The following is a 60,948-nucleotide window of genomic DNA, read 5'->3' as shown; positions in this document are numbered from 1 at the left end:
GTCTCATTTGGTTTTGTTCTAATGTTCACATCTTATGCTTTTTATTAAAACAACTGCACATAACGTGACAAAATACGATTTGTCTGCCACCCTGCTGCTTTTCATATGTAGTATTTGACCGATATCGTGGCGCCACGAACTTCCTAAGAATAAAATTCCACCTAAGTTGTTGTTTATCGTAGACTTATCTCGTATCCTAGCAATGTGTTTTTCTGGACCGGTTGCCCAGTTACCTACTAATATCGTCAGCGTAAGGCCACGCCCCTCCAATAGCGAAAGCCTGCTCCGCGTTAGCAGTTCTTAAGGTTGTTTTGACTCTTAGATCTACTACGTCAACAATTTGTCAATTTATTGTATATTTTTATATTTGATTTCTACAAATTACCCTTTAACGATTATTCGATGCTGTAATTCGTAGCTGCGAAGTTAAAATAAAACAACAATCAAATGTTAAAAGCGAGGGCGTCGGTGACCACCTTAAATCGCATGCTGACATCGCAAGAAGCAAAGTGTCCGCCCATTCTATGAGCAGCTTTGTATAGAGGTGTTGTACATCAACTCCGGCTTATGAACGCTGTCATACGGTTTAGTTTCGAAAAGCAGGAGAGGCGAAGTGGACGTGGGATTTAAACCGGCAAAGGACCGCTGATCCATTGAACAGAGCATACGGGCTACATCAATATACCGCAAGCCCAAATAGTGACTTTGTGGAAATTTTGGACGTTCTTTGTGGAAAAAAAGAAACTATATTGAAAATTCTCTCTATACATGCCAAAGCTAGGAAACCTTGTGGAGGATTCGGAAACGTTGTCGCGAAACTTTGGGGTTTTTGCCACGATTATTGGTACGTATTAATGTCAGTGTTATGTTTGGATAAGGCTAAACTGCTAATGTAGCTGTTGGGACGCTTATTTATTCATTGTCACATTCACATCTGATTTGTTGCTTTACACGCGTTTTACAATGCCGTTACTTTAAGTTAATCATTTATTTAAAATTGAAACTTAAGTGATTTTTGTGTGTACGTAAATGCATTGCACCGATTTATCTCTTTTTTGGGGGGGTTTTGCCTGATCGGACTCCTCACATCAGTTGCAACTGTTTGAACTATGTAACCCGGGTAGAAAACCCCATCAAGCTTATATAGTATGCCCTTTCTTGCTATTTATTTCTTGCTAGACTTGCTAGTACACAAAGGTCATTGTTATGGGCATGCTACGTGTAAACTGTATTTCATACTTAAGATTTGGAAATCGGCGTGGCAAGTACCTACTTGTCGCCGCTGGTAGGCGCTCGAGTATCTTTATTGGTCGCCAAGTCAGTTTTACGTAGGAGGCATAGTGTCACCGCGTGAATTTCGCACAGCGAATCTGGAAAGCAATTGAGTTTGACATGTAATCCGCATTTCTTAGTGCCCCAGTCCTGTCATCATGGGGGTAAACTGTGTTATTTTGGAACTCGTGTACACTGCAGACGTTTGCAGGCAGCTTACAGCGCATTTGGCACGAGATCGTGATAGTGAGTGACGTAAGTCCCACTTTGTGTATTGCCCCGAGCGGTGCTTATTAAACAGAATGGCTTGGACGCCACATTTCCTTGAGAGCACTTTATCTTTCACGGGGGGCGATTTGAATAGAGATAATGATAACCGTAATAGATGCTTTCAAACGTAAACTACACCCGCGTACGGATCGGGGGCTGCTCGTAATTGCCTGCGTAACGTGTGTTGATATTTGCATACGTCAATGTGTATATCTGCTGTATATACTACGTGGTTATCCGTACACAAAAACGTTGACGTGCAGTGGTAAGACTTGACGTGATTTGGAAACGGGCCGAGTGTTGTCATTCAAGGGTTATATTTGGGCGATTTATGTTACTTTGACAGTTTACCTCATGAATGGTTCGGAATCGGTAAGAGTGGGCTGGAACTAGAGCGTTTCTAAGCCTCGCCCACTCAGACTGGATTCGTCCTAAATGAGGAAAGGGATGTGGGGGAGAGAAAGAGGGTGGCGTCTCCGCTCCACGTGGGTGACCGGGCAGTCCTACGATTGGCTACTCTCACAGACGTCATTACGTGCGCCTCTGTATGGGCGGGACCACGGAGCTATTGTGGGTGTAATCATAGCGCTGTGGAAGTGAGATACGGCGAAACAACGGTCATTATTATGCGCGTTTCGCCGGAGTTTCTCTGCGCGATGAGGACCGTGCTGTAAAAATCGCCCGCGTTTCCGCAGTACGGTCGTCCGATCGCTCGCCACCTCTGTCAAAGGACTACTGTTGACAGATTATGAGTTGTATTGAGCACAGCCTTTAAACACGTTTAAACAGGTCCGATCTGCTTGCGCGGTAGCCTAGAATTAAATACTAACAGAAGAGCCTGTGTGTTTTTCAATTGGAGGATCGTATCGGAGTTATCAACGCAACGACACCTGGGAATATTTTCCAAATAAAGACAGGACGCGCTAAGATTCGCCCGCATCACCGACCCTGTCTCCTCCATAACGCAGGCTATCGAATGGACCCGCATCCGAGCGCCCGGAGCTGCAGCAGTCGTGGAGCTGCGCCGTCCTGCGAGAGCGTCTCCGGCGAGCCCCCCATGAATTTATACATCCACTCCACCACCGGCACACGCTTTGAGCTCTCCCTTCCCGTAGAAGAGACCGTGGAAGGGTTAAAGCGAAGACTTTCTCAAAGACTCAAAGTACCCAAAGAAAGACTCGCTCTGCTGCACAAAGAAACGTGAGTATGGACATCCTGGCATGATAGATGCACGGGTTTACCATGGCTGGGGGGTAAGAACGGGTCAGAAGGTGGGTTTTGGCAGGACAGTTAATCGTAAGCTTCCTCATGGAGATTTTAAACCCTTCTTTAGATCGTAAGCACCTGCATCCTGGAGATCTGGTTTGTTTTAGTGCATTCGCGATATTGATACAGCCCTGCAGTCTAAAAGAGAAATGAAAGAGACCTGGTGTTGATAATGTGATCATTTATTATCCGCCATGTGCATGCAGCCTTTGCACTAGAAACGTGGCATTATATGATACATGCTGTAATGTGATGGCCTCGCAACCATCTCGATCTGATGTGTGGACCACATTGGTACATATCCTAATCTCCCGATTAAACTGGCTACATTGCTGGATTAGACTATGCAAGGCATTAGTTATTGTCTCTTTAAACCGCATGCGGGCAAATAAAGCAACCTGGTGAGACTCACGCTGGCGTGTTAGAATATTCTAACTGAATGTTAAAGAAAAAGGGGCAATGTTAGTTTCAGTGCATTTCGAACATTGCCTAACAATTACACTTGGGTGGTGGAGTCGGGAGGTGAGAGAGCGGCTCTTTGTCACTTGCAAATGACCCTAACAGTCGCATTGTTTGCTCTTTCAATTGGACCGATTGAAAAGCCTTCGCAAATAATCACCACCAAATTACATCATCCTTTTGAGAAACCAAGAGAGTGGCTTAATCTCTCTGTTTGGTTTTGCAGCCTCCAGGCCAGTTGCTCAGTCCCTTTGTTCGGCGAGAGGTGGTGACATTTCGCCCAAGCACATCTGTACACGTTTATGCCAGTTTGTTTTAGGGATTTGTGGGTTAAAAATACATTTGGGCTGTGTATGGTCAACATGAAGGAGCGTTTCTTGGGGAATACGATTATTGACGCTATATGATGTATGTCTCTTTAGATACCCTTTGTGATTTCTGCTCGGTTTATGGTGGCACATATTAATTTAGGAGTCTTGTGCATGGTTTCAGTAAATGTGTATGTAGATCTTATTTTCTTTTGTAGCCAACACACAACCTGCTGATCATGTATTTTATAGCTGAAGTGGAATATCTTTGTTTTTTCCTCCGTAGACGCCTGAGTTCAGGAAAACTTCAAGATTTGGGTATAACGGATGGGAGCAAACTAACATTGGTTCCAACAGTTGAAGCTGGCCTAATGGTAAAGGCCGGATAGCAATACTACATTTAACTTCCATATGAGATTGCATGAGGAGTTTACCCTGTACATCTCTCTCCGCAGTCTCAAGCGTCAAGACCCGAGCAGTCCGTAATGCAGGCCTTGGAGAGCCTGACTGAAACACAGGTAAGCTTTCAGTCTAATAGGGTCATTCTAGTAGACATTTGAATTACAGTAGTCTATTACATTGGACAGTTGTGCGTACACTTTACCTAATTGCCGGGGCAGTGAAGAACATCCAGCTGGCTATTAAGGGATCGTTCGTATGTTTTTTAACTATCTGCTTGGCGAGATGTTGCATTGACATGTAGGGTAATGTGATACAGATAATGCCCTTCTAAGCTTTTAACTTTAAGACCTCCAAACACTTAGTACGCATATTTTAAGCAACATCTTCCAGTTTCCTGGCAACATCTGTGAGTGGAGGCAAGCCCCACCTAGTACCCTTTTTCATTGAGACCTTTCTTTAAATCTTTAAAACTACTCTTTAATGTATTGGTTGGATTGCAAGCCATTGTTGCTTCTCAGCTTGTGGTTTCTTTGACGGCTAATGGATTTTGTCAGACCTCATGATTTCTGTATCAAAGGGCACTTAATGTGACTTTTAATCATTTGGATTGTTTATGACTGGACATTGACAATCATTGCACTGTTATCAGATCTGGCACCTCTGACAAAAGGGCCGCCACATGCTTCCGCTACGTTTTCTCTCACGATATTTTGAGAAGTCCGGTTGTTGTGTTGGGTGTACACTGGGAGGAAAGAAGGGTATACCACTCTTATCATTCAATAAGTCCTCTGTAGGCAGCTGCAGTGTGTTGTGTTTCTATAGAAAACCTATTTAGCCTTTTAAGAGCAACTTGGTTGTTGCTTACGGCCTTTCCCATCACTAAACCTTTTGCTGGGGCACGCAAATGCTAACTGTGCTTTTTCTCTGACCTAATGTACTATTTGTTGACTGCTAACTGTGTCATCTGGCCTGTTATAAAAGGGCTCCATTTCAGACATGGATTGTTTTTAGTCATCTTTTTTTGTAGCCTCTTGCTCGCAGACACTCTGAGTCAGTAATGCTGTCAAATATGAGACACGTTCCTTTTTCAGAACTGAAATTAGTCAACACATTGCACTCTGATATGGCTTTTAGACTGATGCTTGTGCGCGACTACTGTATTCAAACTGACTGTCGACAGTCATGTGGTTCGAACAAAGGGACGGGATAAGGTCGACAGTGAGAAGATGGACTTGTAGAATTAAAGCGGATGACAACATATATAGCAGCCGAGCTCCCTAATGCCTGCCAAGGAAAGATCTATCTCAGACTTCCTCGTGACCAGACGGAGTGTTTCATGGAAAGGAAAGGCTGGCAATTATTGAAATGGCATTTTTTCCCTTGTTCCTTCAGACTAACAGCTTTTTCTGGTCTATAATTTAAAGCCGTCGTGGTTTCCCATGTCTCTCAGTAAGTCTCCAGTTTTGCCCCTTTCTGGCGTAAAAGAGGATGGAGAATTAGATGACGACAAGGAGCGGTGCAGTACAGGCGCCTTCAAGCGAGTTTATTGAAAAAATATAGCCTGCTTGCACTTTTGTTGATAGATCAGCCGTCTCGTTGAACATTAAAATGCCACTTTTGTATTCGAGCAGTTCATTGTTGCCCATCAATTTGAAATAATGACTGGTGTGTGATTCTTCCTGCAATGGCATTTTGTTAATTAGCAGTTACTTTTTCCTCAAGACAGGTAGAGCTCTTTGTACCCGAGGGATAACAAAGCAGTTTGTTTCCACAAGCAAGTGCCTTTCCCCCGGTCCCAGAGATGCGCTCCTGTCATAACTCTCCACCCTCTAGACACCCACCTACCCACTTTAGAATAGGGGCCGGGCACTTGTCATTGTGTCGGAAAACGGACAGATGCGAATAATGGGATTCAACAATTTAGGGCGAGTCACCTCTGAGCTACCCTCTTTCGTCATTTACGCCCACCCTGCCCCCTCCCAGACGAATAAAGGGGTGGACGAAACCGAAGGTTGAGAGCTGGCCAAAGCGAGGTTCTGATTATGCGACTACCAGTAACAACACTGATGAGTCATTAAAAAATGTAGTGGTAAGAACATGTGTTGCTTAGATAAAAAAAAAGAAATCAATACTTTTTAAATTTTTTCGTAAATATGTGAAATGTAAAAGCGGGTGTTGGTGCTGTTTGAACAGCTGGCACATGGGAGGGGAGATTCGTTTGCATTCTCAGCGATCGGCGATAAAAGCCGTGCGTATGCGTGTTTACACAGAGTGCACTCGCGATTCGAGAGGTACGGAGTTAACACGAGCAATCAGAGATTCGTGACTGTTCCTGTTTCCCACCCGCCTTTGTGATTGAAGTGCCTGGTTTCGTGACTGAACTGAGAAGGGGTGGGGGGGGGCGGCTGTGGGGAAGTTCTCATTAGCCAATAACCGAGCCACTGGGTTTTATTAATTAGGGCTGAACTTTCATCTTCTGTGTTGATTCTGTTTTCAGCATTGCATATTTGTCCTTCACAGCTTTTCTGGCACGTCACATTATAACACTTTTGTTCTGTGATATTTAAAGCTTAAACTCATTATTTTACGCCCCGTGATTGTGGATATTCTGAATCGCGCTGGTTGCAAGTGTGACACGTCTTGAATCAGTCTCTCGCCTACCCAGACTTATCTGTTCATTCATCTCAGGAACAAAGTGTTGTGTTTTGAAATAGCAGATATTTCGCTGGTCTGGGAGAATGAGGCAGAGTGGACAAAGTCTGTTTCTTTGCAGGTCTCAAAGATTCAAACCTGTAGATGAAAAAAGCTTCTTCTAAATGATCCCCCTGACCTTCGATCTCAGATGTAGTATTCTTCTGACAGATCGAATTTGACCTTTAACCACCGACTCCTTCATGTCCATGTCTCACGTAGACCTTGAGAAGGTCAAACCCCCTCGAGTGGGATTTCTGAAGATAGCCTTCTCTTTAAGGTTTGGATAAAGATGCAAGCCATTGATTATTTTAAAAGGCCTTGTTATTGCATCCACACCCCGCATGGCCCTTTGTAGGACAGTATCGATGCCTTCCCCAGCGCGATCAAAACCCAGTGGTCGATGGCGAGGGTTAATAAGCTGGTTTTGAACTTTCCATGTTCGCTGAGGGCTTTGATAGGTGACCAGTCGTTTTACAGTCATGCGTGGCTGTTCTCTGATTCGACCCGTCCAAAAATGGTTTTCAGGATGTCAGCTCGGTGCCATTCATATCTCCTACAAATGAGTTCCTTGAACCGCAGGAACCTCAATAAATAAAACTGTCAACCATAGAGTCGGGAGAAGAAAGAGCCAAAGGCGTATTCTCGCTGAATATTTCATCAGCATCTACAGCCATCCTAACACCCCCCCTCCACACCCTCACTCTCACACCAAGGTTTCTCCCCCGGCCCTCCTCCCCGTCTCCCCTTATCATGTCTTCTTTCTCTCTACTTTACCCGTTCCTCACTGCATGGCAACCGCAGCACAGTGCAGAGCAACATGCCTCCCCAACCATTCAAAATGGACGAAGTGTAAAGGGAAGGTTGTCTTATCCATATGTGATACCTTGTTGAATTTCCTGTGCTGGTTTTGGCCACAAATGCGCTGAAATCTGCTGAATGTATTTATTCTAAGAACGGATTATAAAAAGTCTTACAAATCTTAAATTATTACGCTATGTTGTTTTTCATATCTGAAATCCTGATCATAAAAATAATCATAGACAGAAAAAAAGGAAGAAATTAGAAATTGTTCCCGCCTGTCAAAAGTGCTTTGTTATAGCGTGCCATTGAACTTGATGGAAACGCTAAAGCATGTGGCCTTTAGAACAAAGAAGCATGTGCAAGGGAACATTTGCGGTCGCATTTGAGGACCTGACCCATTTAAGGTGCTTTAGCCTACATGTTGACACTTCAGGCTTCTGTTGGACTGTTGTTACACCCACAGCAGATCTAGATGTAGTCTGGAATTGTTGGCACCAGTGCCTGCAAAATTTGTGTCAGGAAGATATCTGAGGTTGTTTTCTTAGTAACATTATACAATAGTTTTGCTACTTTTTTTATAACCACCATCAGATATTGTGCAAGAAAAGACTACATCAGGAAATTAGTTGTACTTTATGACTGTAGTATTAGTATCAGCATACTTTTACTTTTTAGTATAAGTATTTTATGTATATAATATTGGTTATATAATGTGAATATGTTTACTTGTAAATCATTACGTTTCTCGGAGCTGTCTAATGTTCTGGCTATCACGTGGTATTTCCATGTTTTTAATACATAATGTGGATCAAAAACTTTTAATAAGAGTTAGTAATGAAATCATGTTAATCATCGCTGTCCTTCTGAAACCTTGTAAGTCCTAATTCGCTGTTTTTCAGGAAATGGAAATAAAACTGTACTTTTTCATTGATTACACACAGTTGTCAAAGTTGACAAGCACTTTTAGATATTTCTATTGGTTAGATATCGGCAAAACCTAGTGACAAACTAAACACACTAAATATGGAGATACAAGGTTAGAAGGAGGTCAGCCAAATGTATTTTAGTTTAGTTTCCGGTTTAACATTCATGTTTTGTCTTTTGTTTGTAAGTCAAATCATTGGCCGGGAATGTCTTCGCACATTGTGTCCTTGTTTCTCTGAGACACTTTTTGTGGGGTTTCACACACACTCTCATTATGTGGGATGAATCTGGGCTTGGAGTGAGTCAGTTAGATGCTTTGGCTGGGTGATGACTGATCTGCAAGGCTAATGTGAGGTCTGGCACTCTATACTTGACAATTCACAGGCCCAAATATATGATGATAACAGATTACCGGTTAAAATTATTAGTGCTTGCAGGTTCATTGTCCTGCTTGCAGAGCCGCGTGGTTGTAAGCTAATGGAAACTGAGTATTAACAGAGACCTTTTCTGAGGGGGTGAGTTATCAGTCAGACGATCAGTGATGAGATCCATCATCTAATCATATTGTATTATGTCATATCATAATCATGTATAAAAATAAGGAGATGCTGGCTCTTTGGGTCTGTCAATGAAGTGCACAGAGCGGTCAAGGTCAATCTACTGTTAGAGTGGCCGCTCGATGGAAAAACAGATCCGCAAGAATTGAGCAGGAGAGAGAGGAAAACGATGGAGGGTAGACCCCAGTGATTTGAAAGGTTAACCACAGGTCAGCCAGCACAAGCACACTTGGAGGCAGAGCAGATCTGCCGGAGAAGTCTTCCCGGCCGCCATTCTCTCTCTTCTGGTACATTTGGTTCTTCACTGTGAAAACTGTTTAAGTGGTTTAGGAACTTTGCACGTCTGTGGTTTGTTTCATGGTTCTTGGCGCTTAAAGACAAGGCCGCCCTTTACAAAACCCCACAATATAGCAGATGCAACAAAGCAAGCCTGAGGGTTGAGATCGAACAAAAGGGAGGTTGTTTACAGTGTTTGGAGAGCCAAGTCAAGCTGAGCACTCTGCATTTCTTGCCTTGTTTTTGAGAGGTCAGAGATCCGCAGAATTTGGCTCAACTTCTCCTTTTCTGGATACTCCTAAAATGGGCAAGTCTTTCCGGTCTATCCTTTCGAACAATTGGTTATTATGCGACTGGGAAGAGAGTGGGTCTGCATCATGTTTCTGTGGCTGATTTTTCAGGCCTGTGGCCAGGCAGAAGTGCTTAGTGGGTGTGCTGAATGCTACAGTTGTAGACCGGTAGAGTGGTTTCGTGTTTATGTGTGTGTGTCTTTTGTATACTTCTGCTTATTCATAAATAGGCATTACAGCTATTCACTTATTCAGTAATGTTGTCAAATTCCTTTCCAGTTGAAAGCGTTGCGAGAGGATTACTAAAGCCACCCCCTCTTCATTTTCTGCCCACAGGTCAGTGATTTCCTGTCTGGCCGGTCTCCTTTAACCCTGGCACTGCGAGTGGGCGATCATATGATGTTTGTCCAACTGCAGTTGGCAGCACAGCACTCTGGCGGCCCGCAGTTACAGCATCGACATCTCATATCGCGCGGAAGTTCGGATGGCACGACGGGACACTCGCATGGAGCTTCTGCCTCAGGGACGGCCAGGGTTTCACACAACCCCCACCATCACCCGCATCCACACCCTCATCACCCCAACACAACACTCCCATCCAACCCAGTGGCCTTCCCACCATCCCCCTCTATCCCAACATTTCCTCCCATTTATCCCACCTCTGCTTTAGGGCACATCAGCCCTCCTCCTCACCCCTCTTCACTCCCCGGTGGTTTTCTCCACACCCAGCAGCCAGCTTCAGCCTGTCCCACCTCTCCGAGTAGTCCCACCCCAAGTGCTTCCTGTCCAGAGGTGACTATTGTTTTTACATGCAATATTACATAATACATATCAATCCTAGTAGACAAGGTAAATATTAGTAGACAGTACAAGCTGTCAAAAGGTTACATTACTACCACAGTATAATTTCCAGCGGTTTGTAACAGAGGTTGTATGTAAAGCATTTGTGCCACATATAAAATGACACACAATTCAATTTTAATTATTTATTTATTGATTTTAGGTGGTTCAGTTCAAATGTTTGTAGGGCATCAATAAAACGTAGTAGTATGGGTAGTATTATTCATATTTAATATTTTTTATGTCTGCCACAGGCTAACTGCACCACAAAGACATCTGGCCACTGTAACACTCCCTCCCGATCCCGCAAACCAGGCGCTATTATTGAAAGTTTCGTCAACCATGCGCCAGGAGTGTTTTCTGGCACATTTTCAGGTATGTTTGATTTCTCTGCTTTTTATTTTTGTGTTGAAGCACACCATAATTTAACTACAGTGATTTTATTTCCATACTAACATTTGCTTTGCTTCTCCCTCATTAAGGCACTTTGCATCCCAACTGCCAGGACAGCACCGGACGTCCCCGACGGGACATCGGCACCATCCTTCAAATCTTAAATGACCTCTTGAGTGCCACCCGGCACTACCAGGGCATGCCACCATCGCTCACACAGCTCCGCTACCAAACCCAGTGCAGCACCCCAAGCTCCCCGGCACCCTCACCGCCTCCCTCGCCCCCCCACACCCCTAGTCTATCTGGCCTGCCGAACACGATGCCAAGCCCTGAGACCCAGCAGACCGTCCACCCGCTTGTACAGTGCCAGAGCCCGTTCCGCATGTGCAAACCTTCTGGTGAGTTTTTGGTGACGTCTCAGAATCTGTTTATTAGTGAGTGGCTTTACCAAAATTTGGTAAAGGCACCAATTCAGTTCTTGAGATGCTTCATTTTTATTATCATGTTGTTACTATTGAAGTAGTTGTAGTGTGCATGCCTCACATGCATCCACACATGCTCATGGCCAATTTAGTATACTTTGAAAGCTAGAATTCTTGACCATGCAGCAGGCAGAAAAACAAAGCATAGCCCAGGCTTTACGGTCGCTGAAAGGTTTAAGAGTGAAGATGATTCAATAATTCAAAAGGTTCAGCCGTGGCATGAGGAATAGTAAAGATGTTGAAGGGCTAGAAAGGTTAAGGAACTTTGGATCCAGTACCTTCCCCCAGTAGGCTTGTTCTTTAGGCCTCAGCAGTCATGCTTCAGCTGCCACAGCATGTCTGGCTTTGTCTATATGCTGACGGTGTCCGCTTTCATGTGAAGCAAAGAATGGGGGTGGACTACTCTGTTACCAAGAGGAAGGAGGCAGAGGGCCAGAGCGAGAGAGATAGCAGAGGAAGATAGCACTCGCAGACGTGTGGCAGGTACCCCGCGCTGTCTGGTAAAAACTGATTATCTGGGGCAGCTCGCTTCAGCACTGAGGAGGAAATTAAACTGCTCTATCATGAAACACTGCTGTTGGAGAGTAGAGAGATAATGAAGAAATATTATCCTTGCACTGTTCAAAGCACAGGGCTTTTATCAATCCAGACTAAAGCATACCAGGGTAACACCGCAGAATATGAAACGTATAATCTGCTACTGGGGTGGAATAACTTCGTTCACTCCGTTGGAGCGATGGGACAGGGAATCATACACGTTTTAAAAAATGTATATACAGCCCATGTGCTCACCCGGCTCTTCTCCCCCTCCTCCACCTATGCAATCCGTCCCCTTTGCCCTTTGTTCCACTCCTACAATGGTGTCATACTGGTCCTACTCTTGCCGTCCAACGCTCTCTGCCTCATCTGCAGAAACAATCCCATCAGCTAGGGCTGGTCAATAGCCACTTGTTTTCTAAGTAGCCTTTAAATAGAAATTTAAACAAGAAATTTGAGCCTGACGAGAATGCCCATTGTGTTTAAAAGTCAGCAGCAGGAGGAGGTGGGGGGAAAAAATGCCAGGGGTCCATTCATAAAACTGTTGTTTGTATCCGGCCAGCGACTGCCTACTGATTTATTGGTGCTTCCTTGTGGGTGAGAGAGGAAATAGGGAAGGGCTCTGTGGCTATTTTCTGGACAATACTAGATTGCTAGTCACCATGTCCGTTAGAGCTGTATCGTAACAAGAGATTCATATGCGAGCATTGTCAAGTGAGTGTCATAGAACGCAGCAACTTAACATGCTTGACACACTGTCAAAAGCAAGTAATGGTAATATGTTGTCGTTCCTCCATTGTCCTTCCCAAGGAAAGCTATAGACTGTTTAATAAGAAGTAAACAATGCTGGTCCAGAAACACTTCCGGTTGTAGGTCTGAAAAATGTTCATATAACACTTTCAACATTCGATTCCAAATGTTCAGTTTTGTTTCACATATTTTTCACATATGTGTTGTGTTAAAAATAACTGAAACAGGAAGTGCTTCTGGACCAGGATTGTTTACATTTTGCCAAATGGCCGAAAACATAATCAAAACTTTTTTTAGCTTTTTTTCTAAGCAAAACCTAAAAAAGCCATGTCTAGTGTACAGTAGACTGTTAATTCCTGCAGAATTCTGTCATTTCAAGGGATCGTATCAGTATCCTCTAAAATCTTCTTTTGTGTTATGCAGAAGAAAGAAAACCATACAAGTTTGAAATGAGCAGTAGTAAACATTTTTGGTTGAACTATCACTTTAAGTGTAAAACATGGGATTAATACCTCTTTTTTCACTGAGTAAAGAACGCTTTGCAAAAATGTCAAATACTTGTAAAAGTGCATCATAATTTCTCACTATACTGATTAAACAAACTTGATGCTCCCACCGCAATTGTTTTGATATTCAACTCCGCTTGCTGTTCCTGGATTCTTCTGGCTTTGGAAGACTGTGATACTGTGGTCAGTGTTTGTTGGTTGGGGGGAGTATAAAGAAGGAACTCTTTCAGTGTTGGAGGGTCTCTGCCCCTAAAAGGGTTGGCTATTCATGACTCAAATTCCTGTGCTCACCGGGGTCTCCCAGCCCCTTTGCCCACTGCAGATAACCCCCTTTGTTCGACCTAGTGTGCACACATAGTCCAGTAATGCACCAGTCAGGCAGAGTAAAACATTTAAAAACGTAGGCTTGAAGCTTAGTGAGGACCTATAGACTTGGTCTTGTCTATGAGCTGAAGAAAATGGGGACAAAACAAGTCTTAAAAAGAGAGGGGGGCTGGGAAAGGAATGCTTTCTTCTGTCTGCACTCCGCACTGTCAGCTCAGGTTAGTTTAGTTTGGGCTGTTGAACAGAGCCTGGGTGGAGCAGTACTTTTAGCAAGAAGAGAACAAGGGTGCAGTAAAAAACTGCTCAAATTCCTCGCTCATTCAATCCAACCGAAAGCCAACGCCCCCGGCTTCTGCGTATAAACTGCAAGGATGTGAAATGTCAAGATCTCATCCCTTTTAGTCAAGTACTCTTTCTATACCAAAACCAAACACGAGGCAGCGTTGTCTACGCGTTCGGCTTAATCAGGTGCCCCAAGGCTCTTTCCATGTCACTATAGTGCGCAGACCTGGGGTTTAATAATTCATCCCCCCTCCCAGCTTTGTGGCCAACAAGCATGTAAGAACCCCCCTCCTCCCCTAGGCCGACTATCCATAGCTGCTCATCAGGCGTGGCCGTTGCAGGCCATATCCAATACCTTTTATTGCTCCTAGTATGCAAATACCGGTCATTGGAGACCTCGGCACCCTGCAGGGTCATTGATGCCACCGCATCTGAGAAGCAATGGAGATGTCAGCTTTGACCGCTACCCTGGTTTAGTAACAGCTAGGGGTGCAGATGGCTAAACACAAAGGCTGGCCTGTGATGCGCACCCACTCTGAGCTCCTCTATACCCAGAGGCAGCGTTGGCAAGCCTCCGAGCTCTCCAGGAGTCAACTACAGCTGGCTTATAGCACTATTCTCTGTACATCTGGACTTTAGCATTACTGAAGCTTGTACGAGGAACTCTTTTTTTTGTTTTTCTGTAGAGGGTAAAGTATGTAATTTGTTAAAATAGGTGGAGGAGTATCTCAGTTGGCCCGAAGCAAATGGATTTATCACCATGTTGGGTTTGGAGGAGTAGAGAGTGATAAACAGTTATAGATGTCTGAAACTCTGCAGTAGTTCCTCCTTCGCTGCAAAGACATCACTCCTTGATGCAGAACGATGGCAGCACCCAGACTCAAAAGGATCACAGGACTTATCAAGGCAAACAAACAAACAAGTCGCAAATTAAGCTTATCTTTAATGGATGGATGGCACAGGGAAGCTTGCAAACTCTCTCGGATTGCTGCAATGTGGGCCGATACATTGGGTTGGGCTTAATGTTTATACAAAACCTCAGTCAACGGGCCTAATACCTGCAGACAGGCCACCAGCCTCATCGATTGTGTAAAAATCCCTCTCAGTTTCGCTCTCTCTACTCATTCTAAACCCTCCTCCTCTCATCCCCCCTGTCCATTTCCCATCTCATGTGACCATCAAGCACTCCCTCCGTGCAGGGATCGATACATTCTTATAGACCAGCAGCTCCTTGCCTTCAAAAAGCATGAGCAAGACAGTCATGCTTTTTCAGAAATGCCTCACGAAAGAAAGCTTTTGTCCACCAGCGTGCTGCTACTTTTTAGATTCCAGAGGGATTTTCGGTGTAATCTCTTTCACCATCCATGCCTTGTTCTCATTTGCAGCCTTCTCTCTTTTTTTCACATCCCTCTGAGGTTTCCGTCACGGGGCTGTACGGAGGAGGAGAGGTGTGGGTGGATGCGGGCGTTCAGGGGAAGGGGGTGGGGGTCAGAAAGGAAGGCCAGGTGTATATCTTGTGTGGGGGCCGAACAGCTGCGTGGCAGGAGGCGGGGCTGGGGTTGTTTTGTATTCCCCCTTTTCCTTGGCTGCTCGTCACAAGCCCTTTTTGTATCTTAGAGCCCCCCCAATTTGTGCTGAGGGACAGAGAATGTTGAGTGCATGCTGAGGACACTGCAAAGCAAGCAGCGGCTTAGCTTGGTCGAAGAAGGAGGACAAATTAAGAGGACGGATACGGGGGGAGGGGCTTTTTTGCTGTCTCCACTTCCAAGCTCGCTCCTTGTTATGATGCACAGTTGACTTGCAATTACTAGCAGCGAAATCATTCCGTATTTCACCCACCCCCTGTTCGTGTCCAAAGCTCAGCTTAGGGAGGGGTATTAGGAGCATAAGGGGATGAGGAGGCAGAGCACCGCTTGTCCTGCCTTTGTTCCGAAGCGTATCCTAGCTTCACATCCCAGCCCCCAACCCCAGCCATTCTATCCGTCTTTCTCCGCACTCCATGCCCAGACAGGTCTGTCAAGAGGCTTGATGCCTTTTTTTACAGCCTAATAATAACCCCATGAACAGAGGCTTCAGTGTTTCCTTAAGCTTCCTTCATCAGAAGCTTGCAGGGGATGTTAGTAAGCAGATAACGTCCACATCCTTACTAGGGATGGACATTTTTAATAATTCCCAAAAAACGAATTTACGATTAAGTTAATAAAGATGTAATTTGTTATGTGTTTATGAAGTCACAATTTCACATCAAGCTTATAATTATCATTAAGTATTCAAAACGCACTAATTTTGTATCCTGAATATAGGATATATTTTATTTATTTTTAATGTTGAAAATATTAGCAAATACATAACTGCATTTAAACCTGTGCGAAGCAAACAAACAAAACGCAACATATATCGACAGTCTGAGATGTATGGTTATCTTGTATATTTATATCATGTTCTTGATAAAAAAAACAAGCATATAGTTCGATTTTACTCTGGCGAAAGTCTGTTCTACAAGCCGACGGTTAACAGTGAGCAGGGCATGACACGAGATCCGTCAAGTCGCCGTGTGTGACCTTAAAATATTTAAACTAGCTTGTGATCTGACTGAACAAAGATGTAGCAGCACATACAAATGTTATTTTATATTTTCTGTGTAAATCATTACAGATTAAGTGAAGACGTGTTAAATAAGACAAGACAATTCTAACCCTGTGTTGACGCCGTTTTTATTATGAAAAATATGAATATTCGAAAAGCATTTTTAATTTTCGAATAATGATTGCGGATCGAATATTCGAACATTCGTGCACATCCCTAATCCTTACCATGCCAAACCAACGGTCATATGTTTTTACAGAGTCCTTGGATCCAACCTGGGCGCAAGTGGCCAGTGGGGAAAAGAACATTGGCAGACGGCACAGATTCTCACAAAGAACAAAAAGCTCTGGTAAAGTCCCCCCAAAACTTGGCTTTGTTGTACGGGTTAACGTCTCTGAGGCTATTGTGAGCTACCTACAATACCCCAACAGTGGCAAGCCGTGCCCAGTGCTGCTAATGAGCTCTTTTTTACTGATTTTTGTAGCTTTGTCCCATGAGGCACAGCAGCTTCATAAAGTTAGTTTTTTTTTCAAAAAGCTCCAGTTGGTGCACTGAGAAAAGCTGACAAACTGCACGTTGATGTGTCTGCCCTACTTTCGAGGCCTCGAGTTGTAGTGAGATTATTTGAAAGGGCAGATGAAGGAGAAAAGCAGCTCTGTTCTCGTTTATCTCTTTATACCTCGTAGGACCTTGTGCATGGGATTTCAGTAGGAAGGTCTGAATTGTAACTATATGAGACCAGACGTTCTCTAACCATGAAGAGGCCACAAATCAGGTTAATCTAACCAGGTTCAGAGAGGAAAGGAAATATGATCAGATCCATGGGTTTGTTTAAACAAATGCATTTCTTTTTCTATGCTTATCCAAATGAATACGATTTACATATATAGCACAAATCCATCCGTAGGCAGCTTAACCCTCAAAAACCTATTGAGTAAAGGGAAAATTGAACCCACACAGAAATCTGATTTCATTTTGATATGGTGAGGTGGATAGAATTGATTAGAGAGTAAGAATATGTATCCGGCATCCTGTCTCGCTGCAACGCTCTAGGTGGAATTCCAGAGCATGTCTCTCTCCCAACAACATGTCTGTCTTTCTCTCCAGAGGCTATGGGGAGGGGTGCAGCGTGTCTGTGTGGGGGTTGAGGGTCTTGATAGTGGGGGAGTGGGGGGGGTGGTTACCGGTTCAATGAGCTCAGGCCAGGAAAAGAAAGAGGAAAAAAGGCCTGGCTCACTTCGCCTACAATTTCCATTCGCTTGCATTTTCTATTGAAAGCCAATAGCAGTGTCCTCGCCTGGAGATGGATTGCTGCGCTATAGCTAAGGTTTAATCAATAGGTCTTTTTAATTTGCCATCGATCCATGTTAAAAGCTACTGCTGCTGCATGTGTGTGTGTGGCAGAGCACACCCGATGAAAGATAGTCTATGCTCGGGATTATCGACATTCTAGCAGGCTATTTCATTATTTAATTCCGGGATAGATCCTAATGGAGCTGGCTAATAGATTGTGGTTTCTCTTTCTCTTCCATTCTCGTGAATATATTTATAAACGCAAGGTTTAGGGTTGAGCGGCAGAATAGTCTTACATAAGGAAAAGAAAACCCCACAATTTGCTTTGACGTTTGTGCCGTTTCTAAAATGAAATGGGATTAGAAGGTATGCGCTTCCTGTTAAAGAAACAACAAAGTTGAGATTGTATCGCTTGGGAATTGATGTGCGCATGCACACGTGGGCGTTGGTCTCCTTGCAGGCGTGTGGGTTTCTTTGTGAGAAAGCACTTCTCCTCTTGCGTATCTCAAGGGCACGCCTGCCAAGGCATTTCGAACAAAACGCTTCCGATAAGGGAGCCGAGAGGACTTGTTGCCACATACTGGGATGTTCTTTTTTTAAATGAGATAGTGCACACAGGGCTATAGGGTGGGAGTAATGACAGTATGTTTGTTGAGAAGTTTGTTGAGAACATTAACGTCACCGCTTGGACTTTATTTATTAAGGGCTTGGCTTTTGATAACAGCAAACTGAGTCATTCCATCCTACACCAAATATGTGTATTAAATTGAAGCTCTTGCTCTGCAGAAACAGCATAGATGGTCATCATCATATGAATTCGTTTATTTTAGGTTTATTTTTCTGTTTTGAAACAGGAAGTTATATATAAATGGGCTTAACTTTTTCTTCTTTAAAAAGGCTTAAGTTACATCACAGCTGCGAACAATGATTTGCTACCTGCTAGTCAGTTATAGGTTTTATCCGGGGAGGGGCATCCTCCTTTTAGACAGCATCTGAATGGACAACATCTCTGTAGTACAGGTCATCAGATTTCTTTTCCATGTACAGGACAGTTTGCTGTTTTCTGGAAGAAAATTATTTTAATGGATAAATGTGATCAATTTTGAGAACATATAGATGACCAAAATGGTTACATATGACTTTTCTTTTCTAAATGCAAAATAATCTGAAAGAGGTCAGACTTTAACCCTTTTTTTTCTTCGTTCCTCAGGTGAGCGACTGCGTCAGACGGAGAACCGTGCCACGCGCTGCAAGGTGGAACGGCTGCAGCTTCTCATGCAGCAGAAGCGCCTGCGCAGGAAGGCTCGCCGGGACTCGCGCGCCCCGTACCACTGGCTCCCCAACCGCAAGGCGGGACGGAGCAACAGCAACAGCAGCATGTCCAGCGAGGGCTCCCTGGACCTTGACTTTGAGGACTCTGTGTGGAAGCCCGACGTCAAGGCGGACATGAAATCAGAATTCATCATGGCCTGAAGCAGCGAAGATTTCAGCATCTATGTCGAGACCAGAGATACGACTGGGTTTACACTTTAAAGAGGAGAATTTTCAAAGACTGTGTTGGAGAAGCACGCTCAACCTTGTAAGCTTCTTTCCTCATCCTGTGACCATATAGACACAAAGGGGGTTTACCTTGCGTCCATGATAGACTACGATCTTGGAAAAGACTGATTTTCAAATTGTGATGGTCGCATATGGATTGGACTAAGGAACGGACAGCATTTGGACTCCAAGAAGTAAACAAATGAGCATAGCAGACTTCATTGGTGTTGGGATATATTTTTCTCTTTTCTTTTTTCTTTTTATTTCCCGGGGGGAACGATAGATGGAGATACGTACAGGCATGAGGAACGGACAAAAATCTGATAGTGGTCCTCCCTTTTTTCCGAATGGGCATTCATAGTTCAAGAATCATTTGAAGGGGGTTTTCTTTGTCGTTTTTTCTTACGTCCTGTTGTTCTTGAATCACGATGATTTCTGAAACGATGTAGCATTACCCACAAAGCATTCAGGTTCTTTATCATTTGCACACACCTGTGATTTGAAACAGATAATATCGAAACATAACCAGGACACGGCACAGTGCATGTTTAGTATATAAATATTAGAATTGACGCTTTCTCAAGCAACGGCTCATTGTAAAGTCAGAGGTATGATGTAGGAAACAAAAAGTAAGCTGATATGAATGAATAAGATCCATCCAAGGCTTGTAAAGTCTGTTTTAGTATAATGAACTGTACTCCAAATATAGATACAAATAAACCAAGCAAACATAAAAACAAAAGTTACACAGCAAGGCTCGAGGCAAGCTGTGAAATTAATCTGATGAGAGAAAACCTTACATAATCATCTAAATACACACTGTATCTCTCCCGTTACTCCAAATGTGTATAATCGGAAAGTGGTGGGGTGCCAGTGGAATAGTTTACAAATGTGCATTATAATGGCCCGCTCTGCCAAAGTGAAATATCTAATTTATGCATTCGACTAAAACAACATGGCCCATTAATATCAGCAAATACTGTTACCAATGAAGACTGAACACTTTCCCAAAATGTGTTTAAAGATTCTCATTGGCTAGTCTTTTGCAGGTTTTTGTGCATCGCTCAGATCGAACACGCCTGCGATCAGAACTTATCCCCAGCCCGCCTTCCTTTCATTCTTAATAGTGCCTCGTACGTAGACGCACTGACATCAGGTGTTCCACAGACAGACGGTTCTGCTGCTACATGGGACTTCTCTTTGCATGCAAACGTGTGAATTATTGTTCCTTTTTTTGTAGAAAATAATAATACTGAGAAACTGGTGCTGAAAAGATAAGCATGACATTGTGAAAAAAGAAAAAACAGACATTCGCCCAGCTGCTCGGGATTTCTAATTAGAAACGTGATGTTACATATCAGTTGCAAACCAAAACAGGACTGGATCATTCCTGGACTTTGGCAACTCGCTGAGGAACAACAAAACAAGAGCAAACACCCCCGCCTGCTGCCATCAACCTGTGGACTGACGTGGTCGTTGGCAACCAGCTTTTGCCCCCATGACTATTTGGACATGAACGTGAAAATGTTCTTAAACCCACACAAAGATTGCACTCGCTGAGTTTGCAATGAGATTACCTACCTGAAGGGGAACATTTGTCTTTTCCTTTTCTTATGTTCAAGTGGCCTTAACGTACATTATTGAAACGCTCGCAGTGGTGGACAACAAAGGGATTGTTAAGTTGTTTTCGTCGTATGTGTTTGTTAAAGGCATCACTTTTTTGGGGGGCAATCTTTTGTGTTTAGGAGGTGGAGCTCTATTATGTCAAGGCTTCGGTGCCTTAAATATTTGCCCTTTTAATGTGTACAAAACGTTTGAACAAATTATTTCCATTTATGCAGGTTTTTGTAATGAGCTCTCGTAGAATTTTGTCCGTGGCTTCAGGTTCCATCAGTATGTTTTTTCCGTTCAGTTATGTCCCTTGTACCCTGCTATCCTACAACGAAGCTGAAAAGCAACACATTTGCGTGTTAATTGAAAAAAAGTCGTTTCGACTGCAGTGCTACAGCAACAAAGTGCCCTAACTCTCAGTTTGAAATGTCCTTTAAGGACACATTGACAACATGCACTTCCATTCATCGATAAAGGTTTCAATGGACGATTTCTCCCTTCCCCCCAACAAATTTAATTTAATTTCTATATATGTATGAAATATACTCTGTGTGTGCCTCACCTGTATGTAAAATGGTTAAAAAAAAGGAAAACTGAAAAAAGCAGAGGAGATGACCTGAGTTTTAGGATGGGGGAATTGAAGGGGGAGGGAAGGGGGGCCTTTTCAATAGTTTGTTCTAATCACATCGTTTAAGTTGCCTGTTCTTTCTTGTAGCCAATGAAAACTGATTAAAGGAGTTGAAAAAAAACAATTTACAATGTTCTAGCTATAGACCGGTGTAGCACATGTGTGACTGTATTAATTTATGAAACCAAAATGGTAACTGTGAATTATGTATTTCTTTGTGCATTTTTTTAAAAGTGGGCGGAAGCGTAAGGGCATCGCCGTGCCCCATTTTGTTTTTGTGGAATATAATTGAAATAATCAAGTAAAAAAAAGGAAAATATCTAAATATATTTTTTTCTTAAGCAATACATTTCAGTGTGACTTGTGATAGGACATTTTCTTTTTTAGGTAATAAATTGAAAGAAAAAATTAGATTTTTTTGTGTATGTGTGAGTGTTTTCCGTGTCTTTCATACTTGAATCTGCATATGGGTCATTTTTAAATAATATAATAAAAGTCATTGATTTTACTTTTTAAGATTAAAAATAAAATGACTATATGAAAATACAAAGCAAAATAAGTATTTCGGGGCTGTGATTATTGAGTTTATTTAAACCAATTCAGCCTAACAAGTTATGTGACTTAATTATATAAGTACATATAATTCATGTAGTCTCAATACAAACTTCATATTCAATAAGTATTTGAAAAGTAGGAAAACCTTCTTTAGATTTTGTACAGGAAGTTTGCATAAACATGCACAGAAACCACATTGAGTGCTTTGGCCCGTTGCGGGCCAGTGTGTCAATGCCGCCGCCATATTGGAAAGGGCAAGACTGCCATGTAAACAGCCAGAAAAAAAAGTGCAGCTCTCTCATTTAATTAAAAGTGTTAATATTTCTAAACTACTTTTAATGCTTGACTTTTCATGATTCTGTACGGCAAAAAGTCATTTTCTGGCAATAAATGAATGAATAGAGAATGTTTTCATACTCTAGATCATAAACTGTTAAAATCATTTGTATATATAAAAAACACAGCTACAGGGGAGTTCATAGGGTAGGCTTGCTTTCCCCAATATCCCCTTAACAGTTTAGCAGCCAATGTGGTGTCTATACGTATATCTGTGATCAGGCTGCACGGTTGCATTGAGATGATGAAAGCTAGCTTTAAAGTGTACAGATTTATATGTATCTGGCATTCGCTCAACCGCAGGGGTGCCAGATCAGAGCCGGATCGAGCGGACTGACAGCGGCTGAGACTCCAACGCACCCACCCATCTGTCAACCAGTCCGTTCTCCTCCCGGGAGCTAAGATGAGCTGCGATGACAGATTCAGGGTGAGCACATGACTGCTGGTACAGTAGGCAAGTTCTGTACAGACACATACTGTTTCAAAGTGAACTTGCATCGCTTTCCCTCTCCGGAAGAACCCTGAATTAAACAAGAGGTTGCCATCTGCAGGAAAATAGAAAGCAAGGACAAGAACATCGGAGCGCATGCTAATTCCAGCTACTCTATTTTAAGTAACTGCCAGTAAGGGGGGGGGGGGTTGGTCATCGCTGAAATAGTACATTGGTGACTTCCTTCTGGGTTTCTTTTATCTGCAATGCCAAATGCAATGAAATTTCTTTTCCAGAACACAAAAGTCAAGTCAGCTTTATTTATATAGCGCTTTTAACAATTTTCATTGTTACAAAGCAGCTGTACAAGAAAACATATAAGGTTTTGCTTATTGTCTGAATAGAATATATTTTGAAGAATGTTGGTTACCAAACAACATTAAACCCCATTGCTTCCATTGTATGGACACAAAACCACCATTTCTCAAAATATCTTCTTTTGTGTATATAATAGAATATTTTTTTCCATTCATAGTACAAGAAGATTATTAAATCTATAAACCAAGTGCGTGTAAGTGAAAGAACAGCCTACATCCTGCTACTAAGAACTGCTGCCCAAGCAGAGTTCGAAGACTAACCTTTTCGGTTTCCAGTAATGCTAAAACTATTCATTCAGATGAGTTTCCCAGAAGCAAACAAGCAATTTCTGCATTGTCTTTATTTTGCATCTGCCTCCACACCCAGCTGGTGAGACGCAAGCTACAGTTAACGCAGCGCCGTGCACTTAAAACGAAACTGAGGCATGGAGAACTGAGACAGACCTGCGGCCACGGCCCTACACCACAAACGGCAGATCTTGAGGTTGACTTATGAAGACGGTTATCTGGTTCTTCTGGGCACAGCTGAGATGGATTATGTGACAAAAGTGACATTTATACATGTAGTGAGTCCATGGACTGGTTGAATGACAAGAAAATGGCACTTTGTGAAGGTTTAGGATCTGGTGTATTATGAATCATGCGTAGCTTTAAATGTATTGCTCATACATGGTAAGTGTGAGATGAACAGCGTCTACACCGACTTCTTTCATCATTTATTCACCCTCATATCATTTTAAACCTGTATGACCTTCTTTCTTCTGCAGAACAGAAAAGAAGATATTTTGAAGAACGTTGGTAACCAAACAACACTGACCCACATTGACTTTCATTGCATGGACACAAATCCACTGAGACATTTCTCAAAATCATCACGCAACTTCTTGAAAAGCATACGGTTGCCCTCCATCCACATCTGTTAGTTTCTCGTGTAGCTAAAAAAGAACAGCTCTGATTCGAACTTCATCTTATTTATGCAGCTGCCTGGTCTGAATAGCTCCTCAATACCATCATAGTTGTTCCTTATTGTCCTTCTCGACCGCTTGTGGACTTCGGCAAGGTTCTCATGCTTTTCCAGCTGTCCAGTCACAACATCAGAGTTAACCTCTCACCCCGCTCCACCACCGTGGTAAATTAACAGTAGGGTTTTTCTGTAATCTACCATTTTCTGGACTCTAAATAGAGATTTCAGATGGCAGCATCCGTGCAGGTGTGTTGTCCCCATTACCCCAGTTCCCATGACATTAACTGAACGCTATGTGCTTCATATAATTAGTGCTGGATTTCGTATTGTGTCACACCTATGTAGGACGTGCTGAGTGTGGTTTGTCCTCGTCTTTCTAGTACACTGCTTCAAGCCCCCTCAAGAGCATCGTACACCAGTGACCTTTAGCGTGATGACACATGCTTCTGCAGGCCAAAACCACCTCGCTGCAGCATGCTGAACGTTAGCCGAGAAATTAATAACGGCAGCCTCTCATTTACCGATCATGACCCGACTTGTTCCTCGTCGCATTGCTGACTACATGCAGAACCTCTCCGAATGATCTGTGGGCTAATTATGGGCTGTCGAAGCTAATTGTGTTATGCGTTGCCGCCCTGGGGTTCCAAAGGCCTGCCTTGCAAATGGCATGATTTATGGCGGCACGCTCCGGTAAAAGGCCAACGCATCCTTTCGGTCCCAAACAGGTGGTATGGCAACCGGAACATATCTCCTGTGGCTCAGAGAAATGGCCCCTGATTCTGGATAAACTTTCTCGGGTTATATGTCAGCTCCGAGAAAACAGCTAAAAGTTTTAAAGGCACGTCACTTAAAGGATATCTTTACTTTGCGAATACCAGCTGACATGCTTGATAAATAACACAGGTGCTGAGGCACTTGGCATTTAAAGTTTGGCGCAGAGCCGGAATACTTCACCTCTCGACACTGACATGTAGCAGAAGCCCTGCAAAAGACTAGCAAACTAAATCCAGGGGACTTTATGCAACTGTGTTAACTAACACATGCTGTGGTTGCTGTCTCGTGCCTCACAGTAAAGCTCCCTGAGGTTTGACTGAGTGGAAAATACAGCCAACCCACGCGTACCCGAAACAGAAGCGTCTACTCTGCAGCGAGAAGAAACACAGGCAGGGTATAACGGCGTAAACCCTTTATCTGTGCAGCTGGATCCCTGGGAAAACGACGCCACTAATGCGACGCATGCATGTGCTGATTAGAGAAACCCCTTGCAGAGGGCGTAAAGTGCATCGCACTTCGGGTTAACATGAGCCGGTTTCATTAACATAAAAAATATCAGGGGATGACCGGTACTGTGTTAAAGGTGCTGTCCCCTTCACTGTGTTCTATGGGTGTGAGTGTAAGAAATGTTTTAGATGTGTCAGGTTTAACAACGGAGGGCTGCGGCTTGCACATGATGATTATGAAGAGAAATGTCACATCGACGATGTTTGAGTTGTTGGAACAGATATATGACTTTCACCTGAAAAATTATAAACCCACAATGCAACTTAATACCAAAATATTGTAGACATGGCCGTGGGGTCTTTCAATTTGGGGAAATAACCCAAACCGACCTAGCAACCCCTCAGAACACCTTAGCAACTGGATAAGTTCAGTCGCATTTGGGTGGAGACTTGCAATAAAGCAAGTTACTTTTTTTGGAAAATATGAATATCAATTTGACATTTCCCTCCACGATAAACAAGATCATAAATACAAAAATAAAAAGTTCTCTTCATTCGCTATATTTACGTTTATTCATCTTCATCTTCAAATTTAAGTCTGGATTTAAGAACTTTACATATTTGAAAGCAAGACAAAAATACTAGGTAAGAAATGTATTTGTTGCATGTTATGGTTCAGCATCTCCTTAAGTCGGGATCCCTCAACTCAACGTGCACGAGATCCTTTTATGGTGCTGTAAACAGAACAGACTCGGAAAAAAAGCAAACGAGTCAGAGTGAAGAAATGAATGAACACAGGAAACCACACTCTGGCAGGAAGTGGGAACGGCTGCTATGGTAACGCAGTGAAAGAAGAAGCCCTGGCGGAGTTATCGCGAATCGCTGCCTTTTGACGTCATTTCGCGCACGGAGAGAGCGAGTGAGAACAGCTGCAGAAGACATAAAATAAACAAAGGACATGTGAACTCGGCTCTGCTCGCTCAGAAATGTTACGCGGTAGCCATCATGTTCGGATAAGGCACCGCCTCCTCGGATAATCTTTAGTTGGGACCAGTGCTCGAATTGAATCAAGTCTTATGGGGGGTCACATTAATCACATTTGTCAATATCATTATAATTTAATCCAAAAAAAATATCTGAGGGACCCCCCAAGTCTATTTTTTACTTGTTAGGGGGGCCCTAATGCCTAATGGGGGGTCCCGGAACCCCCCACACCCCTTCAATTCGAGCACTGTTTGGGACGGTCATTTAAATATTAGCGAGATTTCGTTTAAAAAGGAAAGGGTGCACTTTAAAGGCTGGCTTTGATTTATGGACTGACTTAGCAGTCATTGTAATAACATTTCAGTTTGTGTTGCTTGATTCGTGTGATAGAAATCAACTTGGCTGCATGTTTTAACAGTGTTTAAATTGTAATAACCGATCATAAATAAAAGCTCTGTATTTTGCATTGAATAAAGCATCTGCTAAATGAATAAATGTAAAGCCATCCAGCGTAATGTTTCCTAAATGTATGGATTTTTTTCTTTTTAAGCTGTCAATCACTACACAATTACTGGACAAAATGTGCTCATTGCATCTTCACGTGTAATTTCATTTATTTACTTGTTCGTTTTACAGCGTTGGTGCTATAGAGCCTGAAACCTAATTGCCTTCTAGCATTGTAAGTACTGCATGGGACATTCCTCCGATGACCTTCCACTAACCTTTGCCACCTTTTCTCCGTAACCATCTAGCTGAAGCCGAATGCACACTTCAACACAAAAGTTTCGTTTTGTGGAGAACGATCTAATTGACACCACTGGTGTTCAGTTGTGTAAAATGCAGTTGCATGATGAAAGAGAGCTTTACAATCGTATCTTTATTGCCAAAAACGTTAGAACTTCGAAACTTGCAGAGCGATGAGCCTTTCGACTTCTCTGGCAATTCTTGCTCTTGCAGACGAGACCGAAATGAGTGAATGAATTGAGTCGGTGGTTTCCTTTTAAGCTGCAGTGAAAGAAATGGAACGTGGGCAACTCTTCTGGGTATTCTGAGCAGCGATCTGTAATGTGTGTTCGCGTGCTCGACAGCGTGAAAGGCAAGCCAAGAGAGAGAATAAGAAATGTGATTTTATATTTCTCTGTGACCGAGCCGCACTGCAAGGCCTCTAACGAAAATGTGTATGTCTGGATTTCGGCTGATGTTTATGTGTGAGACTTGCAACCGCCCGTTCTTGTTCTCAACCCCCACCCGGTAACTCTCTTCTGCGTGATAATCGCACAGACAGCTTTGCTTCCCATGAGGCCCTGTCTTAACACCCACCCATTTTAGCATGACGAAACGCTCTGATGAGAGAGTAAGGACAGGTGCTGCAATGTGTGTGTTTGTGTAAAACTTCGAGGTTGGGCCCTGTCCACACGAACACTGGTATTTTCAAAACCGCATTTTATTTTTAGGGGATTTGTCCGTTCGTCCACACGCAAACGCAGTACTTGGTCACTGAAACCAAACTTTTTTTGAAAACTCATGCCAGGGTGAAGATTCTTAGAAACTCCGGTTTCAGTAGTCAGGTTTACATTAGCCTTCAAATTGCGCAAATTGAAATAGCGCATTGAAATTTGCTCAATGGAAACACTTCAATTTCGCAAAAAACTCCCATGTATCGCAAAAAGTTCTCACACTCTTGTGAGGTGTTTTTTCAGTCAATACAATAAAGGAAACACTTTTTAAGTGTGTGAACGGATCAAATACTTGGCATCCAATCTGACATTTGATGTAATTTTTTGGGACATTTTAAAGTTATTCTAAGCATCTATTGACATACTCTTTGCGTATTCAGTTGACTTTTGGCCGATCGACATATTTAATAGCATAGTTCAAACCGTATAAAACAAGGAATTTTTTTATGCGAACAAACTTCATATGCAGGATAAATGTGTTATTCATTTAACAGAGCGAATATACAAATGTAAATGTCTCCAGCTCCATCCCCAACAATGTAAATGCTAATGTCCCCAGCTCCATGTTTATCAGTGTTATGAAACCATAATGAAACAAATGAGGTGGTGAAAAGATTCTTGGCATAATCAGCTGTCAAAATACCTTTGCAAAATGTCAGCCACCCAAGAACAAGGGGTGTGTATGCCTGGCTGTAAAGGGCAACTTCAGAAGATCTTGTGCAATACAGGTATCTGTTCCCTTGGGGGTTTTGTAAATGAGTATGGAGTGCGCCCACCTTTTCTAGATTTTCGGGCGAACCCTAACATGGCATCCGCCACACAGGATACGGCTTTCTCAATGGGCGAGGCTACGGAAAAAATAAAACACTTTGTTTGTCCTGTGGTTATTGCACCTGATTTCTGAATAATGTTTGGCTTTTTCAAGGTTGTTTTTCAAGGCCACTGGCCTCACAAAACCACCCATCGCTCTTCAAAATAAACACTTCTCAGTTGGATTTAATTGTTCATGGAGGGATCATTCAGGAACCCCCGAAGTGCTGTCAACAGGGGTCTTTGGAAAGGGGGGAGGTTCAATCAATAAGGATTTTGTTAAGCGGCCTCCATGGCGCAGATTGTGAAGGGGTCTTTCAGACATGGCCCATCGGTGTGACCGATGGGGTGGCAGACACCGTGTTCCAAGACTCAAGGGAGTAGGTACGTTGCACGGCCAAGAGCCTCTGTTCAATCGATCGCAGGCCGCCAAACGGATAGACTCAAATGAATGTGCCTTTTACCTTCGCGAGCATATGCAAAAACAACCCACATGCAATACGAAGGTCTATTTATTCAGATACAGAGCGTACAGTTATCGCATCACAAAATGTACTAAATGACTTGATGCTGTTTCTTTGAAAACAAACAGTCGACCATGCTGTAGATCGCACTGATAAACACGTATGTGTTGATCACTTTTTTTGCAAATCATGTTCGGATGCATGATCGTAGGAAGGCTTCATGAAATCGTTTCTGGTAAACATTACACGGCTCGGCTTCAGAGAAACAGAGGCCCCGTCATATCACCCCGAGAGCTCATCAGATGCTTTGCTGGAACCCAGCCAGTTTCACATTTACACACACAAAGACGCACACTACCTTGGCAAGGCATTCATGTCCCCATATGTATAGATGGTGAGGGATTATTCAGGTGACCTTGTTCCAAGCGGCTTACCCTCATTCAGTTTCATAACGTTTCTTCTAAGTAGTGATTGGCAATGAAACCTGACATAAGAAGTGGATTTGCATCGAAATAAATGTAGAAAAACCCACAACACGGATAGGAATGTACACGATTTACATGTATAATTCTTTTCTCCCATTTTCTGTCTCCATTATCGTCTCATACAGGAACCGGTGTAAAACTGGCAATATTTATGGTTGTGCAAAAGGAAGTTAGAAACAGGAACTTTCCAACAGAGACGCACGGTTTATATTTAACCTCCTGAGCTCACCTACATAGCAAACGTTAAGTGTATTTGGGTTTAATACTATAGTTCACTCTCTTTCCAACTCTAAATCGGTTTTATTCATTATAAACGTGTTTTAAATAATGCATGCACATTAACAGGATGCAGTTTAACGTAATACTTAATCCAAAAATTAAAATTCTGTCATAAATCACTCACTCTCTAGTCATTTCAAACCTGAATTACTTTCTTCTGCAGGACATATTTAAAGAAGATATTTGGAAGAATGTTGATAGCGGAACAATGGCAGTACCCATTCACTTCTATTGTTCAGACACATAAACCAATGCAAGTGAATGGGTACCACCCTTTTTTAAATACCACCATTCTTCAAAACCTCCTTTGTGTTCTGCAGAAGAAAGAAAGTCATACAAGACAAGAGGGGGAGTAAATAATGACTCCGACTTTTTTCATTAAATTATATTTTCATTTAATGCAGGGGCCATCCGAGATCAAGCTAAGCTCTTGATGCATTTTATATGCCACCTAACCTATTACACATCCAAATAAGCGAGCATACACACACACACACACACACACACACACACAGTAGATCCATGCTGATCATCAGGATTTGCAGTGAAACCATCTACAAATCCCAGTGCAAGGTTCCCGCCTCTTTGGGTCGATCCAGGTCGAATTCAATTTGTAAGATATTATGTATTGATCCGTGCACATTGGCCTGAGAACGGAGAGGGACAGATGATGCTTTGACCCGCACTTGGCTATTCTCTTAATCATCACTGCCGTCCCCTCAATGTGAAGTCTGATTAAGTAACTATAGAATTGTTTTCCAATTCTATTCTAAAGTGTCCAAAAAGTCAGCTAGCTGTATTTCATGTGCAAAGGCAATCCCACAATGCACTGCACAGTGTTAATATACCTCCTGTATCATTCATTAAAAACTGAAAAGTGGCTTTTTCGGTTTAACTTGTCAACAAAAGAAAACAATAATTTGCTAATAAAGCTGGCGGGGAGACCAAGACGTTGTTTTGTTACAGCACATGCTCTATTTGCTGTGTTCGGAAATGATGTTTATCATAAGGCAAAATGTCCAAGCAGCCATTTAGCTGGCCACATTTAGCTAAATAAATAGAGCAGGTTTTCACACCCATAGCTTATTACATACTGATTGATTTATGCTTTTTATGACTGAGTCCTGGATGGCCAGACCTCCCACACTCCTACTAGCGCAGAGGAGAATTGCATTAAGCTGAGCAGCAGGTCCTAAATCAGACCAATCAATACCCTTCTGCTGGGCTCTCCATCACGTGCCCGAGTAAATAATTCAAATGAGATAGTTAGATGCCTTGAAATGTAAAAAGGGTAAAAGAAAATCTCACGCCACATTTTGTCGGCTCTGCGCCTCGCCGTCGTTTCTCCTCGCCTGCAGGTATTGCAAATGTTTCTATAAATCCCGAAAATAAATCGATGACTTCTTGACGGGGTAAATTGAGATTTGGGTCTGGTTTGTTACAGCGAGCCATAACGTAAATATTCAAAAGAGTTAAATCATTTCACAAAGGATTTAGATTTGGATCTTTGAGGCGTCGTGGCAGCACCAGCTGACTCTTTTGACTTGTTTCAAAAGGCCTTTAAATCATAATAGGCTGCAGTTCTGATAAGCTGCAAAGATTAATTTGCCACAGGGTAAAAATAGAGCTTTTAAAAAGCTTTGCGATTTAATTCAATGCTGAGTTTTATTAGACGTGTAATTTCGTACACCTGTGACTGAAGGGAATTGCAAAATTAAGTATTATTTTCAAAAAGGTTTCTTAAACCCTTGCTGTCTTCCATTGGTCGACAAACAGTTAGCCCAGTCCAAAACACACCATTCTGTTGAATCTGTTTGAATAGCATTACTCACAAATCCAGAGGAAAATGTTCAGATGTTGCTTTTTCATAGCTCATGAGTTCTGAGCTGTTCCCTCTCAAGTATCAATTTAATCTCAGTTTCTCCTAAAATTGCTCAGAAATAATGACAATAGAAAAAAGTGGTACGACAAATGTTAAAATACATGAAGTGTATGGAGGTGTAAAACGAATGTAGTTTGGGTACATTTGATGGGAAGTGTTTGAGTTCACGAGATCTTCAATAATATTGACTTTCGATTACCGTTAAGTTTGTGACATTTTTGAGATCTCTTCTGAAACTCGAATGGAGACATTTGTGAGACTTTCGGGTCTCTTTCCTCCGGAAAAATAGACAGGAGACAAACATTTGCTCTCCTTTTAACCCTGATTGACGTCTGTGCGAAATACTAAAAATCATTGTGATTTTCTGATGGGAATCTCTATGCATTTTAAATTGAAATATTTGAATTCTAAAACTACACACTTCTCTAATTCCTTTTATGATTGAAATGTATTTTTCTTGGATTTATGACTAAATTTCCACAGTGCATATTTTTAGGACCAACTGTGAAAACAAACACGAGAATTTCCTGTACGTCGTGACTCTCGTCCTCTCACGCATGCACCGGTTTTAAAAAGCAGAATCTCCTGGCAGGCAGACAGGCAAACCCAAACCATATTTGAACAGTCAGGCAGCGTCTGGGAGCTAACAGGATGCCGGAATCCCCTGACAGCAGCCATTGTAAAATTTCCATTCTTATCTCAATGACAACGGCTGCGCTGCCGAGTGCCGAGGTGGGAATCCCTCTATTTACACACTGCTTCCTCTCACAGCAGGGAATTCTGGGTACTCATTACCCTCACAGGAAACCCTGCACATTAGTGTACTACCTTTGACTTCTGCTTCGCAAATTCCATTGCTCAACCATGTCGCAAACTTTGTAATTCAAAGCTTTCAAAGTGTGGATTACAGTCATACCCGAAAGGGTTACGTTCTTTTATCAAAAGATAAACTTCCTGTTTCATTGCAGCAGTTTTGCGAAATAAGTGCGCTGCCTCGCGTGTTTTACTTCACCGCTAACGTCAGATGAGTCGAGGCCGTCTAAGCTAACATGGCCAGCAGGTTTAACACAAAACAGATGCAACTGCAATGGGGGATGGGACAACAGACAAGGGTGAAACCAGCGATAGGTTGTCTGTTCCTGGTTTCACAAGCGTATTGTTGAATGGAGACCACGTCTCAATGCAGCAAGACGGATGGACTATAGACCAAATTATCCCCCACTGCTGAATAACAGACCACTCTGTCTGTGATCTAAATTAGGCCTTTTTCAGATTATTTAAGATGGATGGGGTTCCGTATTCGTTCGCAAAAAGAAATAAAAAGAGAAGAGAATGCGGGGGGCTTTTTTCAATTACCTCTAGATGTTAAATGAGAACTCGGCCTAGAATGCGCGAGAACTCTCGCCGTTATTGCATTATGCGAGAAACCGTCTGACCTACTAAAGACTCGACCCGCAGGAAATAAAATGGCAAATGAATATCTCCATTGTTTCTCCCACACGCCAATGAGATTAAATGGAGTCCACAATCAAAAGTCGGAGATTTCTTTGAGTATTGAATTTCTCATTAAATCTTACAAGACCAAACACGAGAGGAACATTTTTGAGACAAAGCTGATACTTATTAAATGAAACCTAAGTGAGCGATGCTTTAAAAGTGCAAGAATAAATTTCCCTTCGGATTTTTGGTTTAAAACAAAAGAAAATATATCCAGGGCAACTAACAAACGAGAAAGCATTAAACATTTCGTCAAAGGAAAACAATCCGCGATAGCACAGGTACATCTGTAAGATGTCTGCTAAAGATTAGAGATATTTAAATTATAATATTCTAAATTATAAACATCATCTAGATGTCCATGACATCTGACAGGAAACATCTCAAAGACGTATTGCAGATGGGAAACAATACAAAAAACAATTTGTTTGCAAATGTAAATGCACACATCAAATAGACGTCTCCCAGATGTTTACAAATATCTTATATGTGTTTATAAAACTACATTTCAGGTACGACTGCCACTGTTAACATCTCATGCCCCCTATTGAAACAAACAGGTAGTGACATCAGTCCTCATATACTCTCATTTCTGTATCACTGGCTGTGTGTCACCTTGCCACCCCAACCCCCCTCCAAATCAGACGCCGGCTATTGATTCGCTGGATTGATCCTGGACTCCGTCCATCTGCTCTCGGCCTGTGTCTACAAGTCCGCTGGCCTCCTAGAGAGCGGGGCCACTGTGCCCGGGACAGCTGGTGCTGATAACCAATCTGTCATTTGAAGGCTTTTTGTAAAACAAGATACCGGGCAACCAGATACCGTGAATTAATACATGAACAGTGTACAGCGCTTCCGAACCCCCTTCACCCCCCTTCTTGGTTGCATGTGCCTAGAAACAGTTGGCTCATTCAGGCCTCCGTACAAAGCATTCTTTCAAGGGCCATTTCAAGGGCAACAAAAGCCTACTGAGGTCTCCACTACCCGGTCTTCTTTCAATAGAGCTGGTGGAGGTCTACTAAGTCAAGCAAGGAGAGATACTGATCATTCATATTGATAAGGGACATGCAAAATGAAATCTCTACCAAAATCGATGAGTGCAGTGTTAGGAACGGTCTCAGGTTCACCTGATGGGCTTTTAAGGCGTTTTATGTAAATAATAACCAAAGGGGCAGTCTCAGGGGCGGGGCTTATTTTAGGACTATTCTTAACGTAGCATCTTACGAATGGGGGGTGCTCAAAAAATAGCATGAGACACAACCAAACGCAATGGTCTTTATATGCCAGTTGTTCAAAAGATGTGACTTCCAAAACAGTTTTCATGTAAGTCTAACAGCTTCAAGAAGAAGTCAAGTGAAAACTGAGTATAAATGTACCACATCCGACTTCAATGCGTTTCATTTACATGTCAAATGACGTGTTTAAGAGCGTCAAACACTCTTTATTGTTTTTTTATTTAGTAATAATGTATAACATCTTATAACATTTTGTGCTGTGAAAATTTTTTAACGTTTTTATTTTACGTTTTCACTAAATGTAGCTTTGTGCATATCTCACTGGAAGCATCTTGGGCATGATGTCAAATGACGCGTCTCTCTAAGGTCAGGGTTGATTGATCTGCCCCAAATTCAGAGGTCGATAAGTGCCGTTCCAGATGTTATTTTCAAATAGGAGGTATAGGAAAATGCTAATTCATGGGCTTGAACACAGCACGCTTTCATCATGCTTTATGAAAAAAAGGGTTTTGAAAATATCTTACCAGTAAAAGTGGTAAAATGTGCTTGTCAATTTGGACAACACAGTATTTCATCTTTTTAATCTAATCACAGTATTTAATATATTAGTCAACAACCCAGTGACTCATCTGTTAAAATATAAAATATAAAATATATTTCTGTCATCAAGGACATCAAACACATAAATCCTGTAAAACAAAAGCGCTCCACCTCTGAAGACACCTGCGGTACTAGTGCTGGTCCGAATGCACAAATGAAGGAAGTGCTGTCAGGTCCTGATCTACAGCTGAGCAGATGCTCTGTACACAAGGTTCAGAAGAGTAACCCTCAGCACAGAGGCCTGTTTGTTCCTGTCTGGGCTTTAAAACAGGTGCACTTTCAAGGCGGGGACAAATTTGGAAAAGAGAAGAACAAGCAGAGTTCTAATGGTAACCGTGATAGCACCCATGTTTACAGAGGCGGGAGGGTCAAGAGACATAAGAATTATGGCGACCGATCATAATTCACGTCCCCTGTTTAAAGATAAAGACGTCACAGTGGTTACAAACAACACAGATGGAAGTGCACTGCATAGTATACACTACATTGGGCGGACGATGTGTCTTGGTTGTTAAAGGGATGGTTTATCCAAAAATAAAAAAGTATTTCATTTATTTATTCACCCTCATGTGGTTTAAAACCTGTTCATGACTATGTGGAACACCAAAGAAGACATTTTGAGAAATGTCTCAGTGGTTTTGTGTCCATACAATGGAAGTCAATGGGGATCAGTGTCGCTTGTGTAATGTAATATTTTTCATCCTCTTTAAATTCCATTTTAACACCGACCCACAATACTGCTCGGAAAAGCATGCTATGAAAAAAATGAGGTCATTTAAAAATATAATAGCATTTGAAAATACACACATATAGAGATTTAAAACAGAACGCGAACCTACCCGCTGATATATTCACCAGATCAATACAAATTTAAAAAGAAAACAGCAAATTCGCTTTAATTTTGAGGAAACGCCATTAAGCCTGTGTTTATGTGTGCGAGGCTGTGACGTTGATGTATGGCTCTTCCGAGGCACTGTAAAAGCACAATTAAGATTCCATCAGGATAAAGGTAATGGTAAATTATGCACATTAACCAAGGTCCAGGCTCATCCAAACATGCCAGCAAAAATAAGGGAATATCCACTCCTCTCCTCTTTTCAGAGATGGTATGCAATGCTGAAGCAAGCAAGCGTAGGGTCCAGTACACACGTGTGTTGTTGCATGCATGTGTGTTCACCGTACAGGAGAACGATCCGTCCTCATTATTTCGGCTGTCACTTGCTCTCCCTAATTTGCAGAACACTGTGAATTCACAATGTTTCATGACGGCTCCTGATGCAGCTCTGTGTGACCACATTCTAAAAATGACAGCTATTCTATCTTTTTCTATACATTTATAATGTATTTATTTGTTGCATACTCTAGACAAATATATTTGAACAAATACATCAATGAGAACAGAAGAATTCGAGTTTGAAGGGCAGAGAGCAGTTCAATAAATTGAACTTGTGTGAAAGGTCAGCCGTTCTAAGCGGTCTTGGCTTCATCAAAACGTATAACAAACAGCCATCCTAACCTCACAGTCTTATGATCTGAGTTTGTTTAAACGAACGCACAAACATTTACATGCGTCATCATGTTTCTTGGACAGGGTTTCGATTTAGCTTCGGTTCACGAGGCACGTGAATGTTTCGAGCAAACGTGTCCCTGAGGGTATAGTCTTATTTTGTTTTAAGCAAACTGTCAGGAGGAAAAAGGTGTGGGCAAAACAGAAGGATAGATGTGTTCTGTCATTTATACATTTATATTTATATTAATCTTACAGTTAGTGTAGTAGTATTTGTTAGATAAAAGCGTAGTAACCACAAATTGAAAGGTAAACAAATGGTAATACAAAGGGAAATCAATCTGCCAAAAAACATGCTTAATACACCTTTACTAAAACTACAGTCAAATTAAGTGTCAGTTTTAATGTGAATTATTTAAGGTTCATAAAGGTAAAGAGTCTACTTTGTTGATGCAATTAAAACCCTCTTATTCTAGCTTAATACGTTGCGACCGCAAAGTAATCCATTAAAACAAACTGCAACATTCTAGTCTCTAAAGGTCCACAAATGACATGACATGATGTGACTTTACCTCTTAAAACCAAAGCGCTTTACAAAACTTTGCCTTGTCCAACATCGACGGGGGTAACATTTATAAGTAAAGAGTCGAGCTCTCCAGCGCTTGCAGTGTAAGTGATGTCCTTGGTTTGATGAAATCAATCGTGTGGAGTGCTGAAGGCTTCTGCTGTGTCAGTGTGTAGGGGTGAGGAACTAAGACGTATTGACACGCTCTCTCGATAGTACATGCATAATTCTGCCCGCCCGGTAGAAGTGCTGATCATCGAGACATCGGACGGCCGACGCGAGCACGACAACTTGACCTTTGCCATTTATCATTAGCATGAGTTGCGGGGAGCAGTTGCTAGGCAGAGCTTCAATTAGCCCCTTGTTTAGAAGATAATGTGCTACACAGTAGATGTTCTTTGGGAAACAACAACAGGAAACTCGGTTTGGTATGTTTCATAAACATGTACCGTATATTACCATTAATGTTTTAAAACACTTGCTGTAAATCCTTCTCATGATCTTTTTCAAATAATTCTTCCTTAAGTTTTATATGTTTAAATTAGTTAAATTATTTTGTAAACATGTCACATCAATATTAGGCCTGTCAAACAATTATTCGCATCCAGAATATGTGTTTACATACTATATGTCTGTGTACTGTGCATATTAATTTTGTATTTGTAAAAACTAACGCACATATACATATATTTAAGAAAAATATGAAATTTAAAAATGTATATAATTTAAATGATTTGTAAATCTAAATACATGTTTATATTTTTAAATATATATACATGTACGTGTTTATAAATACAAAATTAATATGCACGGTACACAGACATATATTATGCAAACACAAACATTCGGCATGCGATTAATCGTTTGACAGCCTTAGAAATATAATAATAATATACAATTAAAAAATTATAAATATAAATAACCTTAAGAAGTTGGTTAGACAACTTTTAAGATGCTAACAATTTTTTGACACGTTTGACTGGTAGTTTATATTCAAAATAAAATATCCCAATAGATGCAAATCCATTTGTGCACCTCTTTTATGAGAGAGATTTGAAAGGTATATGACTTAAAATGAAGAAAACACACGCTAGTTTTACGGAACAGAAGTTTTACGGTGGTTCAGTGGGCAGCTGAGCTTCTTATGAGTGCCACTCTGGGTACTTGCGGTATCCCAGATCCCCAAAGCCGATCAAGCGTTGCTGTGATCCATGACCGTGGCTTTTCAGAGTTCTTTTTTCTGCAGCTGAACCAACCCCCTAGAGGAATACAGTTCTTAATTCAGTTTAAACTATGAGCCTTTGAAGCAGAACTCCACCAAATCCAATACGGTTTGCATAACATACAATTAACTTCCTGATCAGATATCTTTAAGTACGTATAATGCATTAAACGTCTCTGTAACAAAATCAACTTTATATTTTTAGCTCGAGGAAGTACTCTTCCATCAGCGCACGCTTCGGAGCGAGAATTTTTACTTAAATGGATCCGAGGGGACTGCCCGTGCAATTTGCATAATACAAGTCACTTAGGGTTTAAAGTGTCTGCTAAATGACAAGAAAGCACCTAAGGGTTATTACAAGTGATAATAATAAGCAACGAGTGCATTCTACTATGTGCGTAGTTCACGGCACACTGTGAAAATTGCCCAGGCTGTATGATACGGGTAATGACATACTGGAGTACAGTTGTTTGCTAATACTGACCTATCGATGTAAATACACCAGTTTTCATGTCAGATGTAAATGAGATCAGTTAAAGCTGGGTGTGTGTGATATTTTTCTGTGCGTTCTTGTTTGGACATGAACCCAGGGCAGAATTGCAATAGTGTCTATACATTCCGTCGGATGACATGCACACCTGTGTAGATTTGCACAAAAGTTAATTTTGCACAGCAGGATATTGATATGTTTTATTCAGCAAGCATCTATAAAGGGCCAACTGGAATAAATGTGAAGAACTAGGTCAACCCCACCGAGAAAGTGAACGAGAACTTGCATGCACATTTTAACAAATCTTTTTATAAAGAAACTGTCCAACTTTCTGCAAAGTTGCAGGAATGCACTTCTGTGGTATTACAGGGTGCTTTGAACAATGTTTATCTGTTCGGATTCTTCCCCCACTCCTAATGAAATTTCCCGTCTGAGTTGAGGCTCCTTCGGGAAAAGCGCGTGCGACAGATCCCACATTGTTCATTGTTGTTGCGTTCTCCTTTTTGTAAAAAACCCGAAAACAAGAAACTCTACCGCGTTGTGGGCTGCGGAGAAAGAGAGAGAGAGATGAGAAAGATCGCATTCTGGCACCCTTTGATCTTCTGTCTTGGGAGGCTTTTTTTAAGGGGGTGGCACTGCTGTTTTTTGAGACTTTGGGAAGAGAGAGCGAAGGGGAGATGCGCGGACCTTCCTTAAGGGCCTTATCGAGCCTTGTACACACGAGGAGTGTGGGTTGTTTATTTGCTGTGTCTTCCTCTCACGGGGCCCTGGGGAAAAGTTCCCATCCTTTCCCCGTGCCCCGAGGCCACTCGCGGTTCTGTGGGCTGCCGCATGGTTAAGCTGCAGAGGAGAAGAACTCGGATATGATATCCCAGAGGCATTCGCATCTTTCAGAACCGAAAGAGAGAGTCTCTCCCTTGGATAAAATTACAGGCAAACAAACATAGAGATGTGCTTTTGAAACCATAGGCCGTCCAGTCAGAATACTTACTATTTAACCGCAAGTTCATCAACCCTCTCTTTGGATTTCGCTGCTTGTTTAACCTCGGCTCAACCTTTTTGCAATATTTAGGGTGAAACGGAATGAAAACATAAAAATAACGTAACATAACCCAAAAATGTGTATGCTATAGTTCAATATAACAGTTCCAATATGACCAATATGCTTGAGTCAATTTGTAGATTTAAGCCTATGTCTAATAGCTTTGATGCCATGAAACGGGTAGCGTACTTCTATGAAAACTCAAAAGAGCACCCGGGTACCAAGCAGCAAAACTAGGACCCACAGATGACCAGGAGGAAGATGAAGAAAGAACATGATGAGGTGAGAGAGGAGGGAAGTGTACTGTGGCAGAGGAGGTGAGTGTGAGTTCTTAGGCTGGTGGGTGCAGAAGGTGCAGACGTGGAGGAGGGTTGTTGCTTCGGCTTCTGCGGGGGTGAGATAGGGACTTGGCTGGATTGCAGGGGGCGAGGCTGGTCAAATCTGTCCTCCTCAAACACTGATGCGCACACACATACGGACCGTGACAGGCTTTACCTTCAGTCTTTTTAATTTGATGCCCTCTGCCAGCGCCTTCCCACAGCATCTGATAAATATAAATGCAAGGTTGATAAATGACCGAGGCTAATGCGCCAAATCAATCTTTATACCCCACACTATCTCTCGCTCAAACCCCTGACCCTCTGGCCCGTTTTAGACGTTGGAATAATCCATGCCTCATGTTTACGAGGCCCTCTCCTGCAGTCTGGTTTACTAGAATCCCTGGTTTTGCTCAAGTGGGCCTGTTTCCCATTTCTTCTGAGATATTGCATATCCTGTCTGCAACGTTAACCTTAACCTTCCCTGTTGGAAACAGTCCAACGCATTAAAGACGATATCCTCTTCATCAACGTTTAACGACACAAAGAAATGACACTTTTATATAATAAATATTGCAAGTGGACCTATGTAAGAAGTTAACAAGTCAGTACGAGATCTAAAGGGAAGACTGGAACGATCTGTTTGCAAGGGAGGAGGAATGTGCAACTTCCCTCGTTTAGCTGTTTGGTTTAAATCACCTTTACGGTCAAACTTCATAGGAAGTCGACTCCTGCCGTCCCTGGGGATAAAAAGCAACTCTGCTCCTGACTCCTCTCGGCGTCCGGATCTGGAAAGGGGAAGTGACATGTTATTAGGGGCTTTGACCCTGACCTCATTAAATGTGGTCTTTCCGATAGTGGATTGTTTGAACTTGGTTTTGTGCGTGCATTTGTATTTACTTTAGATGGTTTAATGAGACGTATAAGAGATGACATTGTTCGTAGTGGTCGGGCTATGCATCATCTGCAAGGATGTGTTTGTATATGAATTGATGTCATAACCTAGTTAAACAATAATATATGCTTTGTTGTAAAATCAGTCTCCACACACACTCCCATGATGCAATGCAAATTATGTAATCGTCTCCACACTACTATTTTTAATTCATACTTACAGAACTGTTGTGCTCTAATGTACGCATGAGGATATTTTGCTACCAAGTGTAATGCTCCATTTAAAAAGTGTATTTACAGGCATAGTTATACGAACATTGTGAAGGTGTTTATAATGATGCAGGTAATAACTTTTTCATATTTGTTATAGACTGTTTCAAAGCAACAAAATAAACAAACGTTACTGCGAATACGCGCTTTTGTGGCCCAAACTTTACTTTCACTACATATCAACAAAGAATACCGACCCTGTAAGATTAATTTTAGCAGGTTAAATCTATGTCTAGCCAGTATTATTTTGGGTTACCAGTCGGCTAAACTTAAATTCGACAAAGTTTCCATTTAACAAATTTTTTATTCAGAAAGAAAATCCACAAAAAAATTCAACTAATTGTTTAATTAATACAATTATTATACAATTAAACATGGTTATGAATTAATATTAAAATAAACCAATTAACATATGAATATTATTAGCCACTAGACAGACAGATAAACAAACACAGACCGGAGTATAACTTCGTCCGATGAAACAGTCTATATACTAATAACCTCAGAAAAATTGACCATGGTTATTAATAGTAAAAGAAAGTGAAATGTAAGTGTTTACATATTGTCGTCTTGTTTATTGACTATAACGAGGCTGGCAAAACATCTGGACAGTACTCATTACTTTATCAAATAAACCGAGAGCCCTTTGTAGTCACCAAAGCATGCAAGCTCTTTCATCACCTTTTAGAAAAAAACACACAGGGTCCTTTCATGAATAATACAATGTCAAAAGAAGAACAGGAGGAAAAAAATGTCTTCAGTCGTATCTGTGGTGCTAATTGAGGATGTTTCTGTGTATCTATTTTCATTCGCTTTACATTTAAAATGACAGCTGAAGAGCCAGACGGGCCGCTCGCGCCGGTGTCAAGCACCTCGAGCTTGCGGAGGGCCGTGAGTGCCGTCGCCTAGCAACGGCGGAGCAGCAGCCGGCGCGAGCGAGAAGAAAGGGGATCCCGAGTGCGATCGCGCTTATTCATGCTTTTGTTCAGTCGATTTAATTTAAGCTCCGCTGTCGGAACATTGAGTTGCTTTTTATAAAACGGCTATGATTGTCTTGATCTATCTTGATCCAACATATGATCAATCTATCATCCATCCATCCATCCATCTTAGTTTGCATACTATTACATAAATACATGAGTTGTGTATGAGACTGGTTTATTTTGGGTAGGCTACATAAAAAAATCTTTCCAACCCAAATGTGTAAAAATATTTTTACAACAGACGTCTATGCTCCCTTTCACACCCGAGCATCTGCAGTCGGGGATCTTTGTGGGGGTTGTCTGTGTTCTGGATTGGATCTTAGGCCAGTACAGGAAGGTAGAGGGGAAATTTCCAAATCGCTTGGACCAAAACACATCTTTGTCTTCACCGGCTTTTGTAGCCAGACTAAAAACTACAGCCGCACAAACATTAAACCTGTGCCAAAAACAGAGTCCTCTGAGAAAATACATAATACATGTTACTACTGCGTGTGATTTTAGCTTGAAGCTCTGTCATATTTCTAACTCCGCGTAAATTTTACACTAATAATTTTAGGATACGTTTATGTCGTATGTTACGTACGCCGGTTAAAAAAGAAACATTGTGACTGTGTGCTTCCCACAAGCATGTCCAAGTACCGTTCCATCGGCGAACACCTTAATTCAATGAATCTTTTTATTAAAGCCCCTCTGAACAAGGACTGTCACAAGTCCTCTTGATTATAGCACCGAAATGCTCTTTTTGAAGCAGAAGTGGGCACTAGCCTCGTCTTTGAGGAACTGCTGCATTTCATCAACCGAGCTGAGCTTGTCTCGCTCTCCCTGGCTAGACTTCCTGTCTTAACAGATCAATTTTGGAGCGCAAAAACTATTATTGTTACAATTGGACGCACTTATACAACGAGCAGTCTAAAAGAAGCTTTGCCAAATAATGACCCAATATTGTACACACATTTGGAACTGTATTTGCGACTTTTACTTTTTGTCCATTGAAAGAAAAAAGTACCTAAACTAACTTTCTACAGCAGAACACAAAAGAAGATATTGTGAAGAATACTGGTAACCGAAAGGACAACGGCAACCATTGACTTGCATTGATTTTGTACAATACACATTTTGTAATATACAATAGAAGTCAACGGGTACAGCCGTTGTTCGGTTACCAGCATTTTTCAAATATCTTCTTTTTTGTTTCTTCTGAAGAAAGAAAGTCATACAGGTTTGAAATGTCAAGAGGATGAGTAAATCACGACAGAATTTTCTGAACTATTCCTTTAAATACATCTGTTATGATAATAATCTAAAAGTCACTGGCATTTGGATCTACTTGTCCTCCAGCATTTTGTTGCTTTTTGCACTACACCACAAGGTCCGCAAAGCACTCAGTCGGGTCCCCGAAAGTTATTCTCAACACTTTCAGCCTACCTCTAGTCTGCACTCGGCGATGAGTCTTGGCCAGACCTAATGTTGAGTATCTAAAAAGAGCCGGCTGGCTGTGTGGGCGTATTGAGTGGAGTTCAGGCCAGGAAGTTGCCTACACAGCCTTCAGTCTGAGTCAATTTTCGCAGAGCTACATTAGGACAAAGGATTTGAATATCAGACTGTAAAAAAGCTAAGTCTGATCCGAATTCACACTCTCCTCAACCCCAGATCGCTTTTCCTGAACGCCTCCTCCGCCTCCACATCACATGCTTCCGCACGACTGGGCTCGAAATAATAAAAAAATCCAGTCAGGCTTGTTTTGTGTCATAATAAACATGCTGAAGAGATTTAAATTAGTAGTTTAAAATAAAAGCAAAGAAATATTTCAGCCAAAAAAAGATGTCATGTTTTTAAATAGATTTGAGAGCTTGAATGGAAAAAAACCTGCATAAAGATCCTTTAAATTGTTTTGAGGTATACAGTAGATATAAGAGCATACAGTTTTATAATGCCGAAGCACAAATAACGCTGCAATTTTACATTTGGCTAAACAATAGGCCTAGCTTAAATAACAGACACCCTTCACCTAAACATTTCACATTTGTCACAGTGACATAACTCCCAACGCAACAGTAAACAATAACAAAAGCACACGGTCTGGATAGACAGCAATGGTACACCGTGGAACTTCCAGGTACTGTATGTGTTTACATCAGAAGGACGAGAAACACGTTTGTTCGCTTGAAAGTAAATCGCACTTCTTTAACCCACGTACCGGCCTATTGCAGTGGTTAACAAAAGATTTGTCCGTGGGTGCCGGTAAATAAAATCTAGTGCCTTCTAATTCCCTTGACATTTACACATCTACCACAATGAGTCACTTTGCAGGGAGAACAGAAAGTGGAGATAGAAAAAGTTATCAAAAGCCGGATTTATGGCTGCGCTTCCTTTATGGCGTTCATGAACTGTGCTAGTCCTGTCTGTGTGTCTATTTCAGCATCCACACCCACAAACCCAGTTGTTGAGAGTGCCTGGTGTTCTTTCCTCCATTTACCTCAGCGACAGCAATCTCGGAGAGCGTCAGCGTGCAGGCGAGTGCGTCATATGGGAGAGCATCACAGCCGCGGCGCTGAGGCAAACGGAACACAGCACTGCCATCTATCTCACGCTGCTCTGAACAAATCCCTCTCTCTAATCCTCTGGTGCAACCATTTATATTCCCATTCACAACCCCACAACAAAGGAATGCTACACTAAAACGGATAGAGGTAAACAGTGAAAAATCCCTAGAATCCCTCGTCTGGGGACAATTATGTGAAAAGAACACACAGTGTGGGCATAAAATTAACATCTCGGAGTGAATAAAGATACAGTGAGGAAATGCTTAAGACATCAAAATTAGAATGGCTTTAAGTCTCTGTGTTTGCTTTGCATAATGTTGTGGGACTGCACCATAATCAGTCAAATGATCGTCACAATTATTGTGATGAAAATTGTTATCACAATTAATAATCACGATTATTCTGTCACTTTATAACTTTTATTTTCTGTATATTATTATACTTTACAGAAAATGTATACATATTATACATGTTATATATTACTGTAATATATATTTAATTACCATGATGATATTGTATGCTTGCTGTTAACATTCATATCATGACTTTTATGCTTAATTAACCGTGGGAGGCAGAAATCGTCATCGCGATTAAAATACAATTAATCGTGACTCATCCTGCACTACAAACATTTTCACCCAGTGAAATTGCTCTAAAATTCGACAACGAACTGAGTTTTTCCTCCTTTGTTGAAAAAACATTGCGTCCACACGAAAACGCATAAACACGTTATGAAAAGCTGTCAAGACCTATCGCAATCCAACTGGTGGCGAGATATAACCATAACAACAAAGCCGAGTTGGCCAATCAGAAGCCTTGAATCTGATGTCAAACAAAGAAGATGGCGGTGCGCATTCCAACGTCATACGGCAAAATTACCGTTTCGTGATATACACAACAACACTGAATCCGGAGCTTCTGAAAAACTTCACTCTGGCAGGAGTTTTCAAAAAAACTACACACCAGTCGTACATTAAGCTAAAAGTGTAAACATTGGGATTGTCTTGCATGCTCACATATTTGAAGTGTGAGGATCAAGATTTCACAGATAAACATGATATAGCTTTTTTCCTTAAGAGGGTACAGGTTCAAAGAAAGCTCAAATGCTTTAGTAATGTCATAAGGGGACCAAAGATTTACAGGCAAATTATGAAGTAAATTCTTCTGTAAGCTTAATATGAATGCAAAACTACATATCTACTTGATTGTTCTATATATACAGTATATACAGTTGTGCTCAAAATAAGAGCGGTGTGTTTAAAAAAAGTGAGTAAAGCTCAAAATTCTTATAATAACTTTTATTTCAATACACAAATGGATTGGGAACACTGCACATTCTATTCTAAATCAAAGCATGAAGAAAAAGTATACAAAATTCTTATTACTCTACAGAAAGTGAAGAAAACCGAATGTTAGGCTGTTCAAAATATTTTTATTGCAGTGTCTGCATTTTTCTTTACAAAGTCAAACATATACTGTATAAAATGAAAAATGCTTGAAGATTTAAAAAACAAATATTTAGTTGTATAGCCACATTTTCTGAGAACTGCTTCACATCAGTGTTGCATCGAGTCCACCAACTTCTGGCACCTGTGAACAGGTATTCCATCCCAGGACGATTGCACTACAGACCACAATTCCTCTGCATTACTTGGTTTTGCCTCAGAAACTTTTGAAGTCACCCCACAAGTTTTCTATTGGATTAAGGGCTGGTCACTTCATAACATTAATCTTGTTAGTCTGGAACAAACTGACAAACTGTCTGCGACCCGTAGACCCAAAAAGAACAATCTTGCTTTCATCAGTCCACAAAATATTGCACCATTTCTCTTTAGGCCAGACAATGTGTTCTTTGGCAAACCTTCTTTTGTAACCTCTCCAGCACATGTTGTTTTTTCAACAGTGGGACTTTGCAGGGGCTTTTTGCCAATAGCTTGGCTTATCATAGGCATCTTATAATTGTAACAGTACTCAAAAGTAACATCAGACTTTCTTTTATCACCCTGGAGCGGATCATTGGCTGAGTCTTTGCCATTTTGGCTATTCTTTGATCCATTCGAGTGGTAGTATTCAGTTTTCTTGTGCGTTTAACTGGTTTTGGTTGCCATTTAAAGCATTTGATATCATTTTAGCTGAGCAGCCTATCATTGTGTGCACTTCTTTATAGGTTTTTCTCTATCTAATCAATTTTTTAATCAAAGTACGCTGTTCTTCTGAACATTGTCTGGAACGACCCATTTTACGACTTCTATTGAGGGTTTTCTCTGTCCACTGCTCACCACATGATCACTGGGGTCCCTCAGGGATCGGTGCTTGGACCGCTGCTTTTTTCCATCTACACGACATCGTTGGGACCCATCATACAGGCACACGGCTTTTCGTATCACTGTTATACTGACGACACCCAGATCTACACTTTGTTTCACCCAGATGATACCACTGTAGCAGCTCGCATAACAGCCTGCCTAGAAGACATCTCAGCTTGGATGAAAGAGCATCCCCTCCAGCTGAACCTGGCCAAAACAGGACTACTCATGTTTCCGGCACACCCCACGGTGCAACATGATCTCACCATCCAACTTGGCTTCCAAAACAGCCAGGAACCTCTGAGTCATATTTGATGAACATCCTATCCTTCAATGATCACACTGCAAAGACAAGATCATGCCGATATGCCTCAACATTCGAAAGTTTAGACCCTATCTCACTGAGCATGCGCCCCTGGTAATCTCAAGGTTTAACTACTGTAATGCTCTCCTTGCTGTTCTTCCTGCAAAGTCTATCAAACCACTCCAGCTGGTTCAAAACGCAGCAGCACGCCTTGTCTTCCAACAGCTCAAAAGGGCTCATTTGACAGCCCTTTTCATCTCTCTCTACTGGCTACCGGTTGAAGCTCGTATCAGATTCAAGTCACTGATGCTTGCCTACAGGACTATCACTGGATCTGCACCGGCATACTTTCACACCCTCTTACACTCCTACACCCCATCAAGAACCCTGCGTTCAGCAAACAAGTGGTGTCTTGTATTGCCATCTCATAACAGCAATCGCTTTCCTGCTGATTCTCCTTCACAACTCCTTCCTGGTGGAACATTCTCGGTCCGGTCAACCACTTCTCTCACAACCTTCAAACTACCTAAAACCCATATCTTCTGTGAATACTTCACAGACAAGTGAAAAATAAAACGAATGTACAAATTTTATGTACACCAACCCTCTCTATTTCTCTCAACAGGTAGTGGTCTAGCTTTTGCTGAAACTAGTAACTCCTGTATGACATCACTTATTGCTCCCTGAACTCTTTGCAAGTCGCTTTGGATAAAAGCAACAGCTAAATTAATATATGTAAATAAGGGCCACTTGTTAGACACCAGTTTTTTCACAGAATGATTTACCTCTCAAATTGAACTCCACACTGGTATTATTTTGAACACGCTTTTAAATAATAATTCACTTAAACAGAATTAGCCGAATGAATTTCATGACTGTTGGGTCTGTTGGTTTTCTAATACTCTACTGCAACTACTAGTAAAATATTTGCCAAATAGAAATATCATTTCTACCAAAAACAGTGATTGATCTGGTAAGTGATGTTGGACTGCTATTATTTCGACCATAACTGTATATAGATGAAAAGTATGATTTTTTTTACATTCCTTTACAAATATTCAGAAAAGGGCCATCTTAGAACAACACTGTTTCCATGTTTGAGATATATATATTAGATATTTGTTCAATATATTCTGTATGTTTATTCGAATCTCAACAGCACCCATGAGATGTACCATGAGACAAACTTCCTCTAAAATATTCATATTAAATGGCCTCCTAATAAACACATTTTTATACAACCAACTACTAGATAAGTTTGTTTAGCCTCTTATGTTCTTTCCCAACATTCTTTCAGAAATATTTCATTATCTTCTATCTGTCAAAGCAGCTCGAACATTTGTTTTGCTTTGGCTACTAGTGCGCGGCCCATAGCGCACAGTAACACCACTGAAATGACTGAATATTCCCAGTAACCTCTGATGCAAAGCCAGCTCCTTTCATCCAAATGTCATCACTGCCAAATCCCAAATATTCCCATACACTAGCCCGTAGGCAGGACCGAACAATGGGACCAAAATGTCAACTGAAGCGAAACGATGGGGAGATACCAGACATTTCAGCACGTCTCTTCATGGCCCATTTCACGTAGGTGATCCTCGTCATGTCCTGACGTCTGGATACTAATCCTGCTCCATGGGTGTAGTACGAAAGAACGAGCAGTCGAGCATTCACCAAGCTTAAAGTTAAAAGATAATTATAGCATGTCACAATCGTCATCGATGCGCCTGTACAGATCACCGGACGGCCTGCTGTTAAAATTGCGATGATGGATAGCTACCTGAGCGGGAATGATTAGTGATTAGCATTTCGGATAATGCTTATTTAGTCCTCAGAAACAGAAGTCTAGGTTTGAAAACCATGTTCGTTCTTCTTCTGGATTTTGAAAATCTGAGACCATTATAGGAAAATATATATTTTATTTTATTTTACTACATTAGTTAATGTAACAATTTGACTAAAAACTATTTTTATTTTTTTACTTATTTGCTAAAGGAGATAACATATTTAGGAAACACCTTCTGAAGTTTGTTCATTTAGGGTAACTGTAGAAAAAACATGGTGAATTCCATGTAAGGGGACACGCGGTGTATGTAGATAACCCCTTCACTTCCTTAAATTATATTATTGTAGACAGACGCTGTACCCGTGACAGCGCCGAAGACAATGTTGAAATGCAGGTAGCGACCACAGCCCTACCCCCATCAAATCATCCGGCACACCCTAACACAAAAACAACCCTACACACAATCCAACACTTTGCTCCTGCAACATTAACACCCATATTTTGGTGAAGTCTGTAGGGCAACGGCCTGTGGATGTCCGTTGTGTAGTTTTACTGCCAGATTTGCTTCGAAATCCGCACACAGAAAAAACACACACGCACATATGCAAACATACTCACATCACGACTGGTCCTGACCCTGATCTCAAACCTGCTTTACATAAACTTCCCAGTGTCTTTCTTCCGCGGTGCCCCCCCTGCAGCTGTGTCAACACACACAAGGGTCCTAACCTTAAACAAACCCCCAAAAAAGTCATTAGACACTGTCCCACTAATTTACCCACATAACATTTGCTCATTTGACGACACTGTGAAATCGTAAATACACAGTAAAAATACAGGCTTGAAAGCTTTTAGCGTGTTTAAGGACATTGTGTTTTTGTAAGTGTTCGCTTGTTTGGTTTGTAGGAACGTTGTGTGAAAGACTTCAGTTGACTGAAGGTTTGTATTTAAGGGAAACTGAGATCGAAAAGGCTTTACGTAATGTGGTCATTAGTAAGCAAATAATAACCAACAGTGTTTCTTCCAACATTTTTTGTACAAAACTAATTTCCAAACAGACAAATGACATATTACTGCTAACATAAATTTGATGGCAAGACAGCCCTCATATGCCCCGAATTTATAGGTGGATATTATTCTAACTGCTGAACGTTATTTATTCTCAGTTTGTACGTTTCCAAGTCTCTGGTTTGCACTTTTATCTGTTTTTCCAGGGGGCCTCTTGTTTGGTGTCATAACAAACCGTCCTGCCCCTCCACCGGATTCTTTTTCTTTGCATTCGTTTGCACGCAGTGTCTAAAGGTGACTGACTGCGTGCACGTCTCTGTGTTTTTTGTTTTTCTTTCTTCTCGATTTCAGCGTGTCAAAACGTATCGCAGAAGAAACGGCAACTCTGCTTTTACAAAGCTCCCGCATCAGCTGCGGGTTGAATGGAGGTACGAAAGGGCACCCTGGGGAAGGGGGAAACAGGGTGTATGAGCTTACCAGAGGAACCTTTTAAAATCCAACTGCTGAGCTGCTTGACCATCATGGTCATCTGGTGATGCCGGTTTAACAAGAACACAATGGAGACCACAGCACACGTGCATACCACCTTGTAGACCAGCCTCATTTACCAGGGGTAACTTCTGTTCCTCCTAAAAAATTTAAAAAAATGGACAGAGTAAGGGCCAAAATTTATGTCCATGCTCGGACAATTGAATTTGGACAATTGACTTAACAATTGCAATGGATTTTTCAAATTTAAGTTGCATTGGTATGCTTGGAATATATTTAAAGATATAAGATATAAAGATATTTGGAAGAAGGCTTGTATCCAAACACTTCTTGGCCCCCTGACTCCCATAGTAGGAAAAATGACAAAAGTAGTCAAAAGTGCCCCAGAACTGGTAGCTCTCCTACATTCTTCAGAATATATTCTTTTGTGCTTATTATTTTATATAGCAATTTATGGTAGTCAACCATTGTAGTGGATATCATTTGGTTGTCGAAGAATTTAATAAAAACTTATAGTCAGTCACATTCATTTTAATGCACGTTTCTTAATAAAACCAAGATATGTGTGAGACTCTAAACTCTTGTTTGCATCCCTTACAATCATCTGTAAATTTGCTACAATCTATCCTTCAGAAGCAAAATTTGGCAAGACTTTAGGGATCACTTTGCTCTCCATCCAATGACCATTTAAGAGAACCTACTGAGATATGAACAAATTTCCTTTGTTATTCTGCTTTTCTGGGCACCGCAGGTTGAGTCATTCTCACCTCGCCAGCCCGTCAGAGGGTCGACTCGGCACAAGAGAACCTTGTGCTGAAAAGCCCCTTTTGTTCACTTCCCCTGTTAAGCCCAGCTTCTGAAAAATCTCGATATAGGTATTCGCCATGCAAAGCTTTTTCCTACGGAAATCAGCCACACGCATACAGACAACACACGCAAGCAGCCACCTCTTCAGGCCTGGCCCGAGGCCCTTTCAGCCATCACTGTGTCACAGCGGGGCCGGTGACTAACAGTTTTGGCTGCTACTTTTGCGAGGAAGCGGCTGACGCTTCAGGGCCGCTCTGCCAGAGCACACATGCTGGGAATCTGGCCAGTGGCGATACAGGAGGGATCTGTAGGCATGCCAGGCCCGGGAGGCAAGCCATCGCATTAAAAGTGTCTGTTCAAAAAGGGAATAAAAAAGATGGCATGCGGTGACGACACGTGGCGAAACTAAAACAGCCCGCGGGCGGATAAGAGGGACACTGCGTATGTAAACGTCCGTTAGCGGCGAGCCAAAGGATGACCGTAACATTGCGCAATTTGCCTGACAGCCTTCAGGTAAGATATAGTAAAGATAACAGCTGTTGCATCTACACGTGGGGTGCTAAATTTAACGTGCGCTAGAACAAAGAAGGTCTCGACACGCATGCATATGAAGGCCATTTCCTGTTAAGCTTTGACCTTTGTAGCCGAGTGCGGCTAGATTCCAGCGCTTCTTCTGCTGACACACAGACCCGCAGAGGCTCAGAAGACCTTCAGAACAATACACCCGTGTAGAAAAAAAAGACAGATGTGCAAAAACCGGTACTGTCCCCGACACAGGAAGTTGAGGCAAATCCCTTTGTGTGAAGGTCTGAATAGTAGAAATACTGCTGACCACACATCACAGGCATTAGCTGCCGGCGCACAGCCATTTCGGTTTGACCTTCAAGCCGGTTCCTGGAGCACTGCTTCAGCAAAATGCCCCCTTCAACCTTTTTGAAAGAGCAGTGATCTGTTTGCCTAGTTCTCAGACCTCTATTTTGTAAAACTTTGTGTATTTTTAACAGTGGGCAGTCACCCACACAAAACCAGTCAACCACAAACCTAAGCCTTTTTAAACTCGACCCTTGACTTTCTCGTGACAAAACCCCATACCTATCAAGAGTTCAGAATTTATTTTCCAAAACGCCACGTCTGGAGGATTTTCGTATCCTGCTAGAAAAACTCGGCTAACAAGGATTTGTTTTTCTTCGGAAATGTGAGAGGAGACGCAGATCATTTCGTTGTTAGTCGTCATTGTTTGTTTTCTAAACAAATCTGTTGAAGCCTTAATTTACGAACACCTGAGTGACGTTCTCCAACAAGCCGTGCGTTTTGTTTTAGACATTAAAATCTTGCCTGCAAATCTAAAAATGTTCCTTTTACATGTGAAACAGGAAGTGAGTATGAGGCCCCAACATAGGATTTTCCCCAACAAAACAAATTTTTGTTTATGTTTTGATTACTTATGTATTTTCGACAAAAGTGTAAATTAACGTACCCTGATAGCACACAAACATCTATTTGATGTCTTCATTTACATCTCCAAGACATTTTTTTACTGCAATACGTCTCTGACAGATAATGTCTAAGAAAATGTCTGTTAGATGTTTAAAATTTAGAATGTATGTAAAACTGCTCTTTCTAAGACATTTATTAAATGTTTTTATAGAGCAGATGTTTTCCAGCCATTCAGATCTTTAACAGATGTACAGTACCTGTGCTATCTGGGTAGAGAACTCATTCTTTATTTACCCCCACAATCAGAATAAGCTCATCAAAACTATTTTAATAACACTGTGGAAATTGCATTGTGACTACGAAAGAAATCAAAGCAAAAAGTTGCAAAAGCCTGTAGTCACATCTAAAAATCAGGCCTGCAAATACGCGAGATGCTGACAGGCTATGTTCACTTTGCAACAGCGCCTTTGTTTTGATTGTGTCGTTGAAATGTGATCGTTTCACTCTTGACTGTTGATGTCTAATCACAAGTGAGAAATTCAATAACTTAATTTCGTCACGTCACTTCGTCTGCGGCGGCTCCGACAATTGCTGTTTTCAGTCACAACCTAGCGCGCTGCCAATATCCATTACCCAGAAATGAACTGACATCAAATGAAATGGAGCTTTATTACAGTGCTTTGGTTCTGTTATTCAAACACGTGGATACTTAAAATGACTACCAAAAATATGAAATACATTTAACATTTGACTAATAATTGACGAAGAATAACACTATTTTCATCTATTCTAGACAAAAAATGGTCTCAAGGAATACACGGTTTCGGTGAATAAAATAATGTTTAATAAATGCACAGAATACAGGGACAGGATTACTTTGTAGGCTTCATTGTGGAGTGCAGGCATCTCAAGCGAGATCCCAGTTTTTGTGTTTCAAGGGGAAAGAAATACTTCGTCATTATGGGTGTAATCTCTATCACAGAGAGACATTGAAAATTGAATTTTGCAGCAAGAGGCAAGTCAAGAAAGACAATTTTGTTTACATAAATCATGGTGCACCAATACTTAATAGTTCAAAACAAAGACCTTTGTAGCTTAAATTACAGGCTCAGTGCGTGCGCTATATCCTTAGCTACGTTGTGCATTATTCATAGAGACTTGAAAATCTCAATTATTAATGAAAATACAAAATGAGAGGAAAGGGAAGGAACTGGGTGAGGAAACATGAAAGAGCAATGATGCAACATTGGGGACATTAGAAAACTCGGTAAACTCAAGGTCAGAGGAGGGGATGCGTGTGAATATCATGCTAATATCTTACTTCTACTTTGTCTGTAGAAATAGTGTTTCTGCTTGTCTTGACCTTTCATTTGCAATGTGATGAATAAACGGGAAGTAATATTAGCTGTGATTGTGATCCTGTCTGTGAAAACCCAAGTCTTATTTGGTGTGATTTACAGTTCTACCAGAAAGACTCATGAGACAAGATAACGTAACAATGAACATTTATTAAACAACTGACCAAGAAAAGTTACCAAAGTATTAAATGATAAAGTTATTTGCAAACGCAAACATAGAGTAAGCAACGGTCTTCTATAGTCCAAGTGCTAGATGATGATTGGTTAGATCTATACGTAATAGGTGACTTAACATTAGAGTCTTCCTCGGCTTACATTGTGTGGAAATATGATCTTGATTTCTTTGATATTGACTGAGTAAAGCCATGTCAAAAAATTATATTGAAATTAACAGTTTAATCAAATTTTGATGCTTGTTATCTCATGACTTCAGCCTGGTTATCACATGAAGGGTCACATTTTTACATTTTCTTGATAATTTTTTATCAGATTTAAAAGTGAAAACATTTTAGCGCAAAATACATAACCAAAAAAAAGTTGAACTTACTAAATTGCATGTGTAGGTCATATGTGACGGACAATATTTGCATGCTCGAGAGATCAAGGTTTGGCAAGAATATCATAATTATAAAATCTGGTAATAAAATATCTTTTCACATTAAAGTGCTTTATTCCAAGAAAAACAAACCAAAATATTGATGACTCATCCTGTACTCCCTAGATTTATATTCTCAATACCCCGCAACCGACTACCAAATAGCAAATCACTGTTATGTAAATTACCAAAGGGACAGTGTGTGGCAAAGCATTGTGGGAAATGGGGTTAATACATTGTAAAGCCTTCGAAGACCCATTTCTTATAAAAGCTTTGTGCTCGTACGTGTGTGGTACGTCTGTTCGAAGAGGCTCAGGGCCCAGACACTTGGAATCATTTATAGTGTATGTCGAGTGTGGGTGGAAAGGAATGCGTGCCCAGATGAAAAATAAAAGAAAGTGAAAGAAAAACAGAGGGGAGGGGAGAGAACATCAGGAGTACGTGTGTGATAGCCGGAAAAAGGGCAAACGAGTGTTTCCAGCCACCTGAGATGGAGGAACGTTTTAAGTGGCGGAATGCGGAGAGCCTTGACGGAGTGGGAAGGTGAAAAAAAGGACAGCGAAATAAAGAAAAGAGGCGGGTGAGGGGGAACCGACGGGAACAACAGACAGGGAAGGGGGGTGTTTCGGGGGGGGGGGGGGGTGGGGGGTTTGTTGATGGTGAGCGAGATAAATAGAGAGCAAAAGAGAGAGCGAGAGTGTAAAAAAGCAAGCAGCCCACACTCTTACCTACTGTTCTCCATCAAGCAGATTTCAAATGGCTTTTGCAGGTCTCGCTTAGGGGAACATCTATTCCTATCACAATGCTGCCCACACACCTCTCTCTGACAGCCGCAGGGAGGGGTAGAGCGAGTAGGAGAGAGGGGGAGAGAAGGAAAAAAGAGAAGGAATAACACAACACACGCTCGTACGGGCCTTAATGGTACACAAGTCGAAGCTTGAGGCTGTTTTAATCTCGGCAACAACATCACAGACGAACATTTTGCTTACAAAGGATTTGGGCAACGTTAATGTTAAAATGAGGCAAATATGCATAATGATGATAATTAAGAGATTTGAAAAACCCTATGAAATAAAGACATTTTAAGGCTTTTAGTGAATTCGTTTCTAAATGTTGACCAAATTCACCTTTAGCTTATTTTCAGCATTCAAAACATGCAGTCTTTGAGAATGAACCAAAAATGTCGATGACTCATCCTGCACTTGCACAATTGTTTGTCTAATAAAAAGCGTTGTAGAAGGAAAATATCTATTTTCCACCAGTAATCGACTAGAAAGCTGCAAATTATTAGTTCATGTCTGTGCAAAAATGAACAAATCTCAGTAACTTCTGAAAAAGTAGCTACTACTTCAATGCAAGCATAGCGTGATGTATCGGAAGTCTCAAGGGATAGTTCACCTGTAAAAAACGATGCTGTCATTGTTTATTCACTTTCATGTATATAAAACCTGTATATGACTCTTTCTTTTATTTTTAAAGTTATTTTGAGTAATGTCTTAGTGCTTTTATGTTCACACAATATAAGTCAATGGGACTGGTGTTATTTTGGATATTAATGTTCTTCAAAACATATTGCTTTGTGTTCTGCAGAATAAAGAAAGTCATACAGGTTGGAATGACACGAGGGTTAGTAAATGATGACAGAATTCTCATATTTTAGTGTGTACTATCCCTTTAACTGCATTGTATCTATTATGCAATGCCATTCAATTCAATATCCCACTGCCCATGAGGGCCAAACATGAATTGCAATTCATATTCGTTCCCACTCAGCTATCTGTCTTCTCTCAACCATTTTTTACTGACACTATCCCTTTCTATTCCGTATAAAAAAAAACGTTCCCTTCTCCATCCCTCCCCCAGCCCAAGTGACCATGAGAGTGACTGAACCGATGGGGCTGCCTCCACTGCCAACGAATTCCATCGGAATACCAATGAGACCCAGCTTTTCCGAGAAGTGCAGTCACAAAATGGGAGGACAATCCACATACAAACACGCATTGATGTGGTCTGATGGACCACTTTGACCGAGTGACAAATACTCCAAGCGCTGGAAGCAGGAATAATTGTACAAGGAATAGATTTCAAACAGAGACGGTAGATGCTTGAATACCCCGAGGTTCTTAATAGCCAGTGTAGTTGATGCCACTGCGCATTTTCTTTATGTGTGGTTTAATATTGACCGTCTGATCAATAATAAAGATTGCATTCATACGGCGAGCCCGATCTGAAATTGATATACACACAGAGGCTGAACTTGGATATCTATTGAAAAATATTTAAACCTCACATGTTACGTGATGAACAAGTACCGTATCGATTTGTGAAAGGAGAAGTTGAGGTCCAAACCAAGGACGACCGCAGAACACTCTAACCACATGGAGTTAATCTATACAATATATATAAAATATTTCACAATGTTGAAAGAATCCCGTACAAACACAGATGTTGTTCCTTTGTTGATTTACAGCCAAAGAAAAAATAAGGGGCCACTCCAAAATAATTGTTTGTCTTTCTGAATTTACCAAGTAAAATGATCTTTTTTGTCTCTTTTTGAGAAAAAGCCTGTTTTTTTGTTCGATACTTTTTTGTAAGAGGTTACAGTTAATGTCCGCAAGCTAAATCATCATAATCTCTGTATTTTATAAGATAACTAATTATAACTGTATATGAGGTGGCAAATTTGTATGATACAAACTCCCTTTGCAACATGTTTCTGAGATAAAGCTGACTAAATCACACATATTCGCTGTTGTGGACATCATCTGGCATCTCCAGATTCACAGCGCTCTTTATGAACCGACCCCAACCCCCATCATCCCTCATCTCCAGGCATCAGACCATCCAGCGGCACTGGATAATTTGCAGACGTTCGACCGAGTCTGATCTTCACATCATCACATCAGTCTATGCTCAAGAGCACGGCCGAATCTTGCTGGAGCATTCACGGCCAGCTGCTCCTCCGAGGTGCCCGAGGCGTCACAAGGACCGATGCCCATGCCCACTCTCTTTTTCTCTGGTCTCACTTAGTCACGACACCGGGCGCCACAGGACTGCAGCATTTGAGTCACGAGAGGGCTAGGGTCAGTCACGCTACCTCTTTGAGGCAGAACACTTCATTTAGGGTTCCGACTCATGCAAGGTCGAGTTTCGAGGTTTATGTAAACACGACGAAGGAGCTTCGCCAGGGGGCGAGTTATTGTCTGTGCGTGGAACGTGGTTTGTCTTGTGTACTGGCTCATAATCTGTGCCTCAGTGTCTTGTTGAAAGGGTGGGAGTGTTTGTTTTCGCCATCTACTGAGAAAGCACGTTTTTGTGTGAGAACAAGGGTCTTCTGTGCCCTGATCTTGTTTCCACTGCTGTAAAGACGGTGGAGGATGCTACTTCATCCCGACGTCAGGCTGCGTTTGAGATTACCTTCACGGTGATCTCATTAGGCTTCGTCTGGAGAGGCTGGTCTTGGATCAGCGTAGGAGAGAGGAGCTTTCATTGCGGCCATGGAAACAGATGTGGCATTCTGGATTAACAATGAGTAAACATGCACAAGCGATGTGGTGAAGGCGAATAAGCCAAGAAGACCACACAAGAATTCGAAAAGCCTAAGATATTATGCTAAATTTGTGTTTGTACAGCATCGTGTTTTATAAGCACTATTTTTCCATATTAAAGTTTGTGATTGTGACATTTCATTTAAGGAGTAATAGAGAATTATTAGTATTAGCTATTAATACAATTTTAGAATTTTATTTGTAAACTGTTTTAACATAAAAAAAATTAAATTCGTTCACATATACTAATGCACTCATTTACCCAACCTCATGTTATTCCAAACCTGTATGACCGTTTCTTCTGCAGAACATAGATATTTTAAGAACGCTGTTAACCCGAATAACTTAGCGCTCATTGACTTCCATTGTATGGACACAGAACCACATTTCTCAAATTAAATAAAAGATTAAAGAATTTTTTATTCTTTCCCTTTAACATGTGTGTACTGTTACAATATTACATACCCCAAGAAAACTAATTTTCCAATAAAATTGTTTCATAAAACAATGAAATGCCAAATCCGATATCACCCTACATTAGTCATAACTAAAGAATCTGCCACACATAAAAACATGTCACATTACAACAGAATCATCCCAAGCTAAATGTCTAGAATTCTCTATGATGACAACGATGTGAAAAACATCACAGTGACCCCTTTGGATCTCACTCCCCCTCCTCTCCATCTTTCTCTCCATGCCCACCTTAGCAAAGACAAACTCATTTCCATATAAATGGAGTGTAGGCCTGCAGCCCAGGGACCAGGCAGAATTGCAAATATTTCATCTCCTGCCTGGAGAGCCCACCGCAGTGTCTCAGGCACCATGATGAGCCTTTGCTTCACTCTGGCTCTCTCTCTCTCTCTCTCTCTCTCTCTCTCATCAACCACCTCATCCTGTTGCTGTTATGCACACCTGACTACATCACCCATACACCTGCAGGGGTCAACGAAGGCTTTCTGGCTCCGATCACCCAGCAGCTGGACACTTGAATGTACAAAGCCAGGTTTGAACACAGGGGAACCAGGCGAGGTTTGGCAAACCGTGTGGCTGAGCAAAAATCTCTTTCCTCTTTCTTGTCCAAATTTTGCCGTCTTATAGTTTAGGAGATATAATGGAGTTCTCACTGAAGGTCCAGTGTATGAGATTTAGCAGCATCTAGTGGTGAGGATGCTCCATTTCGAAGCACTACGTTGGCTGACACAGAACTAAGATGTCGTCACATTTCTGCTTCTTTGCCGAAGGGGATAACATATTTACATATTTAAGAGCAATTTGTTCGTTTAGGGCTACTGTAGAGACAACATGGCGAATTCCATGTAAGCTGACCCGTGGTGTATGTAAATAGCTCATTCAAAGGTAATAAAAATGTAACGCTTCATCATGTAATGTCTTTATACACCTCTGATGACATAGTTATGTATATTATATTGCATTTCTGTCTAAATTTCCCAAAAAATGACACACTGGCCCTTTTTAGAGAAGCTTTCTACAAATTTCTGTTGTTAACTTGGAGAAAATACTGTTTTCTTGAAGAGATTGTTTTTGATTATTCTCTCCCTACCCTTCACCAACCACCCACAATGCCTTGCTGTTTTCATTCTACCCCCTCTTCCTCAAGGCACCTGCCATCCTGATTTAAATATTTTTGTTTATGGCCAAAAACCTATGAATCTCCCCAAACCAGCATTTGTCTTTTCCCTGCAGATGTTACTCCAATGTCATCTGCTAGAATTAATCGGCACAGACTGTCGGTGTGTAATACAGTTAGCTATAGTTACGTGAATGGCAGCGGTTCAGATTACATGATCTAATTCCCTTCTTGGTCTCTTTGTCACACTCCGTGAATTGCAACACTCTGGGAATGTGGACACTGTCAACATTCACTCGCCCAGAGGAGAACTGAAGAACGAGACGGCAGTAGGAAGTGCGAAGCTAGCAAGGTTGGAGTGAGTGACTGGGGGGAAAGACAGCGTCTAATTGAGGAAGCTTTATTTTTCTACCTGGAGAGTGCAATAAAAATTGAATGAGGAAATAAATAATTCAGTTTTAGTTTCCAGCGAGAAAGCGGCTTTTCTCAGACTGAAAGTGGAGATATCGATGGCGGTGTAGTTCTTGTGTGCTCAGAGCAAAGATTCGGGGGGGCGGGGGTGCAAGTGTGCAAGCAGCAGAAACTGTTATTAAACATTTTAGTGTGTCTCAATGATAAGCGATGACAACTAAAAGTCGACATGACTGGAGAAAGAGCAACTGATTTCATATGAATATGGCAATACAAGAAGAACTGAATCTAAAAGGAACTACATGTTGGATCGAATTTGAATAGATAGGAGAAAAGGAAGTAAAGTGTTTTCCTTCGGAAATCTTGTATGTCAAAATTTCAGGAAATGGAAAAACACTGTACTTTTTAAACAATTAAATACTGTGTTGTCAAAGTAAACGAGTACATTTTAATACTTTTAATTGGTTAGATATTTGCAAACCAATTTAAATCATGAAATTTGGAGAAACAAGGTTTCATAAGGACAGCAGCGAAATTCAGTTCACTTCATCATGAGAGACTTGGGAGTCAATGGGTGTTGAGATTTGTTTGGTTATAAGCTTAATTCCAA

The 60,948-nt window shown here is 41.4% G+C and overlaps 1 protein-coding gene across 4 annotated transcripts; it reads left to right on the top strand.

Annotated features, from left to right (window-relative positions):
* The first annotated feature begins 522 nt into the window (after positions 1 to 522).
* midn (midnolin) lies at positions 523 to 21,701 on the top strand. 4 transcript variants are annotated; one of them, XM_079471492.1, is made up of 9 exons: positions 563 to 844; positions 2,511 to 2,742; positions 3,862 to 3,949; positions 4,031 to 4,093; positions 9,856 to 10,311; positions 10,614 to 10,734; positions 10,842 to 11,150; positions 16,479 to 16,568; positions 18,723 to 21,701. In XM_079471492.1, exons 1-9 carry the CDS (start codon positions 769 to 771, stop codon positions 18,983 to 18,985), a joined length of 1,698 nt encoding a protein of 565 aa, XP_079327618.1. In that variant the 5' UTR covers positions 563 to 768; the 3' UTR covers positions 18,986 to 21,701. The 4 variants fall into 4 exon arrangements, with proteins under 4 accessions (XP_079327619.1, XP_079327618.1, XP_079327620.1 ...); XM_079471495.1 differs by having other exon boundaries at positions 786 to 844; positions 2,402 to 2,742; XM_079471493.1 differs by lacking the exon at positions 16,479 to 16,568 and having other exon boundaries at positions 523 to 844.
* Positions 21,702 to 60,948: the final 39,247 nt, after the last annotated feature.

This window comes from Barbatula barbatula (genome assembly GCF_947034865.1).
Source record: "Barbatula barbatula genome assembly, chromosome: 13".
Lineage (NCBI taxonomy): Eukaryota > Metazoa > Chordata > Actinopteri > Cypriniformes > Nemacheilidae > Barbatula > Barbatula barbatula.
This window is presented reverse-complemented; position numbering and strand designations above follow the sequence as displayed.

What these genes read in the sequence shown, in the direction of transcription:
- midn (XM_079471492.1), top strand. Translation starts at nt 769, where the DNA reads ATGCCAAAGCTAGGAAACCTTGTGGAGGATTCGGAAACGTTGTCGCGA. An exon ending in GCTCTGCTGCACAAAGAAAC is followed by an intron (nt 2,743 to 3,861) that starts GTGAGTATGGAC and finishes TTTCCTCCGTAG; the next exon opens with ACGCCTGAGTTCAGGAAAAC. An exon ending in ACAAAGAACAAAAAGCTCTG is followed by an intron (nt 16,569 to 18,722) that starts GTAAAGTCCCCC and finishes TTCGTTCCTCAG; the next exon opens with GTGAGCGACTGCGTCAGACG.